Here is a 72,089-nt window from a genome sequence, read left to right as displayed (position 1 = left end):
TGCATACAGGTGTGTGGGTGGGCTGAGTGCGTACAGGTAAGAGGGGGCTGAGTGCGTACAGGTAAGAGGGAGCTGAGTGTGTACAGGTGTGTGGGTGGGATGAGTGTATACAGGTATGAGGGGACTGAGTGTGTACAGGTGTGTGGGTGGGCTGAGTGCATATAGGTGTGTAGGTGGGCTGAGTGCGTACAGGTATTAGGTGGCTGAGTGCGTACAGGTGTGTGGGTGGGCTGAGTGCGTACAGGTATGAGGGGGCTGAGTGCGTACAGGTAAGAGGGGGCTAAGTGCGTACAGGTGTGTGTGTGTGGGTGGAGTGCATAGAGGTATGAGGGGGCTGAGTGCATAGAGGTATGAGGGGGCTGAGTGCATAGAGGTGTGTGGGTGGTCTCCGTGCGTACAGGTATGAGGGGGCTAAGTGCATACAGGTGTGTGGGTGGGCTGAATGCATACAGGTATGAGGGGGCCGAGTGTGTACAGGTGTGTGGGTGTTATAAAACGTGAGCAGCGCTAAAAATAAGTGAACAAGCATATACAGTGATATATATGTAAACAAAAAAGCCCTGAAGGACTCGGAAATAGCATATATGAAACACAATTAAGGTGACAGAAAACAAAAACAAAAAAGAGGGGGGTAAAAATAAGTCCAAATAGTGAAAAAATGTGAGTAAATGGATATTCAGTCCAGATAGAAGGGAGAAAGGAGTCCAACCAAAGATGTACGGATAAAAATAATTCAATCACAAAACACCAGCATGTGAGGGGATCCACCACCGTGTGTATTATGCGCTTACCAGATGGCAAGCTTTAGTAAGCTTGTACAGCAACCTGATGGTCAATACAGGAACCGTCACACCACGGCTTTCAATGAAGGACCAGGACTCACACCACGGCTTCCAATGAGGGACCAGGACGCAAAACAAGGCAGCTCAATCCAACCCGACATTTAATAGGCAGGACACAGAAATATAAAACAACGGCTCTCCATAGTGTGAAATCGTTAAGACCAAGATTTAATGTAAATAAAGATTGCACTTACATGTGAACCAGAGATAAAAGCATATAAAAACACTGCAGCCGGCCGGCTAATGGACACCCGTTCAGGACGAGGTACGGGATACACTGTGATGACGTCAGCTTGTCTACCATCCGACGTACGTTTCGTCTCACGAAGACATCGTCAAGGGAACGTAGGTGTGTGGGTGGGCTGAGTGCGTACAGGTAAGAGGGGGCTGAGTGCATACAGGTATGAGGTGGCTGAGTGCGTACAGGTGTGTGGGTGGGCTGAGTGCGTACAGGTGTGTGGGTGGGCTGAGTGCGTACAGGTGTGTGGGTGGGCTGAGTGTATACAGGTATGAGGGGGCTGAGTGCGTACAGGTGTGTGGGTGGGCTGAGTGCATACAGGTATAAGGTGGCTGAGTGCATACAGGTGTGTGGGTGGGCTGAGTGCGTACAGGTAAGAGGGATCTGAGTGCGTACAGGTAAGAGGGAGCTGAGTGTGTACAGGTGTGTGGGTGGGATGAGTGCGTACAGGTAAGAGGGAGCTGAGTGCGTACAGGTAAGAGGGAGCTGAGTGCGTACAGGTAAGAGGGATCTGAGTGCGTACAGATAAGAAGGAGCTGAGTGTGTACAGGTATAAGGGGGCTGAGTGCGTACAGGTGTGTGGGTGGGCTGAGTTCGTTCAGGTGTGTTGGTGGGCTGAGTGCATACAGGTGTGTTGGTGGGCTGAGTGCATACAGGTGTGTAGGTGGGCTGAGTGCATACAGGTGTGTGGGTGGGATGAGTGTATACAGGTATGAGGGGGCTGAGTGCGTACAGGTGTGTGGGTGGGCTGAGTGCGTACAGGTGTGTGGGTGGGCTGAGTGCGTACAGGTGTGTGGTTGGGCTGAGTGCGTACAGGTGTGTGGTTGGGCTGAGTGCATACAGGTGTGTGGGTGGGCTGAGTGCGTACAGATATGAGGTGGCTGAGTGCGTACAGGTATGAGGGGGCTGAGTGCGTACAGGTATGAGGGGGCTGAGTGCGTACAGGTATGAGGGGGCTGAGTGCGTACAGGTATGAGGGGGCTGAGTGCGTACAGGTATGAGGGGGCTGAGTGCGTACAGGTATGAGGGGGCTGAGTGCGTACAGGTATGAGGGGGCTGAGTGCGTACAGGTATGAGGGGGCTGAGTGCGTACAGGTATGAGGGGGCTGAGTGCATACAGGTATGAGGGGGCTGAGTGCATACAGGTATGAGGGGGCTGAGTGCATACAGGTATGAGGGGGCTGAGTGCATACAGGTATGAGGGGGCTGAGTGCATACAGGTATGAGGGGGCTGAGTGCATACAGGTATGAGGGGGCTGAGTGCATACAGGTATTAGGTGGCTGAGTGCGTACAGGTAAGAGGGGGCTGAGTGCGTACAGGTGTGTGGGTGGGCTGAGTGCGTACAGGTAAGAGGGGGCTGAGTGCGTACAAGTGTGTGGGTGGGCTGAGTGCGTACAGGTATGAGGGGGCTGAGTGCATACAGGTAAGAGGGGGCTAAGTGCGTACAGGTGTGTGGGTGGGCTGAGTGCATACAGGTAAGAGGGGGCTGAGTTTGTTTAAGTGTGTGGGTGGGCTGAGTGCATACAGGTGTGTGGGTGGGATGAGTGCGTACAGGTGTGTGGGTGGGCTGAGTGCGTACAGGTATTAGGTGGCTGAGTGCGTACAGGTAAGAGGGGGCTGAGTGCGTACAGGTGTGTGGGTGGACTGAGTGCATACAGGTATGAGGGGGCTGAGTGCGTACAGGTAAGAGGTGGCTGAGTGCATACAGGTGTGTGGGTGGGCTGAGTGCGTACAGGTAAGAGGGGGCTGAGTTTGTTTAAGTGTGTGGGTGGGCTGAGTGCGTACAGGTGTGTGGGTGGGATGAGTGCGTACAGGTGTGTGGGTGGGCTGAGTGCGTACAGGTGTGTGGGTGGGCTGAGTGCGTACAGGTCTGTGGGTGGGATGAGTGTATACAGGTATGAGGGGGCTGAGTGCGTACAGGTGTGTGGGTGGGCTGAGTGCGTACAGGTGTGTGGGTGGGCTGAGTGCGTACAGGTGTGTAGGTGGGCTGAGTGCATACAGGTGTGTGGGTGGGATGAGTGTATACAGGTATGAAGGGGCTGAGTGCGTACAGGTGTGTGGGTGGGCTGAGTGCGTACAGATATGAGGGGGCTGAGTGCATACAGGTATGAGGGGGCTGAGTGTGTACAGGTGTGTGGGTGGGCTGAGTGCATACAGATATGAGAGGGCTGAGTGTGTACAGGTGTGTGGGTGGGCTGAGTGCGTACAGGTGTGTGGGTGGGCTGAGTGCGTACAGGTGTGTGGGTGGGCTGAGTGCGTACAGGTATGAAGGGGCTGAGTGCGTACAGGTGTGTGGGTGGGCTGAGTGCATACAGGTGTGTAGGTGGGCTGAGTGCGTACAGGTGTGTAGGTGGGCTGAGTGCGTACAGGTGTGTAGGTGGGCTGAGTGCGTACAGGTGTGTGGGTGGGGTGAGTGTATACAGGTATGAGGGGGCTAAGTGTGTACAGGTGTGTGGGTGGGCTGAGTGCGTACAGGTATGAAGGGGCTGAGTGCGTACAGGTGTGTGGGTGGGCTGAGTGCGTACAGGTGTGTAGGTGGGCTGAGTGCGTACAGGTGTGTAGGTGGGCTGAGTGCGTACAGGTGTGTAGGTGGGCTGAGTGCGTACAGGTGTGTGGGTGGGGTGAGTGTATACAGGTATGAGGGGGCTAAGTGTGTACAGGTGTGTGGGTGGGCTGAGTGCGTACAGGTATGAAGGGGCTGAGTGCGTACAGGTGTGTGGGTGGGCTGAGTGCGTACAGCTGTGTGGGTGGGATGAGTGTATACAGGTATGAGGGGACTGAGTGTGTACAGGTGTGTGGGTGGGCTGAGTGCATATAGGTGTATAGGTGGGCTGAGTGCGTACAGATATGAGGGGGCTGAGTGCATACAGATATGAGAGGGCTGAGTGCGTACAGGTAAGAGGTGGCTGAGTGCATACAGGTGTGTGGGTGGGCTGAGTGCATACAGGTAAGAGGGGGCTGAGTTTGTTTAAGTGTGTGGGTGGGCTGAGTGCATACAGGTGTGTGGGTGGGCTGAGTGCGTACAGGTGTGTGGGTGGGCTGAGTGCGTACAGGTGTGTGGGTGGGCTGAGTGCGTACAGGTGTGTGGGTGGGCTGAGTGCGTACAGGTGTGTGGGTGGGCTGAGTGCGTACAGGTGTGTGGGTGGGCTGAGTGCGTACAGGTCTGTGGGTGGGCTGAGTGCTTACAGGTATGAAGGGGCTGAGTGCGTACAGGTGTGTGGGTGGGCTGAGTGCGTACAGATATGAGGGGGCTGAGTGCATACAGGTATGAGGGGGCTGAGTGTGTACAGGTGTGTGGGTGGGCTGAGTGCATACAGATATGAGAGGGCTGAGTGTGTACAGGTGTGTGGGTGGGCTGAGTGCGTACAGGTATGAGGGGGCTGAGTGCGTACAGGTATGTGGGTGGGCTGAGTGCGTACAGGTGTGTAGGTGGGCTGAGTGCGTACAGGTGTGTAGGTGGGCTGAGTGCATACAGATGTGTGGGTGGGCTGACTGCATACAGGTGTGTGGGTGGGCTGACTGCATACAGGTATGAAGGGGCTGAGTGCGTACAGGTGTGTGGGTGGGCTGAGTGCATACAGGTGTGTGGGTGGGCTGAGTGCATACAGGTGTGTAGGTGGGCTGAGTGCGTACAGGTGTGTAGGTGGGCTGAGTGCGTACAGGTGTGTAGGTGGGCTGAGTGCGTACAGGTGTGTAGGTGGGCTGAGTGCGTACAGGTGTGTAGGTGGGCTGAGTGCGTACAGGTGTGTAGGTGGGCTGAGTGCGTACAGGTGTGTGGGTGGGGTGAGTGTATACAGGTGTGTGGGTGGGCTGAGTGCGTACAGGTATGAAGGGGCTGAGTGTGTACAGGTGTGTGGGTGGGCTGAGTGCATATAGGTGTGTAGGTGGGCTGAGTGCGTACAGATATGAGGGGGCTGAGTGCATACAGATATGAGAGGGCTGAGTGCGTACAGGTGTGTGGGTGGGCTGAGTGCGTACAGGTAAGAGGTGGCTGAGTGCATACAGGTGTGTGGGTGGGCTGAGTGCGTACAGGTAAGAGGGGGCTGAGTTTGTTTAAGTATGTGGGTGGGCTGAGTGCGTACAGGTGTGTGGGTGGGCTGAGTGCATACAGGTATGAGGGGGCTGAGTGCATACAGGTATTAGGTGGCTGAGTGCGTACAGGTATGAAGGGGCTGAGTGCGTACAGGTGTGTGGGTGGGCTGAGTGCGTACAGATATGAGGGGGCTGAGTGCATACAGGTATGAGGGGGCTGAGTGCGTACAGGTGTGTGGGTGGGCTGAGTGCGTACAGGTGTGTGGGTGGGATGAGTGTATACAGGTATGAGGGGACTGAGTGTGTACAGGTGTGTGGGTGGGCTGAGTGCATATAGGTGTGTAGGTGGGCTGAGTGCGTACAGATATGAGGGGGCTGAGTGCATACAGGTATGAGGGGGCTGAGTGTGTACAGGTGTGTGGGTGGGCTGAGTGCATACAGATATGAGAGGGCTGAGTGCGTACAGGTGTGTGGGTGGGCTGAGTGCGTACAGGTGTGTGGGTGGGCTGAGTGCGTACAGGTGTGTAGGTGGGCTGAGTACGTACAGGTGTGTAGGTGGGCTGAGTGCGTACAGGTGTGTGGGTGGGCTGAGTGCATACAGGTGTGTAGGTGGGCTGAGTGCGTACAGGTGTGTAGGTGGGCTGAGTGCGTACAGGTGTGTAGGTGGGCTGAGTGCGTACAGGTGTGTGGGTGGGGTGAGTGTATACAGGTATGAGGGGGCTGAGTGTGTACAGGTGTGTGGGTGGGCTGAGTGCGTACAGGTATGAAGGGGCTGAGTGCGTACAGGTGTGTGGGTGGGCTGAGTGCGTACAGGTGTGTGGGTGGGATGAGTGTATACAGGTATGAGGGGACTGAGTGTGTACAGGTGTGTGGGTGGGCTGAGTGCATATAGGTGTGTAGGTGGGCTGAGTGCGTACAGGTATGTGGGTGGGGTGAGTGTATACAGGTATGAGGGGGCAGAGTGCGTACAGGTGTGTGGGTGGGCTGAGTGCGTACAGGTGTGTGGGTGGGCTGAGTGCATACAGGTGTGTGGGTGGGCTGAGTGCGTACAGGTAAGAGGAGGCTGAGTGCGTACAGGTAAGAGGGATCTGAGTGCGTACAGGTAAGAGGGAGCTGAGTGTGTACAGGTGTGTGAGTGGGATGAGTGCGTACAGGTATAAGGGGGCTGAGTGCGTACAGGTAAGAGGGAGCTGAGTGCGTACAGGTAAGAGGGAGCTGAGTGCGTACAGGTAAGAGGGATCTGAGTGCGTACAGGTAAGAGGGATCTGAGTGCGTACAGGTAAGAGGGAGCTGAGTGCGTACAGGTAAGAGGGATCTGAGTGCGTACAGATAAGAAGGAGCTGAGTGTGTACAGGTATAAGGGGGCTGAGTGCGTACAGGTGTGTGGGTGGGCTGAGTGCGTACAGGTAAGAGGGGGCTGAGTTCGTTCAGGTGTGTTGGTGGGCTGAGTGCATACAGGTGTGTTGGTGGGCTGAGTGCATACAGGTGTGTAGGTGGGCTGAGTGCATACAGGTGTGTGGGTGGGATGAGTGTATACAGGTATGAGGGGGCTGAGTGCGTACAGGTGTGTGGTTGGGCTGAGTGCGTACAGGTGTGTGGTTGGGCTGAGTGCGTACAGATATGAGGTGGCTGAGTGCGTACAGGTATGAGGTGGCTGAGTGCATACAGGTATGAGGGGGCTGAGTGCATACAGGTATGAGGGGGCTGAGTGCATACAGGTATGAGGGGGCTGAGTGCATACAGGTATGAGGGGGCTGAGTGCATACAGGTATGAGGGGGCTGAGTGCATACAGGTATGAGGGGGCTGAGTGCATACAGGTATGAGGGGGCTGAGTGCATACAGGTATGAGGGGGCTGAGTGCATACAGGTATTAGGTGGCTGAGTGCGTACAGGTAAGAGGGGGCTGAGTGCGTACAGGTGTGTGGGTGGGCTGAGTGCGTACAGGTATGAGGGGGCTGAGTGCATACAGGTAAGAGGGGGCTAAGTGCGTACAGGTGTGTGGGTGGGCTGAGTGCATACAGGTAAGAGGGGGCTGAGTTTGTTTAAGTGTGTGGGTGGGCTGAGTGCATACAGGTGTGTGGGTGGGCTCAGTGCATACAGATATGAGAGGGCTGAGTGCGTACAGGTGTGTGGGTGGGCTGAGTGCGTACAGGTAAGAGGTGGCTGAGTGCATACAGGTGTGTGGGTGGGCTGAGTGCATACAGGTAAGAGGGGGCTGAGTGCATACAGGTGTGTGGGTGGGCTGAGTGCATACAGGTGTGTAGGTGGGCTGAGTGCATACAGGTGTGTAGGTGGGATGAGTGCGTACAGGTGTGTGGGTGGGATGAGTGCGTACAGGTGTGTGGGTGGAATGAGTGCGTACAGGTGTGTGGGTGGAATGAGTGCGTACAGGTGTGTGGGTGGAATGAGTGCGTACAGGTGTGTGGGTGGGCTGAGTGCTTACAGGTATGAAGGGGCTGAGTGCGTACAGGTGTGTGGGTGGGCTGAGTGCGTACAGATATGAGGGGGCTGAGTGCATACAGGTATGAGGGGGCTGAGTGTGTACAGGTGTGTGGGTGGGCTGAGTGCATACAGATATGAGAGGGCTGAGTGTGTACAGGTGTGTGGGTGGGCTGAGTGCGTACAGGTGTGTGGGTGGGCTGAGTGCGTACAGGTGTGTGGGTGGGCTGAGTGCGTACAGGTATGTGGGTGGGCTGAGTGCGTACAGGTATGTGGGTGGGCTGAGTGCGTACAGGTGTGTAGGTGGGCTGAGTGCGTACAGGTGTGTAGGTGGGCTGAGTGCGTACAGGTGTGTAGGTGGGCTGAGTGCATACAGATGTGTGGGTGGGCTGAGTGCATACAGGTGTGTGGGTGGGCTGAGTGCGTACAGGTATGAAGGGGCTGAGTGCGTACAGGTGTGTAGGTGGGCTGAGTGCGTACAGGTGTGTAGGTGGGCTGAGTGCGTACAGGTGTGTAGGTGGGCTGAGTGCGTACAGGTGTGTGGGTGGGGTGAGTGTATACAGGTATGAGGGGGCTGAGTGTGTACAGGTGTGTGGGTGGGCTGAGTGCGTACAGGTATGAAGGGGCTGAGTGTGTACAGGTGTGTGGGTGGGCTGAGTGCATATAGGTGTGTAGGTGGGCTGAGTGCGTACAGATATGAGGGGGCTGAGTGCATACAGATATGAGAGGGCTGAGTGCGTACAGGTGTGTGGGTGGGCTGAGTGCGTACAGGTAAGAGGTGTCTGAGTGCATACAGGTGTGTGGGTGGGCTGAGTGCGTACAGGTAAGAGGGGGCTGAGTGCATACAGGTGTGTGGGTGGGCTGAGTGCGTACAGGTGTGTGGGTGGGCTGAGTGCATACAGGTGTGTAGGTGGGCTGAGTGCATACAGGTGTGTAGGTGGGCTGAGTGCGTACAGGTGTGTGGGTGGGATGAGTGCGTACAGATGTGTGGGTGGAATAAGTGCGTACAGGTGTGTGGGTGGGCTGAGTGCGTACAGGTCTGTGGGTGGGCTGAGTGCTTACAGGTATGAAGGGGCTGAGTGCGTACAGGTGTGTGGGTGGGCTGAGTGCGTACAGATATGAGGGGGCTGAGTGCATACAGGTATGAGGGGGCTGAGTGCGTACAGGTGTGTGGGTGGGCTGAGTGCGTACAGGTGTGTGGGTGGGATGAGTGTATACAGGTATGAGGGGACTGAGTGTGTACAGGTGTGTGGGTGGGCTGAGTGCATATAGGTGTGTAGGTGGGCTGAGTGCGTACAGATATGAGGGGGCTGAGTGCATACAGGTATGAGGGGGCTGAGTGCATACAGGTATGAGGGGGCTGAGTGTGTACAGGTATGAGGGGGCTGAGTGTGTACAGGTGTGTGGGTGGGCTGAGTGCATACAGATATGAGAGGGCTGAGTGCGTACAGGTGTGTGGGTGGGCTGAGTGCGTACAGGTGTGTGGGTGGGCTGAGTGCGTACAGGTGTGTAGGTGGGCTGAGTACGTACAGGTGTGTAGGTGGGCTGAGTGCATACAGGTGTGTGGGTGAGCTGAGTGCATACAGGTGTGTGGGTGGGCTGAGTGCGTACAGGTATGAAGGGGCTGAGTGCGTACAGGTGTGTGGGTGGGCTGAGTGCATACAGGTGTGTAGGTGGGCTGAGTGCGTACAGGTGTGTAGGTGGGCTGAGTGCGTACAGGTGTATGGGTGGGCTGAGTGCGTACAGGTGTGTGGGTGGGGTGAGTGTATACAGGTATGAGGGGGCTGAGTGTGTACAGGTGTGTGGGTGGGCTGAGTGCGTACAGGTATGAAGGGGCTGAGTGCGTACAGGTGTGTGGGTGGGCTGAGTGCGTACAGGTGTGTGGGTGGGATGAGTGTATACAGGTATGAGGGGACTGAGTGTGTACAGGTGTGTGGGTGGGCTGAGTGCATATAGGTGTGTAGGTGGGCTGAGTGCGTACAGGTATGTGGGTGGGGTGAGTGTATACAGGTATGAGGGGGCAGAGTGCGTACAGGTGTGTGGGTGGGCTGAGTGCGTACAGGTGTGTGGGTGGGCTGAGTGCATACAGGTGTGTGGGTGGGCTGAGTGCGTACAGATATGAGGGGGCTGAGTGCGTACAGGCATGATCAGTGAGGGGGGGTGCCAGATGGGGGGTGCCAGATTTAGGATCCGCCCCGGGTGCCAAATGCAATCCTCATATTCCAGCACTACCTTGGTTGTGGGTAGGGCTAAGACAGCAGCAAGTCATATGGCTTGGTGATATTACTTTAGCCTTTTTGTCCCTACCCCCAGACCATGCAGAGCTGAATGGAGTTGTCACTCAAGCATTTGAGTCACTCTACAGGCAATAATGTCTGAAGGAAGGGTCAAATGCTTGAGTGACAGCTTCACTACGGCGTCAGTGACATTTGCTCCCTACCCGGACTGCACAATGGGAAAGGGGGGAAAAAAGTCACAATATCTAAAAAAGAAGATCAAATGAGTATTTGGCATTTTATGTTTAAAGTGTTTAGATTAAAAATCATCTGCTTGTGATCAGGACTTTTTTCCCCAGAGAATAGGTGCCCCTTATCTCTGCCCCCTACCCACCCCCCAGTTTCGCTTCTTTTAGAGAATACACAACCAAGTATCATTTTGGTGCTAAGTAGTTGTATGGAATTTGTTTATAAAAAGCAGTAAAATAGGTTCCCTGCAGCCAGCAACAAAAGACCCCCCCCAGCAACAATAGACCTCCTTAGCAACAATAGATCTTCCTATCAACAATAGATCCCTCCCAGCAACTATAGACCCCCCCCCCCCAGCTTCAATTGAATCCCCACCAGCAAAAACAGAACCCTCCCAGCAACTATAAATCTCCTCAGCAACAATAGATCTTCTTATCAACAATAGACCCCTCCCAGCAGCTATAGACCCCCAGCAACAATAGATCCCCATCAGCAACAATAGATGTCCCAGTAGTCAGCTTCGATAGACTCTCCAGCAGCCAGCATCAATAGACCCCTCTTTCAACAGTAAATCCTCCCCCAGCAACACTAGGTCCTCCACCAACAGTAATAGTCCTCTCCAGCAACAATAGTTCCCACAGTGACAATAGATCCCCCAGTGACAATAGATCCCCCAGTGACAATAGATCCCCCAGCAGCGAGTATCAGTAGACCCTCCAGCACCCCTTGACATTTTATACATTCAGTGCTGGAGGTGCCAGAAATGTGTTACCCCGCGTTCCTGCTGAAAAAAAGCTCTGCTTGTGATGTGCCCAATATGGAAGATGTGGGAAACCTATCTGGGCTTAGAATTACTTAAATACTCTACACTATACATAGTAGTATTTGAAATATGAATTAAAGGGATAAATAATAATTAACCACTTGACAACTGGGCACTTAAACCCCCCTTGTGCCCAGACCAATTTTCAGCTTTCAGAGCTCTCACACTTTGAATGACAATTACTCAGTCATGTAATACTGTACCCAAATGAATTTTGTGTCCTTTTTTTCATACAAATACAGCTTTATTTTGGTGGTATTTGATCACCTCTGGGCTTTTTATTTTTTGCGCTATAAATGAAAAAAGACCGAAAATTTTGAAAAAAAAAATATTTTTCTTCGTTTCTGTGATAAAATTTTGCAAATTATTAATTTTTTCTCCATAAATTTTGGCCACAATTTACACTGCTACATATCTTTGGTAAAAATAACCAAAATTAGTGAATATTATTTGGTCTTTGTGAAAGTTAGAGAATCTACAAACTATGGTGCAAATCATAAAAAATTGATCACACCTGATGTACGGACGGCCTATCTCATTTCTTGAGACCCGAACAAGTCAGGAAAGTACAAATACCCCCCCAAATGGCCCCTTTTTTGAAAGTAGACATTCCAAGGTATTTAGTAAGATGCATGGTGAGGTTTTTGATGTTATTTTTTCCCACAATTCTTTGCAAAATGAAGATTTTTTTTTTTCCCCCACAAAATTGTCATTGTAATAGGTTATTTCTCTCACATGGCATGTGTATACCACAAATAACGCCCCAAAATACATTCTGCTACTCCTCCTGAGTATTACGATACCATATGTGTGGGACTTTTTCACAGCCTGGCCACATAGAGAGGCCCAACATGCAGGGAGCACCATCAGGTGTTCTAGGAGCATAAATTACACATCTAACTTGTTGACTACCTATTACACTTTTGAAGGCCCTGGAGCACCAGGACAATGACATGTGACACTGATATGGCACTGATACGTGGCACTGATACATGGCACTGATGACAGATGGCACTGATACGTGGCACTGATGACAGATGGCACTAATACGTGGCACTGAAAACAGATGGCACTAATACGTGGCACTGACAGATGGCACTAATACGTGGCACTGATGACACGTGACACTGATGACAAATGGCACTAATATGTGGCACTGATGACACATGGCACTGATGACAGATGGCACTGATGACAGATGGCACTAATACGTGGCACTGATGACAGATGGCACTAATACGTGGCACTGATGACAGATGGCACTAATACGTGGCACTGATGACAGATGGCACTGATACGTGGCACTGATGACACTGATGACAGATGGCACTGATACGTGGCACTGATGACACTGATGACAGATGGCACTGATACGTGGCACTGATGACACTGATGACAGATGGCACTGATACGTGGCACTGATGACACTGATGACAGATGGCACTGATACGTGGCACTGATGACACTGATGACAGATGGCACTGATACGTGGCACTGATGACACTGATGACAGATGGCACTGATACGTGGCACTGATGACACTGATGACAGATGGCACTGATATGTGGCACTGATGACACTGATGACAGATGGCACTGATACGTGGCACTGATGACACGTGACACTGATGACAGATGGCATGTGACACTGACAGGTGGCACTGATGACAGATGGCACTGATGACAGATGGCACTATGTGGCACTGATGACAGACGGCACTATGTGGCACTGATGACAGATGGCACTTATATGTGGCACTGGGGACAGATGGCAGTGGGGACAGATGGCAGGGACATGACAGCAGGGACATGATGGCAGGGACAGATGTCAGTGGGGACACTTTATTTTTTCGTTTTTTTTTTTTTTTCCACTTACCGCCGCAGCGGTTCGCTCTCCCTCCTCACACGCTGTCTCTGTGTGAGGAGGGAGAGCCACAGAACACCGGCGATGAGAGGATTGGCCGTTTTCAGCGATCTGTGACTGGCTGTGTCCAAGGGACACGGCCAGCACAGAACTTCCTCGATGTGCACCCGCGGGAGCACGCAACGCGGAAGTAAACAGGAGGCCGTCCAGGGACGGCCTCCCGGCAATTAGCATCTGCGCTGTAGCCGTCTTTCGGCTATAGCGCGGACGCCTAGTGGTTAAAGGTTCATTTCAGTTCAGGGGCGGACTGACAACTCATGGGGCCCCCGGGCAATAGGAGATTATGGGGCCCCCGAGCAATAGGAGATTATGGGGCCCCCGGGCAATAGGAGATTATGGGGCCCCCAGGCAATAGATTATGGGGCCACACAGTATACACACACACATACAGTATACACACACAGACACACAATATACACACACAGAATACACATACACACACTGAAAAGGTACTGGAGAAGCGGGGCAGCTACTGTATAACCTTGGGATTTTTAAAAAAACACAGATTTTTACATACTGTCCCTGGTTTTATTGAGTCTGGCAACCCTGATGGGGCCCCTTAGCGGCATGGGGCCCTCGAGCAGTGCCCCAGTGCCCGAATGGTCAGTCCGCCCGTTTCAGTTTAAAGTCGGCATTCATTTTATATCAGGATAAATTTAGTATTGGGCAGATCCCTCATTGGGCAGAAACTACAGATGGCAGATGGACTTTAGTTACTCCATTTATCTCTCAGTGATCCCAATCCTTGCTTTCTAACTAAAACTAATTTTTAAGCATATAAAAAAGCAAAGTTTTCAAAGTACAAATGTACAGTGTATTAAAGGTAAAGATACACCAAAATATGGGTTACGTTCTGCTTTCTAATATGTTTTTCCTGTGATTGTATTTGGTTATAAAACTATTACTATAGAACTTGTTTCAGATTAATAAGGTCGTACTACTACATAATTAGTGTATACATTAACAGGAATATTCGTTACATGCATAGAGTGAAAACACATAAATCCACAAACATAATAACCATTTCACACCCTTCTTAAAAGTATAAACAGGCCCGGTTAGTTCTTAATAAACTGTGTAATTGTTGCATGTATAAATATAATTATTACTGGGAGGAACATTTGTCACATTAAACCGTTAATTACTTTGACTTTGTCTTTCCTCACCCATGTGGCCTGCCCAGGTGGGTGTGGTGACATAGTCCTACTCATTTTTATTTAGAATATGTGTATGTCCATCAAATCTTAAAAGATCCTTGACCATGACATTGGTCCTAATGCATTAAGTTGTTACAACACATACCACATATATAAAGTGTAATTTCAAGTACTATTATCACATAATACTCTTTGATTCAGCCAATAATAACAGAATCAACCTTTAGGTGTTATTACTACTTTTTAGATTGTTTGGCCAGGTAAAAAGGTTAATGCAGGTTTATGTCATAGGGGGTTATTTACTAAAGGAAAGTCCACTTTGCACTGCAAGTGCACTTGGAAGTAAAGTCGCTGTAGATCCGAGGGGGACATGCAAGGAAAATAAAAAGCAGCATTTTAGCTTGCACATAATTGGATGATAAAATCAGCAGAGCTTCCACTCATTTCAGATCTACCCCTTAGATTTAGAGCGACTGCAGTTCCAAGTGCACTTGCAGTGCAAAGTGGATTTGCCTTTCATAAATAACCTCCATAGTCTGCTGTAGCAGCACCTTTCATAATCTGCTACAGCAGGACTGTCATGCTACTGTCATGTTCCAGTCATTGTATTGGAGTTCAGTTTTTAAATACTATTGTTAATATTCTGTTTTCAAACATGTGCCCCTTTCCTCAAGACCTACTAACACAGCATACAAAAGTGGTAAGAAACTTTTCAGAAACCGCCTGTGTTAGCCAAACGAAACGTTCCTCGTCTGTCATGTACCTGAAAGGGACCAAAATAATAAGGGTGGTCTCTGTTGTATCTTCATTCCAGGCACCCTTGGGGTGAGACAGTCAGAGCTCAGGTGTAGGAGGAACATGTGTGCCAGAAGAAGTTGCTTGTCAAACATTGGCTTGGTAAAGACAGCTGGAAAGGACCAGCAAGAAGCTTGGACAGAAGTCACAGGTGATGAGCACTAGGTGAGACAATATGCAGGGACCACCAACAGGAGTTATGGAAGAACTCCAGCACTAAAGCTGGTCTGAAATTGCAGAGGGAGCCAGGGACACTAGTAGGCAATCAGCAGTGTCCCACAAAGAGGACAGTAGGCAGGTCATGGCATAGGCAACGGAAAACCTCCTGCGAATAAGGAAGTACCAAATCAGAGGCCAAGTTAAAGAGCAGACCAGAGTCAGTAAGCATGAAGCACACACACACAGAAGTGACACAATGGGGTTGATTTACTAAAACTGGAGCACTCAGAATCTGGTGCAGCTGTGCATGGTAGCCAATCAGCTTTCAACTTCAGCTTGTTCAATTAAGCTTCGGCAATAAAACCTGGAAGGTGATTGGTTTCTATTCAGAGCAGCACCAGATTTTGCACTCTCCTGGTTTAGTAAATCAACCCCAATGACTCTACAGTGTCCTTTTATGAAACTGAGATCAGCGGCGATCCCGAGTCTCACCACTGATCTCAGCTCATTAACAGTTTATGAAACTGAGATAATCAGCGGAGAACATGTTCTCCGCTGATTATCTCAGCACAGTTAGAATTTGTAACTGACTTCACAGAAACGGCCAGTTTATGAAGGTGCGATCTCAGCACCTCACTGGCGATCTGTGACAGAATTCTTACTTTCTGATTCACCATTTCAGAAGTGGAGAATCAGAGTGAGAAGCCTGAAACTGGCTGATATTCTGGAGAAAGCAAGAAGTCTTTTGACTTCTTTCTTTCACCAAACAGTCAGAGCACACCTTCCCCACCATTACACACCCCAAAACCAGCAGGATAGGAATTTATAGTGTATATATATATATATATATATATATCTATATATATATATAGATATATATATATATATATATATATATATAGATATATATATATATATATATATCTATATATATATATATTTTTTTTTTTAGATGTTCATGTCTCTGGCTGGGTTCACACTTGTGCGATGCGTGAACCAGCGTGATTCCTGTGCGGGTTTTCACATCGCACCTACATTGACATCTGCGCACCACTGCGGGTGTCAATGTAAAGTTAATGACACCCCCAGATCATTTCACAGATCGCAGTGCGAACTATGTAATGGTGCAGGAATCGGATCGCATGGGTGTGAACACCCATGCGATCCGATTCCAGTGCGGACCAAATAAAGGGTCCTGTACCATTTTAGTGCAAATGCAATATGATTTAGGGCCAGTTCCCACTGCTGCGGTGTCCGAGATCGGATGTGATTCGCACCGCACTATATGCATTGGTATCTCAGTGGCTAGAGGCCACAAGCATGTGACCCCATCATTATTCTGGTACCAGCTCATAGGCCCTTAAAGTATGTCTAAAGGAAAATGCTTTATTTTCATCTTAGATAGAGAAGCGGAAGGTAAAACTGTAATAATTTGTTTTGCCAACTGTCTCTAAGAAAATTAATTTCTCATCACTGCTTGTCCTGTAGATTCAACATGAAGTAGGAGGATTTCTTCCCAATATGAGGGAAATCCTCTCTTAGACAGTTGTAACAGGAACAGTTATCCATTTTGGAATATTTGCCCTCTTTCGTGTTCTAGTTGCAACTCTAAATTTTGGCTTTAGCCTCATTTTCTTCCTGGTGGAGTTGGTGACCAGGACAATTAGAGTGTGAATCTCCTTAACAGGGACACAGACAATATAAAAATTGACAGTGGTTCTAACTCCTGGCCACTCTATTCAAATCTAAAAAAGGTTTTAATTATAGGAATATTTTAAATAAAAGCTGTCATGAGAGAAATGTGGGCGCTTCCATTTCTCTCCTGAAAATGCTAGCTGCTGTCAGTAATGTTGACCCACTGGCTTCAATATTGACCCACTGGCTTCAATATTTTCAGAGTTACTGACCAGAGAAATGTAAGCAGATCAGAAAAGGAGATGTTCAGTTGTTTCAAGTTGGTAACACAAAGTGTTGAAACAATGGGTTGTTCTCCATGGTTTTATTTCTTACTGTCACCCTACTTGGTTATCTCCAACAGTCAACTTGGTTGTCCTACTTGACTGGGGTCTTGGTTTTCCAAGTGTATGTTCCTCCATATATGTTACCCATGTACTAATTGACCCGAATTACTGTTCATCTTCTGAAGTATATTGTATTTGCTGTGTAGAGTGGCATATTGCTGACGATTTATGATTTATTTTGAATTTATGTTAATAAACATTCTTTTCTGGAAACAAAAGGGTGTGATGGCTAGACAGGTAACATTTTGAGGAGAGGTCAGCAATAACCGCTTCTATATTTCTCTTAAAACATGTTTCCTTGAAGTTTATTTGAGAGGGGTCCCTAAGAGAGGAAGCACAGCCTCAAACAATTGGCACCGGATAAAGCCATATTCCTTGTCACCTCCATTGAAAGGAGGAGGTGACAATACTGAGGGGAGTTTATGTGCAAATTACATGTCTTTTGGTATAGACAGGCAAGATCCCTGCCCTGTAAACTTGATAAATTGCCCCTTAAAAGAAAAGAAAGAAAGAAACAAACAAACATGCAGCGCATGAGCCTCCATATTTCACTTTATTTTGAAAGTTTTACAAAATTTAAATTGTCTTGTATTTGTTTTTGGTCTTGTAAAAACCCCTATTTTGGGCTGGCCTTGGGGGCAGAAGGGTTTTCTGACTTTACATTCTATTCTGCTTACAATAACATTAAAATCCTAGTTAACTTAGGAGGATAATGACAGAGAAAATTGAGTACTGTCTGTGATACTTTTTTTATTTGCACTAACATACAATTTTTCAGGACAAGCTTTCGGGGTATGTCCCCTTCTTCAAGGTCCAAGCAGACCTTGAAGAAGGGGACATACCCCGAAAGCTTGTCCTGAAAAATTGTATGTTAGTGCAAATAAAAAAAGTATCACGGACAGTACTCAATTTTCTCTGTCACAATTGCACTAATACGGCTACAATCAAATCGAGGATAATGACAGAATAGAAACTCACCATAGGTTTGCACAGTATTCATTAGGCCTGAACTACTGTAGTTGCAGTTACTCTCTGGTCTGGCTTTACAGGCAAGGGCAAATTATAATCCCTAAAGTTCAAACTTGTCTAAGCACAAAAACAAAAAATGTGAAACAACAGTTTACCAACCCTGATAAATAATGGTTACATTTCTTTTTTTAGGTCTTTTTTTCTCTTTATTCTCACCTGGTATTCCAGCCAGTAAGACTTGTGTGTAGTATAAATAAATGCATTGATTGTAAATATTCCTTTCTTGTACCAATTAATACAAAGTGCAAACTAGCATGCCAAGTGATATTACACGTGGGAATGCCACTTAGTTTAAGGGCATTTGATGCATCATGCCCATTGGCTTTTACTCTGCCATTAACCTTGAACATTGAGGCAGCATCATACAAGGTCAGGATTTTCCCAGACGGATTAAGTAAATTGCACTGTGTTTTCGAACTCAGATTAATTTAAACCGCTTTCCTAAATCTTCTTTTCTAAGAAATGTAAAAGGACCATCTAGCAGAGTTAGTGAATAAAGCATCCATTGTTTTTTCAGCTATGTGGTGGGTATTTCTTAGGTCTTTTTTTCTTCAGTGTAAATTGTGCTGTTGTCGTTTCTTCTAAAGCCATGTTTCAGTGTAAATTCACTTAGTTTTAATGTTCTCTCTATTATCTGGTCTGACAAAGAAAGACAGAAAGTCATGACAAGAGGCCTCTAACATATCATGCAGTGAAAGGTTTCTTTTTTTCTACATGATACTGTAGCATCTTTCAAGACCAGGTTCCAGCAAGTTAAATATTTGTTAAGCACTGGTGATTTAAATATTTCGATTTTATATTAGCAATTTTAAAAGAAATGTAAAGTCACTGTTTTACATTTTCATGGCTTGCAGCTACCCTTCTTAATAATTTTTCCTAGCATCTTGCTGATTGGTTTGAATCTCAGAAGCCAGAGAAAAATCTATGATTGTCTTTATTGTGGGCTGGTTATAGATCTGTCACTGACAACAACAGGCTATGAGTGTTCTATTTGCCTTCACTTGCTTCTTTGGATGGATGGAACCTGACACAGCTGACATGTATATGTGGTGCAAAAGAGATGAAAGGTCCATCTTATTTTAGACATTAAAAAACAATATTTACCATTTGGGTACATAGAAAGTTTGCAACATCTACAAAAAAAAAAAAAAATTGGACTTTACTGGTACCAGAGAGGAACAACCACACAGAACTATAAAAAATATAAATGTTTATTACAAAATTATTAAAATTATTTATAAAACCAAAGAGAGACAATCCTATTTGCGATGTTCACCATATCAATAACTGTAACAAATTATCTTTGCTATATGATCCCAGAATTCGACGCGTTTCACATCCACCTTAGGACCTCATTATCTCGGCAGTAAATAAAATTAGCATGCTCAAGAAAAAAAAAAAAGTACAATAATCAACATATCATACATAACACAGAATATTGATATGAGCAACATACTATGCTTGCTGTGTCAACTTACGTATCGCTTTAGGAGTATAGTCTAAAGATGGTGTTGGTATGTGCGGTGTAGACAAAACACTTGCGTGGTCTAGTGATTCAGCAGATAGACAATAATGTTATGGAGGATATGACATACAAACCTATAAATACATGGCATAAATTAATAAATATCTACCAGAAATTTTTTGATCAGTTAAAAAAGTTCCAATCGGGACCATCCTACTTACTTAAGTGCAAAGCACCTGCAAACTTCACTCTGTCTGACAGGAGCGGTGTTATATATAGTGCAGTCCTCTATCCACAGCCAAGGGTGACAATAGGTAGCAGCCAGGACCAACATTAGGAAACAACCTGCAACAGCAGCCTAATGGTTAGAAAACACCTGGTGTAATTAGAAGTTGTATAAACACTAAGCCAACATGTAGTATCCCACAAAAGTGAGTACACTCCTTACATTTTTGTAAATATTGTATTATATCTTTTCATCTGACAACACTGAAGAAATGACACTTTGCTACAATCTAAAGCAGTGAGTGTACAGCTTGTATAACAGTGTAAATTTGTTGTCCCCTCAAAATAACTCAACACACAGCCATTAATGTCTAGACTGCTAGCAACAAAAGTGAGTACACCCCTATGTGAAAATGTCCAAATTGGGCCCAAAGTTTCAATATTTTGTGTGGCCACCATTATTTTCCAGCACTGCATTAACCCTCTTGGGCATGGAGTTCACCAGAGCTTCACAGATTGCCACTGGAGTCCTCTTCCACTCCTCCAAGGCAACACCACGGAGCTCATGGATGTTAGAGACCTTGCGCTCCTCCACCTTCCGTTTGAGAATGCCCCACAGATGCTTAATAGGTTTAGGTCTGGAGACATGTTTGGCCAGTCCATCACCTTTACCCTTAGCTTCTTTAGCAAGGCAGTGGTCGTCTTGTTTGGGGTCGACATCATGTTGGAAAACTGCCCTGCGGCCCAGTCCCTGAAGGGAGGATATCTGCTTCAGTATGTCACAGTACATGTTGGCACTCATGGTTCCCTCAATGAACTGTAGCTCCCAATTGCCGACAGCATTCATGCAGCCCCAGACTATGACACGCCCACCACTATGTTTGACTGTAGGCAACACACACTTGTCTTTGTACTCCTCACCTGGCTGCCACCACACACGCTTGACACCATCTGAACCAAGTAAGTTTATCTTGGTCTCATCACACCACAGGATATGGTTCCAGTAATCCATGTCCTTAGTCTACTTTTCTTCAGCAAACTGTTTGCGGGCTTTCTTGTGCTTCATCTTTAGAAAAGATTTCTTTTTGGTACGACAGCCATGCAGACCAATTTGATGCAGTGTGCGGCGTATGATCTTAACACTGACAGGCTGACCCCCCACCCCTTCAACCTCTGCAGCAATGCTGTCAGCACTCATACTTCTATTTTCCAAAGACAACCTCTGGATATGATGCTGAGCACGTGCACTTAACCTCTTTGGTCGACCATAGCAAGGCCTGTTCTGAGTGGAACCAGTCCTGTTAAACCGCTGTATTATCTTGGCCACCGTGCTGCATCTCAGTTACAGGGTCTTGGCAATCTTCTTATAGCCTAGGCCATCTTTGTGTAGAGCATCAATTCTTTTTTCCAGATCCTCAGAGAGTTCTTTGCCATGAGGTGCTATGTTGAACTTTCAGTGACCAGTATGAGAGAGTGAGAGCGATAACACCAAATGTAACACACCTGCTCCCCATTCATACCTGGGGCCTTGTAACACTAATGAGTCACATGACACCTGGGAGGGAAAATGGCTAATTGGGCCAACTGACACCTGCATCCTGCCATCTACAGGCAACAAGCATCCACCTATCTCCTTATAAAGCCGATTGTGGCACCAAAAGACATGAAATGATTAGCTAAAAGAAGACTTTGGTCTAGGGTGATGTCATAAACCTGTACCATATGCCAAATATCTGCCACAACCAATCGTATTGTTTGCCAACTAAGGTGAAGGATTCCATATAAAAACATTGGCACGTCCTAACCGGTGACCCCATTATGAGGAAAGATCCACAATTAACCTATAAGAAAGCTAGATCGCTTAGGGACTGGTTGGTCAAAAAGAAATTTCCAATAGGGTTCTTGGATAAAGTAGAACAAAAATGGCATGTATAAACGTGGGTTGTGTGAATATTGTGAGTGGATTATGGAGGAACCGTCCTATGTCTTGCCAAATGGATGCACACACACATTAAAGTAACATGTGGACTGCCAGACTCAAGGCGTCATTATATCATGTTCTGTATATGCAGGGCATTTTATGTCGCTGCTGTATACTGCTTTACTTAAACACCATGGTCCAACATACAGTAATAAATTAAATGTGTTGCTGAATTATACAAAATAAAATTTTTATTTTCTAAATTGACAACTCTAAATGTGTAAAAAAAACCTCCTTAAAAATGCAGGAATATTTTAAAAGCAGCCTTCATAAGAGAGTCCTTCTGTATTCAGTTACATATTATTTATAGTTCATCACCCAATGCAACAGATGATGCAAGTACACTGCTTGTCACATGCATAAAGTTCAGCTATAAAGCAATGATAAATAACCTTACCATTAATGTAACCATTATACTTAATATAAAAGATGTATTCAGCAAAAAGTTGAGCAGGCCTATTTTTTATGTAGTAATTATTTGCAAAATTTAATGGTGGCAATTGTTAAAATGATTGCAGTATTTTTTTTTCTTAAAAAATTAGAGATGTTATACTTACCGGCTATGTGCATTGGTTTTGCACAGAGTGGCCCCGAATCTCCTCTTCTGGGGTCCCCCACCAGCACCCTCCGCTTTTCCTCTTTTAGGTGTGCCACCATTAGAAGCACGCTCCTATAGGGGTACACCTGCGGGCTCGCTCCCGAGCTGGGCGCTGTCTGTCTATAGACACACACAGCAAATTTCAGGCCAGCCCCCCCTTCTCAGAGGATTTGATTGACAGCATCAGGAGCCAATGGCTCCTGCTGCCTGTGGGTTCTGTAAACCCTGTGCTCTCGGGCACGGCGATATCTGGCTCAGACAAATATTTGGGTGGTGGAGGTTTGGGGGGAGCTGACCATGGAAAATTTTTTCCCTAATGCAGAGAATGTATACGTGTATACTTAGAATATACTTAAATATTTCTTTCTTTATTGCAGTTATTTATATAGTGCCAACAATTCATGCAGCACTTTATATGCTGTACACTCAAGGAGTTTACAGTCTAGGGTCCCTGTCTTACATGTATACATACACACACTAGGGCCAACTAATCTACCGGCATGTCTTTGAAATGTCGAAGGAAACCTGAGTACCCAGAGGAAACCCACACAAGCACTAATAGAAAATGCTAATTCCATGCAGAAAGTGACCTGATCTTGATATAAAACGGGGACCTCAGTGCTGCAAGGCAGAAGTGCTAACCACTAAGCCACTATGTTTTCATAAACCTCCCCAAATAAAGACTATAGAAGTGTCAATCACACTGCTTTTGTTTATAATGAACTATGGCATGGCTTTTTTGGGCATCTTAGGAGAATGCTAAATGCTAATGACAAATCTTTTTTCATCACTTGCAAATGTTAGTCCAACAATAAGGCCAAATACAGAACATCTGTAGGGGCTCAGCTGCACTTGAGGTCTGAATCACTTGAGGTCTGAATCACTTTTGAGCATGAGGTTTAAACCATTGTTAACGATTGCTTCATTTACAATACATTCATTTCAAGTAAGGTAATATCAACAAAGGATTACATCTCTTGCTCAGCACAAAGTAATTAAAATCTGACACATGGTTAAACATGTAGGGAAACAGTAGCTTTTTTACGGGTTGCTTATAAATATATATGTTAAATATATACAATTGCAATATATATATATCGCATTATACATATACTGTATCTATCTATAGATAGATAGATAGATGATAGATAATACAATCAGCCTAATGTAAATAAAGTGTTAAGCCTCAAACCAGTTTAGCGCTTATGAATAACTTACATAGGGGAACATTGATGTGTGTTCTGTTCATTGCGCAGACTCTGTTTTCTGTTTAGTAGTACTGTACAATGGTTGTGCTATACTTCTTCTACAGTTCTCTTCTCTGTGATGATAAACTTGTTAGAGAGTGAGTGAAATACATAGGCAGGAGCCCGCAGTTTAGGTCCCAAGGCTCTTTCCCAGCTATTGCACCTGCAGCCAGGCACACCATCACAGTCCCTCTCTTTGCTCAGTTATCAGTCTAGGGGTATGCTTTTCTGATACTTTACTGCAAAATTTGAACTTGGGTGGAAGTAGGGTAACATTGAGATACTCTAGCAACTTTAAGCAGTAACATGAGGACTCTAATCTTCATCCTAAGAATCAGTCTTCAGCAGAATAGGCCCCCAGTTAACCTAGCTGGGACCTCGATTAACAACCAGCACGTGGCAGGCCTGACCAGAAGGCTGGGACCTCTTCCTCTAGGACAATAAGTATTTATGCTCTCTCCCAGCCACAGTCTGGGCACCTCATCCCAGGGAATGGCCAAGACTGCATAAATACTGCAGATTTGACTCAGCCCTCTATCTTCCAGAACCTTTCCAGACAGACAGGAGGAAGTAGTCAACCCTGCAGCCAGTGAAACACAGAGCAGACCAAAATAATCACATGCAGCTTAACTGATTACAGTGGACCAGTAACTAAATTTGCCTAACCTAACACCTATTTAGAAGGGTGCTACACTAATATTTTCACTGACCTGGAATAAGTATCCTTCTAGTGAGGTCCAAATGAAATCAGGTCACCTTACCTGCTTACTTATTGTAGATCAGAGATTCAGAAAGCATTAAAACCAGAAACCAGTGTGGTATACAGGCAGCTAGTACTTTGACAAGGAGGGTCAGCATTGGTAACCTACATATGCATACATATATACATACATGTTGGGTCCAAGGGATATGTCTTCTTGTGAGAATGGAGAACTTGACAGCCTATTTCCATGAAACAGGGGATCAATGTAACACTCTGTGGGGCCCTTGGATCCTTTTTGTGTGGCAATCGGCCTATAAAAAATATTTCCTCTTCCTAAAGTGGAAAACTCTTGAACTCTACATCCCACATGAGAAGATATAGTGGTGTGATGGAGACCTCCGATGTTTTTAGAAATTAACCACTTCAATACCAGGCACTTCTACACCTTCCTGCCCAAGCCAATTTTCAGCTTACAGCGCTGTCGCAATTTGAATGACAATTGCGCGGTCATGCTACACTGTACCCAAACAAATTTTTTATCATTTTGTTCACACAAATAGAGCTTTCTTTTGGTGGTATTTGATCACCTCTGCGATTTTTATTTTTTGCGCAACAAATAAAAAAAGACCAAAAATTTTGATAAAAAAAAAAAGTTTTTCTTTGTTTCTCTTAAATTTTTTTGTAAATAAGTACGTTTTCTTCTTCAATGATGGGCACTGATATGGCTGCACTGACGGGCACTGATAAGGTGGCACCGATGGGCACCGATGAGGTGGCACCAATGAGGTGGCACTGATGAGGTGGCACTGATGGGCACTGATGATGGGCTCTAATAGGCGGCACTGATGGGCACTGATAGACGGCACTGGTATGCGGCACTGATGGGAACTCATAGGCAGCACTGATGGGCACTCATAGGCGGTACTGATGGGTACTTATGGGTGGCACTGATGGGTACTTATGGGTGGCACTAATAGGTGGCACTGATGGTCACTGATAGGTGGGCACTGATGAGCATTGATAGGTGGCACTGAGGGACACTGATGGGTGGCACTGATTACACTGGTGGGTGGCATTGCTGGGCATCACATTTTTTTATTTTTGTAATGGTGCCATTCAGTGCCCATTTGTGTATTGTGTATTGGGCATTTTTTTTATATGTGGATGGCCATGGGGTACATACCTGGACATCCACATGCTGGGGGCTTCCCTGGTGGTCCTCACAGCTTTCCTGGTGGTCCAGCGTGGGCATCCGAGGGCGGACTGCCCTGATAAACAATCAGCGCAGACCCCCCCATCAAGAGAGCTGCCGATCGGCTCTCCTTTACTCGCGTCTGTCAGACGCGAGTGAAGAAAAGCTGATCAATGGCTTTTCCTGTTTACATCGTGATCAGCCATGATCGAATATGACTGATCACGTGGTAAAGAGCCTCCGTCGGAGGCTCTTTACTGAGATCAGTGCAGCGGTGTGTCAGACTGACACACCGCACCACCGATCGCCGTGATGCATGCCCCCACGGGCGCGTGGCGGCTGTTCAGGGCCGTCTTTAAGGCAGGGCAAAAGGGGCAGCTGCCCTGGGCCCTGTCATTGTTGTGGGGCCCAAAGCAGCTGCCTCATACTTGCCAACTTTCCCAGTTTAAATTCCCTCGTCCCTTGAGATTTTAGTCTCATGCTGTGTCCTAATATCTCAGTGTGAAGTTCTGTTATTAATGCTGCCCAGCTCTGTCTTGTTGTGATGACTCACCTGCAAACCCTGTGTTTACATGTAAATACCGGCATTGATATGTAAATAGCAGCGGCATTCATATGTAAATAGTGGCAGACCGGCAGCATTCTATGTAAACAGAGGTGGTATTCATATGTATATCATGCCCCCCTGAGGTCATATCCACCATCACCTATTCTGAATGCTACCCACTGGGGAGATAAAGGGACATGCTTGAAATTCCTGCCTACAACTGTGGTCATTAAGCCTACCATCAGCCTGTTCTGCAAAGGTAAGCAAATTAGTGGGGGGAGGGTAGTGTGTGGTGTGCAGAGGTAGGCAGAGATGGAATTACAGTTTGGGGTGCACAGGTGAGCAAGGTCCAGTCCATGGTGTGCAGCCAGTGAGGAGATGATGTGCTGTAACCTCTAGCAACCAATCAGTAAGCAGTAATGATGTGCAGTAACCGATCAGTGAGCAGTATTGATGTACAGTAATCTCTAGCAACCAATCATCAAGCAGAAATCATGTGCTGTAACCTCTAGCAACTGATCAGTGAGCCGAAATGTGTGCTGTAATATCTAGCAACCAGTCAGTGAGCGGTAACGATACACTGTAACCTCTGGCAACCAATCGCAATCACTGTCTGATCTCATTCAGTAAACTAATTTTGAGTCTAGCTGCTATTTATTGTATGTCTCAGAGCAGGTGGAGAGCAAAACTGAATGGGGGGGCCCCAAGAAAATTTTTGCCCAGGGTCCAATCAATATTAAAGACGGCCCTGCGGCTGTTATCCTGCAGGGCATCATATGACGCCCAGTCAGGATAACTGAACCACCGCCCGGCCGTCATTTTGCTATAGACTTCTACACATGGCCTAATTTTGCTACTGGGGTGGTTTTGCCACACCACTCCGACACCTTCTCTATCTCTCCTTCTGTAATCACTTTCTCTCTCCCTCTCCTTTATCTCCTCCTATTCTCTTACTCACTATATTTCCTCTTTATTTCTCTTTCTTCTTTATCTGTGGTAATATGACCTGTCCATCCAATCTGATATAGTACACAGGAAATCCTTGAAGCAAATGATCTCATGGCTGCCTTACATGTTCTGTTACCACTGTACATTGTATCAATATGTATTTACTAAATACTACAAAAATGGCAGTCTGTAATGTCTGTATGTTATATTAATGGGGGGAACCTCTTCATTTGTGTGTAACTGAGAATAAGCTGCCAGCACAAAGATCTGTGATACGAAATCTCCAAAAATACACTTAAGTGTTCATATAAAGAAGTGGTCTCAAAAGTCACTAGTATGAAATTAAAAATGATCAAAGAAATGTCCATTCTCCTAAGTATCCAAACAAGAAAAAGTAAGCCACTATCTATTAGAACATGGCATCAGATAAAGAAAACAGCAATGACAATCTTCCACCATTTGTAAAGAAGTCTATCAAACAAGCATCCACCTCAGGTGAGCATAAGGTACCTTACTAGATGTGTATGACCATCTATAAAAGCATTGTCATAAAGTGCTTTAAAATTATACAGCCGCCTGGTCTCCACAGATCTGCAGGTAAGCATCATATCAAGCACTCCCGCAATTCACAAAGGTAAGTGACATAGTAGAGGAAATGTTCCTATAGTGTTGTAAAGTAAGGCCCAAAATTGTATTAGAACATTAAAAAGTAAAACTCACATAGATCAAAAGAGCAACATAAGATAGTACCATAGGCATCTTATCAGCCGCTGTCTTCTCCGTAAAGCAACGGTATCTATTTGTGTGGTGACGTCACTTCCACTGCCCCACCCAACGTGTTTCATCATAACAGACGTCATAATGTCTGTTTGTTGTCAATCCTTATTTCTTTATTTTCTCAACAACATTCAAATAAGGAAACCTACAAATTTAATTAGGCAGGCAATGTTAAACTCATGCTCAAATCACTTTTGGGAGGAAACATTTATCAGTTTCATTCAAACAGATCGGGATGGGGATGGGGGTCAAAGAAGGACAAAGAACGGCGCCCTCTAAGTGCAGCAGGTAAACTGTTTTAATTGTAAACAATAGATATGAATACGCTCACAAAAGAGAAGTATGTTCAGGCATGGAATATAGTTCATCTGCTCTGACTTCCGGGTGAACGTTGGCGTCACTGGCTTAGATGTTGGTCCGCGATTTGGCCGTCCTTTGACCGCAACTTTTGGTTCACAGCTCTTCCGGATGGCTGGAACGATGATCAGCAGTGCACACAGGCAACGTCACTTCCGGGTCAGGTCAGCGGGCGGTGCTTCGTGTTCGGAGCATGTGTGCTCCTTCCTCAGGCTTCAGTGGTGGCCATCTTTGAATGGGGTTATTATATACACACACACGTTATACTATACTATACTATACTTACACGTAAGTAAAGTCTGAGGAAGGAGCACGCATGCTCCGAACGCGAAGCACCGCCTGCTGACCTGACCCGGAAGTGACGCCACCTGTGTTTACCGCTGATCATCGTTCCAGCCATCTGGAAGCACTGTGAACCAACAGTGTGGCCGCAGGAGGGCCAGTTGGCGGACCAACATCTAAGCCAGTGACTCCAGCGTTCACCCAGAAGTCAGAGTAGATGAACTATATTCCATGCCTGAACATACTACTCTTTTGTGAGTTCATTCATATCTATTGTTTACAATTAAAACTGTTTACCTGCTGCACTTAGAGGGCGCTGTTCTTTGTCCTTCTTATATTCCAGAGTTTGTTCCTTCCAAAACTTCTGAACTGGTAGACTCCTGAGGACAACAAAAAAGGTATTCTTACATGGACATAATTTTATGGACTTGTCTTATTGCCCCTTTTTAATCCACCCCATATCCATTTACATGTAACAACACTGTCATATCCAGAGTGAGCAATATTACCCCACTGTCTGGGTGGGGGTCAAAGCTGCTAACTTGGCTTTGGCCCTACTCTGCTTTAATCCATCTCTGCATGTGGTAAAAACCATGATGAGCAGATCTTTCAAATGACATGCTTTTGTATTGATACTCTAGCCCATCACAAGTGGCCTTAGACATGAAATGATCATTGCGTAACTTTGTCTTAGACAGCCATTAATCCACTCAATGTGGATGGGGGAATACTTCCTGCTGAACTGTTGTTTTCTGACAGTGGGGAGACTTCCCTGCCATCAAAATACACTGAACGGTGCTGCCGGCTACAGCCAGTGGCACTAATCACTCAGGAAAAACCCACCGGGCAAATCTTGATCCATGTATGGCTGTCTGAAAGAGGTGTAATCATTGCCTGACTTTGTCATCAATGTGATTTAATAATTGCTTGACTGCCTTAGACGTGAAATAAGGATTGCCTGACTTTGTCTTCAATCTCAAATGATCGTTGCCTGACTTTGAGTGCCTGACTTGGCTAGATTGTGTAAGCATCATTTAGCAGATGAGTACTAGAATTTTGCACTAGACTCTCCTGTTGACTGATGGTTATTATTGATTGGCCATTTTACTTTCAGTGTGTAAGGCTCCATTCACACTAGCGCGTTTTTTGATGCATTTTGCATTTTGCAGAAATGCATGGGAATTTTTTAACATGGGATCCTATGGAACATGTTCACATCAATGCCTTTTTGTACCTCTGCGCTTTTGGAAAGGGTCAGGGACTTTTTTTCATGCAAAAAGCAGCGTTTTGTATGTAATGGATTTCAATGGACAAGCATCAAAAACGCAAGTGCACCGTTTTTGCAGCGTTTTTGCAACGTTTTTGGTGCGTTTTTGGTGCGTTTTTGCCGTTTTTTTTTTGTAATTTTTTTTAAGACTGTAAAAAAAAATGAAAAAAAAAAATGAAAAAAAAACCGCAAAACGCAAATCGCGGCAAAAACGCGGCAAAAACGCCGCAAAAACGCTACAAAAACGCTGCTCAAAAACGTGGCAAGCATGAAAAAAAAACCTCCAAAAACGCTCAAAAGCAACATGCATAGGTGTGAATCGAGCCTCAGAGGGCTTTGATTGTCCACCTGTTGGCGCCAAATTACTCAATCTCTCACCCTGCTTCTTCTAGCATAGGGCATCAAGTCAATGCTATAGCTAAAAGTGTCCACCATATTGTGCCCACTCTTTGCCATTGGCCTCCCTATGACTGAGATTAATAAGGTGCCTTCTGTAGTATACCAGTCTCTCTATGTCCCACTCCATAGCCCTACCCAGCTGGTTATGCGCCCAGATGTTACTATTTTACTCTCCAGGGTCATTAGTACTAACTCAGAATTTTTTTCACTGGTTAAATAATTAATTCTTCAAATACCATGTAATGTTCATGATTTTTTTTTTTTTATTATTTATTGCAGAAGTGATACATAATATAATCATGTAAAATGGGTATACACTATGAATATGACTTATACACTCGACTGTTTACTATTGTCACCAGTTTCCTTTTGTTAGAAAGCTTGTTATCACATGCACTTGATTAAAGGTTCAGAATAGACCAGGTTTTATTTATCTCCACCTGCTGTGCAGCCATGGCTGTGAGCCCAGCATGTTCAACTTTGAACTGATGAAGCTGTTTGTCTGACACATTTCCTTGCATGTGCCTGTCTCTTCATGTGATCCTGGCATTATATTCGAGACCCCCTTCCTTCCTGTCTCACTTAAGCCCTAGGAGGAAATGGGATACCATTCTGAGGGCTCCTATGAATCATCAGGGAAACTGAAGGTTAAGCATGCAATTACATATATTGTATATTCACCATAGAAACCTTATCAAACACACTAGAAAACTGTTAGTACTCACACAAGTGATGAAAGATGATTTGCTAAGTTAGGAACAAAGGATGATAAAGGGCTGGTGTCGGTATGACAAAAGATACACAGCCATGGGTAGATCAGCTCTAGAATTTCTGTGCCAAACTTTTATTACAGGAGAAGATCCAATTAATTATGTTCCAATTAAAAGCTGCAGTTCGGTGGATGAAATCCCTGCGGATTCGATCAGACAGATCTCCAGCAGATGAGATTTTTTAAACTTTTTTTACAGCTTTATACACTTGTAGCTGTCAGCCAGTATGGTTGGCCTAATTCTGCTTCTAAAACGGAGTAAATGCGGTATGAATAAAACATCAATTTCTCTATACAGTTTGCTTTTTAGTCTCTCAATGAAGTTCCACTGCTGCCTTCCTTCCTATTTCTAGTCATAAATTTTATAGAGATTTTAGCAATTTGATTGCTGCATATGGCCACGGAGGATTCATGTCTGGCAGTGTTTTAAAATGGTTTCAAAACTTCTCTCTTCCCTCCTAAAGCTGAACTCCAGGCAAACCGTCAAATACACAAATGGAATAAATATATAGGAGTAGTTTGATCTGGCAATAAATTGGTATTTCTGTTCATCCAGTCCTGAGATTTACTCAGCTCTGCCACTTTTTTCAGATAGGAGGCTTGATTTTTCTATGCTGCAGTTTGTGAAGGATGGCCAAAAACTATCCCTGTACACTTGCACAGCACAAAAGTTAACTCTAATGCCGCGTACACGCGACCGGACTTTCTGGCAGAAAAAGTCCAACGGAATCATTCCATCGGACATTCCAATCGTGTGTGGGCTTCATCTGACTTTTTCTTTTGAAAATTCTGATGGACCTAGAAATAGAACATGTTTTAAATCTTTCCGACGGAATCAGTTCCCATCGGGAAAACCACTCATCTGTATGCTGTTCCGACGGACCAAACACGACGCAAGGGCAGCTATTGGCTACTGGCTATTGAATTTCCTTTTTCTAGTCCCATCGTACGTCATCGCGTTCTAAACAATCGAACTTTGGTGTGATCGTGTGTAGACAAGTCCGTTTCAGCTGAACTCTGTCGGAACTCCGTCGAAAAAAACGTCAGATTTTATTCTGACGGAAAAAACGGTTGTGTGTACGCGGCATTATAAAGAGTGCCCTATCTCTGACTGCTGCAGTGTTTGCTAAAGGGGAAGTAAATTTATTTTTTCTTCAAATGGCTGACATGTAGGGTATTTATGACAGAAGAGACCCTATTGGTCTCTTCTGCCATAAATGCATCATTCTGCCTGTCAGCTGTCATGTTCACTGAGCATGCGCAGCTCAGCGAACATTTACGGGCTCAATTGGCCCCAAATCCTATGAGGTGACTCCCGTGTGCATGTGTGAGAGTGGCGTCATCGTGGCATGGCCTATCAAGTGGCCAAAGGCACGGGACCCAGAAGGAAGACCGGGCGAAGATGGAGGTACTGGGTGGAAGCCCGCCGGATCGGTTCCAGCACTGTGCTGGGAGGACACCATATGACAGGTAAGTCTGCCATAATGTACTAATATGCTGTTCATACTAGTACACAATGGCATAACCCACCTGGGGGGCATTGACAAAAAATATACAGAAGACTTTAGTTCCGCTTGAAATCTTTTACTTTTTTAAATGTTGCAGTCTCCTGACGGCAAGCTTGTCCAGCTGTGAGACTTGTAGTTCCAGCTGTAGTACAAATATCACAGGGGGTTGATCACTTGGCAGCTCCTCCGTGCAGAAAAAGCCTTCTGTGATTGGAGGAGAGGAGATCTTATCATCTACACCTCATTCATTCACAGAGCGCCTTGCACTCTGTGAAAAGAGTGCAATGCTTTTTCTGAATGGAGGAGATGCAGAGTGACCAACCACCTGTACTTTCGGCCAGAACTACAAGTCTCTGAGCTAGGCGTTCGGCGCTGACAAGAGATTACGTAAAAAAATGGAAGAGATTTATCAAATGCTGCATCAGCCATAGATAGCGCACATTTCATTAGAGGTAACTTATTTGTACCATGCAAATGTACAGGAATAGTGTTTGGTCATACTTCAGCTTTCAATAACACTTACAGATCTTCTCCCCACCTCCCCAGCTTATGACTGGACAGGAAAAGCTCATATCTCTGTTACTCTGTTTTCTCCTTCAATCAGGATGCTTGTTGCACTGCAACACAGCTGTTGGCTTTATATGCTGCTTCTCCCTCCCCCAGACTGAGCTTTGCTGTACAGGAATTGCAAAAGGCTGATGCCATGTGTGGGGAGGTGCAGCGCGGCAGTAAATACACAGAGTCTGGTTGCAGAGAAAGGAACTTGTATTAATGCAGAATCCAGTAATTCACAAAACCCCGGCAGGAAGGCACCCAACCGGGATCACTCACAGCATGTAACAGCAATGTGTAGCGGAGCAGGTGTCAGATGTGCTGACAGCATCTGTCTTGAGGGGCGGAATGTGGCCTGGCAGGTCTGTACCCAAATAGGGAGGTCTCCGGGAAGGATGGTGCGTCCCTACTCTTCTGGAACCTCCTCCTGCTGTTAATCACTGTCCCTGTCAGACGAGTGACCTGTCAAAACACTGCCCACATACAAACTGCACCCCAAGCCTGGGATCCAGGGCCTTAAATAGGCTCTGTCTGACCCAAAATGGCTGCCAGACTCACATGGGGCAGCAGCATCCAATCGGATAGCTTCCCCAGTGACCCAGGAATCTATAGAGGAACTATGTTCCTCTTGAATTCTTCTTTCCCTGCAATGCCGCTGCAGTTGAGAGCCATCTGGAGTGGAGAAAGTAGACTGCACCTGCCTACAATGCAAAATTCAGGTACTTACATTACTTGCATTTCAAAGATACATTTAGGTTTGTAGAAATAAATAAAGAATTGTATGTACAGTATGTATTTTAAATGTGTCTAAAATTCAGCTTTATGTCATTAATAGACATTATAGAGATATAAAGACACAATCTGCCCAGCGCTAGGCGTTTATGCTGGCCAGACATACTTAAAGCAATCCATTAACAATGTTTACACAAATTTGTAGTTGCATGACATATTCTGCTCAGTTATAACATCAACATAACTGGCAGTAAGTCATCACAGAAATTAATATCATATATCTTAGCTACATTACTTAGCTGACAAATTTATTTCATGCCAGCTGATCAAGCCATGCATTATAATGCCCCGTACACACGGTCGGACATTGATCGGACATTCCGACAACAAAATCCTAGGATTTTTTCCGACGGATGTTGGCTCAAACTTGTTTTGCATACACACGGTCACACAAAGTTGTCGGAAAATCCGATCGTTCTGAACGCGGTGACGTAAAACACGTATGTCGGGACTCTAAACGGGGCAGTAGCCAATAGCTTTCATCTCTTTATTTATTCTGAGCATGCGTGGCACTTTGTGCGTCGGATTTGTGTACACACGATCGGAAATTCCGACAACGGATTTTGTTGTCAGAAAATTTTATAGCCTGCTGTCAAACTTTGTGTGTCGGAAAATCCGATGGAAAATGTGTGATGGAGCCTACACACGGTCGGAATTTCCGACAACAAGGTCCTATCACACATTTTCCGTCTGAAAATCTGACCGTGTGTACGGGGCATAAGAGGTAATAAGAGCAGTGATTCAGCAGTTTTCTATCCTACTAGTTTGTAATGTAAACGCACAGCAGGAGCTCTGGGAAGGAGGGGACAGGGTGAGTGGAGCAAGTCAAGACTATCACTTCAGTTCCGTTCCTCTACTGTGAACTTCCCATGGTATTCATACCTGTGCGGAGTGATTTTAATTGGAGTGTTTTTGTGCTCATACATGAGCATTTTAGATGCGTATTTCATGCATTTTACATGTGTATTTGAGTATTTATTTTAGCCAACGAAAAGCGCTAGGGGAGGAGAACAGTCCTTACACTCTAAAAAAAAACTGAAAAAAAAGCACTCTAAATTCCTTGATTTGAGCTTCAACAGGTATTCCTATTAAAGTCTAAAGGACCAAAAGAGCCTGGATCAGCCTCATGTAGCTTTTGAAGCATCAGGCACTGAGCTGGGAATTTTTGTTTGTTGTTTTTTGACATACGTCTCCCTTCCATGTGCTCCTTGCTGCAAAAGCCAGTTATAGGTTGGGATGGTTAGGACTGCAGTACACTGGGATGGCATGATGTGGCCGCTGCAGCTTACGCATGTATTTGCAGATGTGTGCAAACGAAACCCCTTCATTTTAATGTGAATTGTTAGACAAGGTCAGATCGGTTTGCTGCAGTCTGGCTGGTAAGTGAGCTGTAAATTTTTGTTTGATGTTTTTGACATGCGTCACCCTTCCATGCTGCAAAGGCCAGTTATAGGTTGGAGTGGATGCTATTTGTACTGTTGGCGAATTGATGAGAGGACGCACTGGATACCTTCCTTCACTGCCATTGTGCTATTGCTGGGTGTACAGTATGTTTCTGTACTTTTAAAGAGGGGTGGGCTCCCTTAATCTATCCATTATTATATACAGTAAGTCCTCCAACTCAGGAGACTCTCAATATTATAGAGTTAGGACTGCAGTACATTAGGGTGCCGTGACGTAGCCACTGCAGCCTACGCATGTGTTTGCAAATGTGTGCAAACTAAACCCCTTGGTTTTAATGTGAACTGTTAGACAAAGTTAATTTGGTTTGTTGCAGGCTGGCTGGTAAGTGAGCAGGGAATTTTTGTTTGTTGTTTTTTTTACATTGAGCTACAGGTGCCTGGATGCTTTTAAGTGAACAGCCTCCATTTAATTATATGGGATATTTTTTATTGAGAGTTTTGGAGCTGTGAGCTTGAAACTACTCAGGTGTGAATGGGACTTTAAAGATTACTTTGCTCCACAATGCTTACAACTACAAAGGTTGGGCTTGTTTTTAAAGCTCAACTCCAGGCTCAGGATCTCTCTACTTGTTTCAGTTTCCCTCCCATTTGAGCACCACGACCTCCCAAAAAAATCAATATACCTTTTTTCAGGTGTCCGGTCCGTTGACATCTCAGGTCATTTCCACCCTCGTTTGGGCCCCTAACTCTCTAGGACTACAGGAAGTGTGTTGAATGATGCTGGGGCCATTCAACCTGGAATTCAGAAGAGCAGAGTTACAACTGCTATCAGTTTTTTTTTTTTATTGTAAACAGAGGTTTGCCTTCACTTTTTGTCTATCTGTAGAAATCTCCAAAGCATAAATGGAGACACCAAAAAAAGGGGACAAAGGCTCAAACTCTTACAAATTCTATCCAAACCAAAAAAATAAATAAGCACATATAAAATGGAATTTCACTTTAGGCTCTCTACATGCCAGCATAGACAGATTTCTCAGAGCTCTTTGTGTGTGGTGTGGCTCTATCTGTTTCTTGTAGTGTGTCAAAGTCCAGTAAAAAAATAAAACATAAAAAAATTCTAATAAAAGGTAAAGTGACAAAAGCTAGATTTTAAGCAATATTCACCTTCAATCTTGAGATTTCCTAAGTTGTACTCCTCTGAGCCTAGGTTATCCCGCACCCACCCCTACAGGACAATTCCACTCCTTCTGAAAGGGGCCTAAGGCTCATCCACAGGAATACTAGGCCTGTGGTGCATATGGGAGGACCCGCTGGGTCTTTGCAAAGGCTTTACAACACCAGGCAGTGCTGCACAGTGAAGATTGCTGAAAAGGGGAGGAAGGTGAGTATGCAACCATGAAGGCAGCAAGGCAGCACTCAGAGGGATGTGATTAATTAAAGGACAACTGTACTAAAAGACCATCATTGTACTGATACTTTCACCACGCTTTCACAGACACAGTAAGGAGTAAGTTTGGTAATAGAGATGGGCCGAACGACCCCCTGTTCGGTTCGCACCAGAACTCTCGAACATCCATAAAAGTTCAGAGCCAGATAACGAGCCCCATTGAAGTCTATGGGACCCAAACTGAAAAAATCAAAAGTGCTCATTTTGAGGGCTTAGATGCAAGTTATTGGGCATACAAAGGGTATGGGGCTCTGGGTACTGCCCTGAGGGACATGTATAAATCAAAAAAAGTTTGTAAAAAACATAATTTTTAAATGAGCAGTGATTAACTGATGCTTGTGAAATAATAAAAATATAAATTTTCTTTAAATATAGTGCCGGGGGGGGGGGGTCCCCTTAGTCTGCCGGTAAAGTGGTGCATCTGTACTGTGTATAGAACCTGCTGCAGCAAAAATGACATTTATAAAGCCAATAAAATGAAATTTTCCCTGCAAGCTTCCTTTATTTTATAAACAACGGCTTGGGGAGCACGTCTGTATGATGAGGCCACAATTTAGTGCACTAGTAACAAAATTAGAGATTTTTTTGGAAAAATTCTGGTGTCTGTTTTGCAGACTTTGGATAGAAGTAACAGGTGCTGAAAAATTGGGCTTTGGGTGTTGGTGGTCCCTTCACACCGTAACCCTATAGAGCAGTGGTTCTCAACTCCAGTCCTCAGGGCCCCCCAACAGGCCAGGTTTGCAAGATAGCTGAAATACATCACAGGTGATATCACTTGCTGCTCAGTGATTGCAGTATTCTAGTCTGCAACTCCCCAAGGTAATACTTAAAATCTGGCCTGTTGGTGGGTCCCGAGGACTGGAGTTGAGAACCACTGCTATAGAGGTACTCTTGATGAAAGCAAGAATTGGCCTTGCTGTCAAAAATTGAAATTATATGCCCTGGTCAAACAGTGGTGGAAAAATTGGGCTTCGGGGTTGGTGGTGGCTACATACCATAACCCTATAGAGGTATTCTTGATGAAAGCAAGAATTGGCCTTGCTGTCAAAAATTTAAATGATATGCACCTGTCAAACAGATGCAGAAAAATTGGTCCTTGGGTGTTAGTTGTGCCCATGAAACCTATACCAAAAAATTGTATAAAATTAAAATTAACACCCACAAAGCTAGGCAGCCTAGACAGTCGTGCACAGATTCAACATCCCAAAAACACTTAATTGGCAACATCAGCATCAGGGGCTTGATAGCTGCTGCTAATCCAGAAATGATTCAATTTGATAAATGTCAGCCAGTCAACGGAATCTGTGGACAGACGCGCTCTTTTATCTGTCACAAAATCTCACCACAAAAGCTCAATTGCATACTGGGCAAGTTCTGGGCAGTGGTCTATTCTCACGACCCAGTAACCAAGTGGATCGTCAACTGGAAAGCTCCCCATGTCTGTTTCCGCCCCTGTATAATCTCCCACCACATGATGCAGACGCTGCCGATGGGATGTGGAAGCTGACAGCCCTGAGTGCCGAGGACTAAAACAATTTTGAAATGCATCAGTGAGGTGGCCCCCTTCTCCACCGCTCCTCTCTTGATCAACAGAAGCCTCAAAACCAGCCTTTCCATGAGACTGTAACCCAGCAGAGTCTGGAAAGGTATTACATAAACTCCTCTTTAAGGCTTCCTCAAGATATTTCATCCTCTGCTCCCTCTGTGAGGACAGATTGAGTTCTGAGACCTTCCTCTTGTTACGGTGGTTAAGGAGGGTTGCCAACCAATAGCGATACTTCTCCTTGATGCCACAAATTCTCGGGTCCTTCCACAGGCTTTGAAGAATGAGGCAGCCGATGCACTGTAAGTTTGTGGAGGCATGAGAAGCAGAGTCCTTGGGGACTCCACGTACTACTCCCAAGGGTGATTGTGTGTTCTTTGGCGTTGCAAGAATGGTGTCTGCATAAAGCAGGCCTTGAGAAGAAAGGAAGTCCTCTTCTTCCTCCCACTGCTCTGCCATGGGTGCCCTGTTCATAATGCCTCGCAGAGTCTGCTCCAGCAGGAACACAACAGGGATTGTGTCACTGAGGAGACTCACCATCCTTCTCACCTCCTCAAATGGTGACAGTACAGTGCATGCATCCTTTATTAGCAGCCATTGGCATGGGGAAAAAAAGCCGAGTTGGCCTGAGCCTGTCGTTGTGCCATACTGAGACAGGTACTCGTTGATCACCCTGTGCTGCATGTGCAGCCACTGCAGCATTGCCAAAGTTGAGTTCCATCTGATATGCATGTCACAAATCTGTTTATGAACAGGTGGAATTTCCATTGAATTTCAGCCAACTGAGCACTGGTGCTTCATAGGACAATTCAGCAGAGGAGAGGAGGAAGAGGAGGGGATGGAGCTGACAAATCTTTCATCATCACCACCAGTTGTATGGAGACATGGCAGCAAAACAAGCTGCAGCAGCACTGAACCCTTTTCTGTATCCTTCCGAGTTGCAAGTAGAGTTACCCAGTGTGCTGTAAACAAAATATAGCGTCCCTGACCATGTTTGCTGGACCACATGTCAGCCGTAACGTGGAACTTGGGACTGACTGCCTTGCCCAACGATGCCACAACATTGCCTTCCATGTTATGACACAGATCTGGAATGGCCTTACGCCCAAAGAAATAGTGACTGGGAACCTGCCATTGTGGTACAGCACATTCTGCAAAATCACGAAAGGTGGCAGAATCCACCAGACAGAAAGGCAGGAGATGTAAAGACAGCAGCTTTGACAATCTTGAATTCAGATGCTTGACATGTGGGTGGCAGTGACTGTATTTTTTTTTTGCAACAGCTGGGGCAGAGAAATTTGCCTGCTATAGTCTACAGCTGGTTGTGTGCTGCTGGCAGAGGTTCTGCAAGGACCTGTGACCCTCTTCGTTATACCATCATCCCTGTCAGGATAGGCTGCTGAGAGGTCATGAGATATAGCGGAGGTAGACCTGAAAGATGAGGAGTGAAGAGGAGCAGAATTGTATCCCTTTTGTGTGGCTTTCAGGTACTCTTGCCAATGGGCCGAATGGTGGGAGGTTAACCCTTTCATGACTAAGCCTATTTCTGACATTTGTTGCTTGCAAGTTAAAATCCAAATTTTTTGCTAGAAAATTACTTAGACCCCCCAAACATTATATATATTTTTTTAGCAGAGACCCTAGAGAATAAAATAGTGTTCGTTGCAATATTTTATGTCACACTGTATTTGCGCAGCGGTCTTTCAAATGCATTTTTAGGAAAAAAAACACTTTCATTAATTAAAAAAAAACTAAACAGTAAGTTTAGTCAAATTTTTTTGTATAATGTGAAAGAGGATATTACGCTGAGTAAATAGATACCCAACATGTCATGCTCTGAAATTGCGCACACTCCTGAAATGGCGACAAACTACGGTACCTGAAAATCTCCATCGGTGGCGCTTTTAAAAAAAATAATGGTTACCAGGTTAGAGTAACAGAAGAGGTCTAGTGCTAGAATTATTGCACTCGCTCTGACGATCGCGGCAATACCTCCCATGTGTGATTTGAACACCGTTTACATATGCGAGCTCAACTTATGTGTGCGTTTTCTTTGCTGCGCAAGCTCGCAGGGATGGGGGTGCTTTAAAAAAAATCTTTTTTTTTCTTTTTTCTTTTATTTATTTTTATTTTTTTACATTGTCACTTAAACAAAAAATGTGATCACTTTTATTGCTGTCACAAGGAATGTAAACATCCCTTGTGACAGTAATAAGTGGTGACAGGTACTCTTTATGGAGGGATTGGGGGTCTAAAACATCCCCAATCCCTCCTTTTCACTTCAAAGTATTCAGATCGCCAAAAACGGCGATTCTGAATACTGTCGTTTTTTTTTTTTTAAATGGCGCCATTGGCAACCGAGTAAACCGGAAGTGACATTGGGGCGTCGCTTCCGTGTTTACAGAAAGAAGACTGGAACGAAGTCGTTTCCAGCTTCGTTCCAGTACTCCTATAGCCAGTGGAAGTGCCGGATCGTGTCTCATGCATCATCCCGTTATAACACCTGAAAGCCGAGGCCGCATATGTGCGTACGGTCGGCAGGAAGGAGTTGAATGCCTTGTCAAGCATGTTTTACCCAAATGGCTGGTGTTTTTGCCATGCTTGATCTGCTTGAGGCAAAGTTTGCAAATTGTAACAGTGCGATCGGCTGCACATGTGCTAAAAGGGCTCAGACAGCTGAGCTGTGGACAGTAGGCCGGGAGATAAAAGCTCCACAATGTGATTGAATAGGGGGCTGCTCTCAACTCTTCCATGATGGCTACCTTGTTGGGGTTGTGCCTTACCCTCACATTCCTCCTCTTCTCTATCGGGCACTCAAGTCGAGTCAGTGACCTCATCATCACCTTTCCCTCCATCCTCCTCTTCACTGGACCCAACTTGGCAATAAGCTGTGGCTGGGGGAACATGACTCCCAGTTTGTTTTTTACAAGTGTTCTCGCCTCTCTGTAGGTTCATGTTCCTACCTTCCTCAGCTTTAGAACCAACACCAGAATTAAGGAACAAGTGGCTGACGCTGTGTTCAAATAACTTAAATAACTCAGCTGACTCCTCCATGCATGATGCTGGGGCTATGGCACAAATAGCTGTGGACAAGGAGGCAGAATGAGGTGCTTTGGTAGCTGCAGAGGACTGCGCACTAGTCTCTGTTTGGGCGACAGAGGATGAGGATGGTTTAGTAAGCCAGTCCACCACCTCCTCTGCATGCTGTGGCTGGATAGCACGGGCAACATCACTAAACAGAGGAAATGGTGCCCCATCCACCTTTGCCTGTGGACACAGACGCTGCTAGCCCCCTCACAGTGCCATGAGAACATCTGCCTCTCCTTGCTGGCCTCCCAGACATGATGGGGGGGTGATTTTTACTGAAATGTAATAGAGAAGGGGAAATGTGTACTTGGATTAATCACTGAAAAGTGGTGTTTGCTGCACTTTAACTTGAGTACTCACTACATAGACAGACTTCACTGACACTACAATATAATGCAGTAAACTGCACTGATGCACATCAATATAGTGGTGTAAAAATGTACTAAGGCACTTCAGTATACTGCCGTAAAAGTGCACGAACGCAATTCAATATACTGCAGTAAAATTGTACTAACGCACTTCAAAATACTGCCGCAAAAGTGCACTAAGGCACTTCAATATACTGCAGTAAAAGTGCACTAACGCAATTCAATATACTGCTGTAAAAGTGCACTAACGCACTTCAATATACTACCATAAAGGTGCATTAACGCAATTCAATATACTGACAAAAAGGTGCACCAACTCACTTTGATATACTGCAGTAGAAGTGCACTCACACACTTCAATATACTGTAGTAAACGTGCACTTCAATATACGACTGTGCCCTGATTGGGCAAATCCTTCATCGCTTCAGCCATTCAGGGCTTTCAATGCACTGTGTGGTGCATTGTGGGACGCTCGGCGGGCCAAAACAAATGGTTGAACGCCCTGACAATTCGGGTGTTCGTCGAACGGGCGAACAGCCAATGTTTGGCCAACACTATTTGGCAATACCTATCCTATATTACAATAACATTTAACCATAGGAAGTTCTCAAAAATGTTATTGTATTACATGCATTACAAAGTTTAACCTTTAGTATACCTTTCAGCTATGCCTTTTTTTCACTTTTAGGTGTACTATTTGAAATAATTTAACATTCTACAAATATGAGATTAGTATTAAAAACAGAAAACTGCTTGCAATGAAATGTCACTTATGAGTCTTGTAACACAAACTAGTCATTGCACACAATGTTTTTCAGGCTATGGCTAAGGCTACACTGGTGAATTTAATCTTTAACTACAATTTGCTTTCATTCACCTGAATAGTTTAAGGGCTCGTTTACACCAGACGTCGGCAATTGCATACAAATGTACATGCAAAAAAAAATAATGTATTTCAATGAGGCTAGTTTACAGCATTTCAGTGCTTTTAATGTGACGGCACTGGCCAATCGGAATTGATCTGGTCTGTGCTGGAAGAACTGACAAAGAAGAGGGAGAGGAGTGGGGATTGCAAATCCCTGGACCACTGGAGTTGCTGCGGTTTAGCAATCCCGCAAGTAACTACAGCAGGGACCGGGATGGGCGGGGGGGCTGGGAGGCTGTCCAATGTTAGTTCATTTTTTCTATAAAGGTAAACTAACACTTTAAATAAGCTACAAAGAAGATTTGTTGTTGCTTAATCCTGCTACTGAAACGCAAGTAATTGAATCTTAAGGTGTAACAAATGATCGCTAAACAAATGGAACAAACAGTTCCCTTAGGAGCAGGCTACACAAGTAGCATGTAGAAGCACCTTGTAGTGTCAATCACACATGAATAGAGCATTGTGTGATCCTGTGAGATTGAATGCTACTACATGCTACTGACATAGCTTGCTCTATAGGGAACCATTTGCCCCACTTGAATAGGAATAATTTGGAGCATTTAGTGATTTAATTAGTTAATTGTTTGAGGATTTGCATCATTTCATTTACAGAACATGCCCACAACTTTGAAGATGTTTTTTTTTTTTTTTTTTTAATTGTGAAGCAAACAACAAATAGGAAAAAAAGGCCATTCCAACACATTTACATGTTTCCCCTAAACCACTCTGTGACGAACGTGGGTGTCAGATCCCTGCCCTCCTCTCTAACTTGCAACGAAGGACCGGCCAACCTCACACCACGCTGTCACTTACGTAACAATGCCACTCTCGGCTGCGCCAAGCACAAAGATTTTCCAGCTTGCGGGACCACAATCTAGGTGCGAGCAGCCTGAGAGTGATTGTCATTGGGCTAATTACACAATTAACCCTTTAACTGCCACCACCCCCATTGAAAAGACCGAGTCGGGGGAGACTCGTAATTTTAGCAATACCAATTATAATTTTAGAATAAGCGTCTGCCACACACACTGCCACCACAGACAGGTCTGCTCAGAGTCTTACTCTACAACAGTAGCGCCCTTCAAGAGGCAGGTTCGTTTATAGCTTGCATTAAGAGCTTTAGAGACAAGATTAACACTTTTCAACATAAGGGTTTATTATGAAAAGGTCAAAGTTGATACAAATAAAACATTTACAGAAAAAAGATGTTTCAAAAGATAAAGACAATATACAGCCACAGAGCAATAAGGTAGAATTGGGAAGGAAGAATACTTGCAATTAATGTCCGAGGGTTGATCAGAGTTCGATCGATGAGCTAGGTAATCAGTTCTCGACTTGGCAGATGTTTCTTCTTGGATGGTAAAAGGAGAACTGACCATTGTCTTGGCATCTCCTCTTTTCTGTCAAATCAAAGGGGGTGTTGACAGCGACCAGTGACCAATCGTCTGGTCATCTTGTTTAGGGGTTGGTTGCTGGGAGGTGTCTACACTCATGACCACGTCCCAGGTAGATTTTGTAATACATATTCATATATCTGCATCTATAGTGTTTACAGACTCCAAATATCCATATTATTATTCAGCGTGAGATTTCCTTCAAAACAAGTATAAACATGGCATATCTATAATGTATAGTCGGCTTAAGAGGAATAAGTGGTACCAGTGGTTTCCCATATGACCTGTCATAGGGGTGTCTGGACTTGAAATGTTACAAATTATCTGAGGAAACTAAATATGTCCATATTATGGCTGTGCTACTACTAAGTCAGAAGTTATGAAACATGCAGAAATTTCATACTTATTCCACGGTTTTAAGTTGGATGTGTATTCAGACAATTTACAACCGGGGCCTGTTAGGTCTCTGAATGGAGAGGGTGACAGTTTTACGACAGGCCTGAACACTCTGCCCTTTCAACAGCAGTTTACTGACCTAGCCTGGTTCTGTTTTCTCTGTTGAAATAACCTTTTCTGTTGAACTTAAAAAGCTTTGAATTCCTAAGACAAGGGAGGAGGGAGTTCAGATTTCTCTGTAATGTTACATGGTTAGCCAAACTGTCATGGCTACTTCCACACAAGATGGCAGCTAGCTACAGCTTTTCATGTCCCGTACGTGATATTGTTACACACTCAAGTGTTGCTTTAGCAGTGTGTTTGGGGTCATTGTCCTGCTGGAAGGTGAACCTCCGTCCTAGCCTAAAATCACACACAGAGTGGTACAGGTTTTGCTCAAGAATATCCCTGTATTTAGCACCATCCATCTTTCCCTCAACTCAGACCAGTTTCCCAGTCCCGACTGCTGAAAAACATCCCCACAGCATGATGCTGCCACCACCATGTTTCACTGTGGGGATGGTGTTCTTTGGGTGATGTGATGTGTTGGGTTTGCGACAGACATAGCATTTTCTTTGATGGCCAAAAAGTTCAATTTTAGTCTCATCAGACCAGAGCACCTTCCTCCATATATTTTGGGAGTCTCCCACATGCCTTTTTGCAAACTCAAAATGTGCCATTTTGTTTTTTGCTGAAAGTAATGGCTTTCTTCTGGCCACTCTGCCATAAAGCCCAACTCTATGGAGCGTACGGCTTATTGTCATCCTATGTACAGATACTCCAGTCTCTGCTGTGGAACTCTGCAGCTGCTTCAGGGTTACCTTGGGTCTCTGTGCTGCCTCTCTGAATAATGCCCTCCTTGCCCAGTCCGTGAGTTTTGGTGTACGGCCGTCTCTTGGCAGGTTTGCTGTTGTGCCATGTTCTTTCCATTTGGGTATGATAGATTTGATGGTGCTCCTAGGGATCATCAAAGATTTGGATATTTTTTTTATAACCTAACCCTGACTTGTACTTCTCAACAACATTGTCCCTTACTTATTTGGAGAGTTCCTTGGTCTTCATGGCAGTGTTTGGTTAGTGGTGCCTCTTGCTTAGGTGTTGCACCCTCTGGGGCCTTTCAAAAAGGTGTGTATATGTAATGACAGATTATGTGATTAGATTGCACACAGGTGGACATCATTTCACTAATTATGTGACTTCTGAAGGTAATTGGTTGCACCAGAGCTTTTTATGGGCTTTCTTAACAAAGGGGATGAATACATACGCACATGCAAATTATCAGTTTTTTATTTATGAAAAATAGTTTTATGTATATATTTTTCTAATTTTACTTCACCAACTTAGACTATTGTGTTCTGATCCATCACATATAATTCAGATTAAAAAAACTTTGAACTAAAGGCTGTAATGTAACAAAATATGTAAAAAGCCAAGGGGGGTGAATATTTTTGCAAGGCACTGTATGTGTTGTTATAACTTACTAAGGTGATTGCCCTCAAATAGTAAAATCTCCAACATGTATCCCTAGGCTATTGCATATTGCTCTATGACTGCAAACCTACACATAGCTAGCAGGGACAGAAGCCTGTTGGATGCAGTTATTCTAAAACTGGGAGATCCATCCAGCCTGGCTGATAACCAAGAGGGATATCAAGTGGACCTGGAAGTGATTTTCATCACTAATATGCCATGTGACTGTCCTGTAGATCAGCAATTTTAAATATTGCCTTAAGATGGAAAAAAAATCAGTCACTTTGAATATAGTGAATATAATTTAATATAATTTAAAAAAAAATGTATACCTTGATCTTACATATACTGTAAATTAGCAACATTTTGTTTAGTTATACAATTTTCATTAGCAGCTTAATTATATTCTTTCACCAGCACTAAATCAATATGAAAGAAAGCAGGTAATCTTGAACTCGAGAAGTTCACAGGTAATGATAAATAACTTTATTATCTCCTGTGAAAAACCATTAGGTTTATTAGTAAGACATAAAGGATATATGTAAGCATTTGCTAAGCTTTTTGAGGTTTCTGCTGTGGCTCATTGAGTAAGTCAGCCACCAGAAAGTATTCATTTTGTTTTCTGTGGGGTAATGGGGGCAGCTTGTTGGTAAAGCAATACTCTGTATTTTTGCAGCTCTGTTAATTTGATCTATTACATAGACTTTTTTTCCGCATAACCCAACAAAGAAAACCACACTCCCACAGGTTGAATCACTGTTGAATAAACCTATCAGAAGAAAGTCCCTATGATTAAATTAAACCCAAAAGCAAACATTTATTATATTGCAGCTTACCATTTACTAGATGTAATGGCTGCATACATTTTCTTTTTTGGGATTTCTTTATTCTATTTTCATCTGGTGATCCAGCTAGTAAGTCTGTTGTTTTTCAAAAGCACAAGCTCTTCAACAGAATGTATCAGTTTACATGGATGAGATAAACCATTTAACTATGACAGGAGAGCTTAAAATTATCATCTTTTATTTATTCATGTAAAAGCTTAATCCCAACCAAAAGGAATAAACTGTTTGCTCTAACTGATTATAAAGTGTGAGCTGGAATTTGGCTTCAGTTTTGTTAGTGTAGTTAAATCTGCTAGTACATTTCACACTACCCCCTAGAATGACAATGCTGCTGTCTGCTTTGCCTTTTGTGCTCCATCATCCAGAGGTGTGTCTCACTAATACCAGCCAGATCACCAGGTGAAAACAGAGGGGAAAAAAATCTATATAAAAGAAAACTGATGCAGCCACCACATCTAATGATTGGTAAGCTGCAATATGTTTCATTTTTGGTTTTATTATCACTTTAATACTTTAAATAATAGTGTCAAAGAGGTGAACTCAACTTCAACAAATAAAGTAAGTCAGCCAGTGTGGCTTCAAACTGTTGAATTTGGTATTGACTTGTCATTGAGACAGCCTAGCATTGGCAGCCGGGAGGTTGAAACTGCAGCTACAACAGAGGCCTGGATTGGTGCTCAAGGGTATTGCACAGAACAGCCCTAAACCTCCTCTTATGGGGTCTCCAACCGACACCCTCAGCTCCACCTCTTTTCGTGTGCCACCAGAGGAAGCTGCTTGCTATGGTAGCACACATGCGGGCTCACTCCCAAGCCAGGCTGTGTGCATCCACGCCTCCGCCCCCTGCTTCCTCTGAACAGGATTTGACTAACAGCAGGAGCCAGTGGCTCCTGCTGCTCTCAGCAAAGCCTGTAAGAGAGGGGAGAGAAGACCTGCAAATGGGCACAGCTCTGGATCAATACAGGACTCAGATAAGTATTTAGGGAGGTTGTCTAGGTTGTCTAGGTCTGCGGGCGTGGGGGCTTATTGGAATCTGGAAGCCCCCTTTAACAAGGAGGCCCCCAGATCCCGGCCCCCCCACCCTATGTGAATGAGTATGGTGTACATTGTACCCCTACCCATTCACCTAAAAAAAAGTGTCAAAAATAAAAACAGTACCTGCCGGTTCTTCTCCCCTCTCCGGTTCTTCTCCCCTCTCCGGTTCTTCTCCTCTCTGCGCTGTCTTCTCCCTCTTCTGCTGGTTCTCCTCTCTCCGCTGAAGTGTCTTCTGCCTCTGCCTGTTCTCCTGTCTGTGTTGTCTTCTCCCTCTGTTCTTTTTCCGATCTTATCATGACATGGGGACAAGGTGCTTTGGGGTAGGGGGCACATGCCCCAAAGCACCCACACTCCCCATGTTGATGGCATGTGGCCTAGTATAGTTCAGGGGGGGCACTCGCTCGTCCCCACCCCCTTTCTTGACCTGCTCGGATAAGGGTCCGTGGGGGTTCCCCTTAAAATCCATACTAGACTGAAGGGCCTAGTATGGTCTTGGAGGGGGAACCCCATGCCATTTTTTTTTTTAATTTGGCGTGGAGTTTCCCCTAAAGATTCATACAAGACACAAAGTGCCTGGTATTTTTGGGATCAAAGTCGGATCCCCATTCATTGAAGTTGGATGGATGTCGGACTTCAAGCTGCAGGGCAAAGTCAGATCCACAGTCGTAAGACTGTCGCGTTGTACCAGTGTGAGCCTAAACCTAGAAGCTAATTGGTTACTATGCACAGCTGTATCAGATTATGCGTGCATCAGTTGTAGTAAATCTCCCCCAATAAGTCCCCAAAATAGCGGCATGTTTATAAATAGAACTGATATCTCATCATTGTCTGTCTCACCATTTTTGATGTTTACCATGCTTACCATGTCAAACTTTTATAAGCGTGAAAAAAATGCATTTACATTAAAGGTAAAATAGAGTGATGGAAGCAAAGTTTAAAAAATATTTCATATGTTTATGGATATCTCTTAAGGCCAAACTCTTGCATTACCTTCAGTCTTGCACAAATGAAGATTTTCCCTTCCTGTACTGAAATTGCTTTTGTTGATTTCACTGCACACTCTCAGATTTTTCAAGTGTTCATTAGAAGATGCAACAAGTCAGATGGAGCCCTCCACAGTTGCTCACTGGAGGACATTGTATATCATCTAGGCCTTTTCTCCGTAGTCTTACTATCCCTGGCTCACCCCTTTTAGTCATGGAGCCAGTAGTGAGACAGGTTAGCACAGCGCAAGAATGTGGAACTGCTTCTAATGCACCCCATCAAATGGGTATACTGCCTGGTCCCAGTCTCTGCCCCCTTGCCTTGGCTGCCCATGGTTGACATGGAGTGTCCACTGCACATGCATGGCTAATTGCTTTTTTTTTTTAGCTAGAAGGTAGTTGCGCATGCATGGTGTGTTTTTCATGTAATCTGTGGGCAGATGGAGTGGAGCCTTTGTTGGAGAAGAATGTGATAGCCATAGCGGTAAGAGTAGAAATTAAGCTGTAGAACGCTAGTTGCTAGCAACTGATTTGAAGCATGTGCCCAGGATGCTTCTCCATCTCCTGCTCATCCCTTGTCCTTGCATGGAGACTCAGCATCACATACGGAGTTACCTAAGTCAGTCTGCATGCAAATGAAGCCTGCCTAGGGATGCCCGCTCCCCCAGACTGACATCCACCCACGGAGGCATGCTAATATTTGCACAACTCCTTCCAAGAGCCATCCCACTGCTTAAACAGAGCTGAAGACTCCTGAGAGGAGGACTGAGTCAGGGTGCTGTGGTGTCTTCCAGGGGTGGATCCAGAGTCTAGTTTCGGGAGGGGCACTGCCAGAAAATGTTTTTTTTGTGGGCAATTTATCGGGGAAATGGCTGGTGTTGGCGCTTCAATCATTCCGGAACCATGGTTGTTATGGTGTCAGGATGATTGAAGCGCATTATTTCTATAATTACATTGTAATATAAAATTAAATAGTTCAACTCACCATAATGCAGAATCAGTGGGAGCCCTGAGTGTGTCATTTGCCACGTCACCTGCCACATGTTGTGGATTGTCACTTGCTACATCGCCTGCCACACCTTGTGGATTGTCACTTGCCTGCCACCAGATGAAAATTGCCCCATTGCCCCCCCCCCCCCCTGGATCCACCCCTGGTGTCTTCAGGATGTCCAGCACTCTGCCAGACTCTCCCACCAGTCATGATCTACCTGCTTTGCATTGTGAAGCACACAGTTGTAATGTCACTGGGACTAAAATATGGCCAGTTAGAAAAACAGAAAGGTTTTATTAAAACATTTAATGAGCATGTTAATAAGGAACTAGGAAAGGCAAGATATAAGCAGATTAAACATCAGCTGGATTGCACATCATAATACTTTCTGCATTATGAATAATCTATGCTTTGCAGACCTTGAATCACAGCTGTAAAATGAGTCTGTTTATTTTATATTATTTCTATTTAATGTAGTTTTGTTTTTGCCTGAAACTTTGAAATACAACAAGGAATACTAAAAAAAAATCACAAAGGATTTAAATAAACATTTTTGCCCACTGTGCTCTCTTTTTTCTGTAAACAGAAGCTTTATTTATTTATTTGTTTTATTTATGTATTACTTTTGTTTTTTTATTTTTAGTAAAATGCAGAACATGCAATACAGTACAGTTTTTATAAGTGTCCTCAGTGAGCCTCAGTTACAATATAGCTGGCAACATAAACATAAACGTTTGTGAAGGAAAAATAGTTATGTTAAAGCGGACCTTCATCCAAAAGTGGAAGTTCTCCTCTTCCTCCTCCTCTCAATCATCTCTACCATATATGGAATCTTTTTTTGGGAGGAGCGGGTACCTAGTTTTGGCAGGTACCCTCCCCCCGACTTCCGCACGGATCACCTAGGCAATCCGAGCAGAAGTTCGCCCCCCCGACCTCCGCCTCCAACCTTCTGGGACACATCATGGGTCCCAGGAGGCTGCAGGACTATTCACAGAGTCCAGTGTATCTCATGCATGTGCAGTGGGAAGTCGGCTGTGAAGCCACAGGGAGTCACAGCTGGATTCCCACAGTTAACATGCTGGCACAGAGGACTCGAAGACTGGCAAAGAACCAGCCTGGGTAAGGACAACACTGGATCCCTGGACAGGGTGAGTGTCTGTTTATTACAAGTCAGAAGCTACAGTTTTTGTAGCTGTTGGCTTTAAGACTGGCAAAGAACCAGCCTGGTTGAGGACAATGCTGGATCCCTGGACAAGTCAGTGTCTGTTTATTACAAGTCAGAAGCTACAGTTTTTGTAGCTGTTGGCTTTTTTTTTTTTTTGGAACCTTGCTGAAGTTCCTCATTAAGATTATTCTGTTCAAATTTTTAATGTAGTTGGGGATATTCATAGGTAGAATCCAATTTGTATAAGATTAACGCCTGCCATTGATATTCCCGTACCAATTCAATAGATGCCATGACACATTTCCCATGATATATGATATGACATCTTGCAGTGTTAGAAAAATGTTCCATGCCACCACACTGTCTCCTACCAACCCTTCAAATAGTCATAAAGTTCCAAAAGTAAGAACAATAAACAGCAGACTTTCATGCTACTTTGTCTGCAGTCAAGAAGTTCTTCTTGTTAATAGATTATGGTGAATAACTTCCTCTTTCAGGTTGCCTTCTTGTCACCTTCATGATTGATAAACTGTTTTTTCCCACACCATCAAATATCTGATAATGATAACAGCAGAAGCACTGAGTTGTCATTTACAGACACTCCCCACTTAACAACCTACCCGTTTAATGACCGTTCAGACATAAGCCTGGTATACACTACCTATGGGGTTGCACGAAAAAAAAACTGGCAGCTCTGGTCGGGAGCCGCTGTACTAACCATGCAAGGTTAGTTCAGTGATCTTCCCTGCTGAGCTGTTCTGACAGGGGGATGGCCCCCTCCCGCCAGTCGGGAGTTGGTTGGCTGCTGGTTTTCCAGCATGCGCGTCCAACAGACGTTTGGCCAGCTTCTGTCAGACAGACCGACATACACACGGGCAGAATGTCGGCCAGTATTTTACGTAAAGGCAAATGTCTCCCAACATTCTGCCTGTGTGTACGGGGCTTTATGACTAGCTCACCGACCACTTGGTACGAGAACTTTGGTTGTGGAAACAGCAGTACACAATACACTACTGTATGAACGTTTATAAATATACAAAATATGATGCTAAATGGTGCAAAGGAGACATTAAAATAATATCTAAAGTTTGTTGAAACAAGCTCTCTACCAGTTCAGTATGCTTGAAATGTTGGTAAGGGGACGCTCCTCACTTAGTGACCAATTCACTTAAAGACCTGATCATAGGAATGCAACTTGGTTGTTAAGTGAGGAGTGTCTGTGTTATAATCCTACTCAATCCAACCTCAAAACTTTATAGCGATGCCTTCAAACTTGTCATCACTATCACCAATATCGCCTTCAAACCGGTTATCACTATCATCATCATCACCACCACCGTCACAATGGACAACAGTTATCTTTTAATATTACATAAAATAACAGTGTAAAGGTGCAAATTATATATCTGGTGACTCCAAGCAATGTACACTGTGACTTGAGAAATCTAAGGAATATCATTCCCAAAAATAAGATAATGCAGAGCTTACTTTTTATTATCTGCTACAGTGCCTTGCAAAAGTATTCACCCCCTTGGCTTTTTACCTATTTTGTTCCATTACAACCTTTAGTTCAATGTTTTTTTTTAATCTGAATTATATGTGATGGATCAGAACACAATAGTCTAAGTTGGTGAAGTAAAATTAGAAAAATATATACAGAAAACTAGTTTTCAGAAATAAAAAACTTGACATGTGCGTATGTATTCAGCCCCTTTGTTATGAAGCCCATAAAAAGCTCTGGTGCAACCAATTACCTTCAGAAGTCACATAATTAGTGAAATGATGTCCACCTGTGTGCAATCTAAGTGTCACATGATCTGTCATTACATATACACACCTTTTTGAAAGGCCCCAGAGGCTGCAACACCTAAGCAAGAGGCACCACTAACCAAACACTGCCATGAAGACCAAGGAACTCTCCAAACAAGTAAGGAACAATGTTGTTGAGAAGTACAAGTCAGAGTTAGGTTACAAAAAAATATCCAAATCTTTGATGATCCCTAGGGCACCATCAAATCTATCATAACCAAATGGAAAGAACATGGCACAACAGCAAACCTGCCAAGAGACAGTCGCACACCAAAACTCACAGACCGGGCAAGGAGGGCATTAATCAGAGAGGCAGCACAGAGACCTAAGGTAACCCTGGAGGAGCTGCAGAGTTCCATAGCAGAGACTGGAGTATCTGTACTTAGGAGGACAATAAGCCATACGCTCCATAGAGTTGGGCCTTAAGGCAGAGTGGCCAGAAGAAAGCCATTACTTTCAGCAAAAAACTAAATGGCACATTTTGAGTTTGCGAAAAGGCATGTGGGAGACTCCCAAAATGTATGGAGGAAGGTGCTCTGGTCTGATGAGACTAAAATTGAACCTTTTGGCCATCAAAGAAATGCTATGTCTGGCGCAAACCCAACACATCACATCACCCAAAAAACACCATCCCCACAGTGAAACATGGTGGTGGCAGCATCATGCTGTGGGGATGTTTTTCAGCATTCGGGACTGGGAAACTGGTCAGAGTTGAGGGAAAGATGGATGGCGCTAAATACAGGAATATTCTTGAGCAAAACCTATACCACTCTGTGTGTGAGTTGAGGCTAGGACGGAGGTTCACCTTCCAGCAGGACAATGACCCCAAACACACTGCTAAAGCAACACTTGAGTGGATTAAGGGGAAACATGTAAATGTGTTGGAATGGCTTAGTCAAAGCCCAGATTTCAATCCAATAGAAAATCTGTGGTCAGACTTAAAGATTGCTGTTCACAAGCACAAACCATCAAACTTGAAGGAGCTGGAGCAGTTTTGCAAGGAGGAATGGGCATAAATCCCAGTGGTAAGATGTGGCAAGCTCATAGAGACTTATCCAAAGTGACTTGGAGCTGTGATAGCCGCAAAAGGTGGCTCTACAAAGTATTGACTTTAGGAGGGGCAAATAGTTATGCACATTGACTTTTTCTGTTATTTTGTCCTATTTGTTGTTTACTTCACAATAAAAAAAAAAAATCTTCAAAGTTGTGGGCATGTTCTGTAAATGAAATGATGCAAATCCTCAAACAATCCATGTTAATTCCAGGTTGTAAGGCAACAAAACACGAAAGATGCCAAGGGAGTGAATACTTTTGCAAGGCAATGTATTGTCTTGTCATGACACACCCAAGGAGGAGGAACAGGTTGTCTCCCCGATTTGTGTTTGTCCTCTCACTCAACACGCTTGGCAGTAAAACTACAAAAAAAAGAAATATAGACCAAAAAATTCCTGATTGTGGATGCTTCAGTGATGAAAGGGTAAGACAAAAACAAGCACCTTAAAACTGTATTTCCATGTTAGTAGATTATTTCCATACATACATAGGTGTTGATTCACCATCTGAAACCACAAAGAATGGCTCACTCTAACATGACCACGAGAAAATAAAGAGAATTCATGTATTTACTGATAATGTTCAATTTGTTGGTTGCAGCTGTGATCTAGTGTTTCACTCCTAATGAAATATAAATAAAGCATATATTGGTGTCAGTAAATTATTGGAATTACAGGTATGTGTTGACTAACTAGAGGGGAAAGTCAGATACTCAAGCACAGTGTCAAAATATTTTTTTCACTGTTCTATATGTTTATGCATGGGTATGCATAGATTACCATGCTTACATTAGTGTTATATCCTTGGGAAAGGACACCACTATACCTAAAGCTGTTGTGCAACAACAAGAACAAAGCATAAACGTAAATATAATATATATTTTTTAACTGCTTGCAAGCACTAACAACTTATTGGCTGCTTAAATTAGACATTGAAACTGAAAGCATAACCAAATCCACTCCGTTCAAGACTTGCACCTCCTGTACATGAACAATTTGGGTGCCGTCCACTGCAGTCCATCTCCACTCCCCATAAGAAATATTATTATTATTATACAGGATTTATATATGAGAAAAAATGTATCAGATGCACTTCACCCTTTCCACCGGGAAACCAACCTTACTTGATACGTTTCACCACTCCTGGCTTGCTCACAAGGATAGGGAAAGTTGCTGTTAACTAATAAATACGGCAAGAGGAGCTAAGAGTATTTTCCTTATATTTCTAATGAAATCAAAAACACACAGAGACCAATTTTTGTCATTGCAAGTGTAAGGTTGAAATATATACAGTACGTCCTTTATAAGTATTGAGGTAATTGCCGGCCCACTGATAAAGTCATGTGCTTCATCTTGCACATGCATTGTATAACACTAAATCATCTGTTGAGAAATGGTATTGTCCTTGCCTAAAATCTCTGGGGATCTCAAAATGGGGGGATTTTTATTTCATCAGGTGAGAGTTATTATGGATGACACGTGCACAAGATGGAGCACATGACATCATGCACCTCATATCGCATATGCACTGTCCGACATTACAGTTACCTGTTGAACAAAAGCCCCCCCCACAAGATCCTGAGAAGTCTTACTGCAGTTGAAAAACAAGATCTCCCTGAAACACATTGGTGATATAGCCTTCCCAGGATGCATCTACGAAGCCCTGGCTACATCATCGCTAGGAGAAAAAGAAAAGATCAATTTAAAATCAAAATTTTTATTTTAGGGCTTTAGGATTATTCGGGATCGGCATGCAGAGCTGCAAGTTCTTCCACCCCAAACTCGCTCATCCATGTCTTTATGGACCTTGCTTTGTGCACTGGTCCAAATCATTTGGTGGAGGGGGGATTATTGGGGTTGTTTTTCAGGGGTTGGGCTTGGCCCCTTAGTTCCGGTGAAGGGAACTCTTAAGGTGTCAGCATACCAAGACTTTTTGGACAATTTCATGCTCCCAACTTTGTGGGAACAGTTTGGGGATGGCCCCTTCCTGTTCCAACATGACTGTGCACCAGTGCATAAAGTAAGGTCTATTAAGACATGGATGAGCGAGTTTGGGGTGGAGGAACTTGAATGGCCTGCACAGAATCCTGACCTCAACCCCATAGAACACCTTTGGGATTAATTTGAGCAGGGAAAGGGGGGGCCAGGCCTTCTCGTCCAACATCAGTGTCTGACCTCACAAATGCGCTTCTGGAAGAATGGTCACACATTCCCATAGATACACTCCTAAACCTTGTGGACAGCCTTCCCAGAAGAGTTGACGCTGTTGTAGTTGCAAAGGGTGGGCCAACTCAATATTGAACCCTACGGACTAAGACTGGGATGCCATTAAAGTTCATGTGTGTGTAAAGGCAGGTATCCCAATACTTTTGGTAATATAGTTTACATGCACTGCATTATACATAACTGGTTCCTAGTTCTGGCCTTCCCTCTCCCCTTCTGATTTTTACAGGACAGGCTTGATTTACTTAAGAGAAAGCTGAATGTGAAGAAACTTCACTTTGCAAAGAATAACCAATCACATGCAAAGGAAGTAAAAAATAATTTTTGCTTGGCATGATTGAACGATGAAAGTCAGCAGAGCTTCTTCCAATTCACAAAGCTCTGGGAAAAATTCCCTTGCAATGTGAACAGTTTACAGTAAGTCTATTTTAAGTACATGCACATGTTAACTCTATTTTAAAGGTAAACCTGGGACAAATATGAGAAGGATATTCCATATAAGAAATAAAATCTACAAATCAGGGTTATTTTAGTGAAAACTGCATGTCAGAATAGTCATTCACTCCAGAAATAAAGGCAGCTTAACTAACATGCAAATTTTGACTTTTCCATCTAAAAACTAAACTTTGCCATCTTCCTTATTTTTCCAGTGAGGGTACATTCAAAATAGAAGCAGTGGCGGCTGATGCTCAAGTTTCCTGGGAGGGAGGCAGCCCGCGACCCCCACCCAGCCAGCCATCCATCCGACCACCAACAAACCCCCCTCCCACCCCAACCCCTATCGCTCACTCGATTGCCACTACCACCTCGCTCACTCGTCCGTCACCTGCCAGCCCAGCATGTATTATGGACGGCACAGTGGTGTAGTGGGTAGCACTCTCGCCTATATGAATGGGGACCTTGGATTGTGGGCTCCTTGAGGGTAAGGACCAATGAGAGTGTGCGATGTATGTGTGGAGCGCTGCATAAAATTGACAGTGCTATATGGGTACCTTAAATAAAAAAAGAGAGAGAGATCTTAATGAGACACAAGGTACAGGGATAGGGACAATTGTAGGCCCACACTGGTGTCTTTATTCAACCTTACTAACTATGTTACTATGTATCTTTATCCCTCCGTCTCTCTCCCCGAGTCCTGGCGGTCTCCTTTCAGCCAATCAGGAGTCCTGGAATCCGGCCAATGGGGTCTCAGGACTCCCAGCCAATTGGGTCTCAGGACACGCTGATTGGCCAGGAGGAAAAACAGGAAGACATTAGCGAATATTAATTAGCTAATGTCACACAAGTGGGTGGGCTCGGGGTGCAATGCTCTGCGCCGCAAGCCCATCCTTTTTGAGGCCAATTAGAGCCTCAGGCCCTAGTCACGTGCTTCCAAAAAGAACAAACCCCATTGAAATCCATGTGTCCGATACCCCACCTGTGGATTAAGGGGCCAGGAGCGTGTATGGGGGGGGGGGGGGGGGTGCCAGTGCGCCTGCATTAACGGCTCCCACAGAATAGAAGAGCATACAAGTCAGTATAAGCGAGCTAAAGGTTATTAGGAAATGAGAATACAAGGACGTTCTTTTCTTGCACAGCTGAAAATTTGTGGATATCCATATTAGATAAATCTTCCTGATCTGGGTCAAATCCTGGTTCAAATTAAGAATACGTCCACTGATCCGCTGTCGGATAAGTTAACACAGACAGCTCTTAATTTGGACACTCTGATAAGTAAGACATCTGGACCTGAAATAGAAAACAATGAATTTTGGAACAGTTGTGGCTCTAGTTAGGCATAGGATTTGGGGACATAGAGCAAGAAATGTAATTAAAAGACACATTTTATTATTCATGCTATTATTTGCATTTTATCCTAAAATATCAGACATAGCAAAAACTAATTTCCTGTAACAGAATTGATGAAAAATTGTGCACTCAGCAAGAAGTGCTTGCTATACTCTATAATTTAAAACTAGTAGAAGTTTTCTCAGCCATTTAATTGATGTAGACAGTAATTGGGCTGTAAAGGTCGTGATCACATTAATATAAAAACAGGAGAGCGCAGAGCTAGCTGTTGCTTAACTTGTTTCTTTTGTTACTTTATCTCCAGCTTTTACCACCAGGTGCTGGAACATAGTCTGCATCTTCATAATCTAAAGATTATAGCCTTGCCAATGTCATTTATACAAAACAGAAACTGTAGAGCTTTATTTGGCATTGGTAACTATTATCCAAAAGTCAAACAAGGCAGTAGTAACAATACGTCTATTTGTCATAGAGCGAAGTTGGAAATGTTCTCAAACTACAACACAAATTCAACTTTCTAGGGCTTATTTTAATATTTCTTATTTTGTTTTATTTTTTTGTTGTTCATTTTATCTTATTTTTCCCATAGTGGTTTAATAAAAAAAAAATAGGCATCCTATTTGTACATGACTAGATCATACAATTCCATAATGGTAAAAGGTTTTCCACCCCACCCTTTGCTCAGGAGGTGCAGATGACTGAAACCCTGTGCACTGATTTTGTGCATACTGTAGCAGACATGAATGAGAGTTGTAAAACTTTGGTCAGATTTTATTTGCTGTCTTTGAGATCACTGGGAAAATTCCCCTTCACTTTTTTATCTAGGTAGCACCTGCACAAGAAACAAGGAGAATGGGGGCCTTTGAGTAAGGAAGACATGAACAGATATAAAATTCGCACAAAAACCAAACACAATCGCGGAGACCAAGGGAATAGAGTTTTTGAGGAGGAAGGGGTGTTCAACTGTATCAAAGGCAACAGAGGGGTCCAAGATTAAAAGTACAGAATAGCAACCATTGGTTTTAGCTGTTAGTAAGTGGCTTGTGAGTTTTAGGAGAGCGGTTTCTGTGGAGTGTTGTGGGCGAAATCCCGACTGAACGGGATCAAAAAGGTTATTCTCAATTAGGTGGCAGTTGTAGACTAGGCCTTCCAGGAGTATGGAGGTAAAAGGGAGCAAGGCGGTGAGTCTTAGGTTGTTAAAATTGTTGGAATCCAATATGGTGGTGACCAGAGCAAGTTTTAGAGAATTGGGGAAGATGCCAGTTGAGAGGGGGAGATTGAAAATGTGAGTTATAAAGTGTAGGATAGAGCAAGAGGGTGACCATTGTATTTGCAAGGGAACAGGGTCTAGGGGGCAGGTGGTTAGGTGGTTAGGTGGGCATTAGAAAACAAGTTTAGTGACTTACTGTTAGCATGGTTAAACAAGGGAAGTATTGAGTGTGCAGGTGGACACAAATGTAAGGTCTATTTCGCAGCACCTTCAGTGTCACCTTCAACTCTACTTCCTCCTCGCCTATTCCTTGTTCTGTTGGGGTACCCCAATGTTCTTGCCTTGGACTTCTCTTATACTTGAACTACACCTCCTCCCTGGGTCAGCTTATAGCTTTAATTGCCTTCCAATACCTATGCTGACAACACCCAAATCTTTAATTCTCCCCTTCAGTTCACCACATCAGTCTCCTCACAAATCACTGATTTACTAACAGACATATCAATAGGGATGTCACACCACTTCCTCAAACTCAATCTATCCAAAACTGAGCTCATAATATTTCCTTCCTTCACGTGCCTCTTCCCTTGATTTGTCTGACAAGATTGATGGCATAACTATCAGTCCGTTCCCTCATGCTAGGATGTTACAGGGAAACCCTGGACTCTGAACTCCCCTTTTGGTCCCACATCTAATCACTGCCCAAATCATGCCACCTCAACCTCTGCAACATCTCGAAAATATGCCACTTTTTAACCATTGACACCACAAAGCTTCCTATTCACTTCCTGGTTATCTCTCGCCTCGACCACTGCAACTCCCTCCTTATTTGATTACCTTTACATAGGCTGTGCCCTTTTCCGTTCATCATGAATGCTGCTGGCAGACTCATCCACCTTACCAAGGGCTCAGTGTCTAGTACTCCTCTCTGTCAATCCCTCTACTGGCTTCCGCTCACTTAACAAAAAAAATTCTAAATAAAAACAATAACTTACAAAGCTATCCACAACTCTGCCCCCAGCTATATCACTAACCTAAAAATAGCAACCAAACTGCTCTCTTAAGTCCTCACAAGACCTCCTGCTCTCTAGCTCCCTTGCTTGGTCACCTCCTCCCATGCTCACCTCCAGGACTTCTCCAAAGTCTCTCCCATCCTCTGGAACTCCTTATCCCAATCTATCCGAATATCTCCCACTTTATCCACCTTTAGGTGATCCCTGAAAAAAACATCTCTTTAGAGAAGCCTATCCTGCTTTTAACATACACTGTCTATTTACTTTCTCCATCAGCTCATCCCCCACAGTTAATAACTTTTTTATCACTTGACCCTTCCTCTCAGCTTGTGAGTTCAAACGATCAGGACCCTCTGATTCCTCCTGTATTGAATTGTTTTGTAAAGCACTGCACAAACAATTAATGCTATATAAATCCTACATACTACGAATAATATTATTAATAAGGAAAAAAAGTTTGGAGTGATCTGGGATTTAAACTGTCCCTGACAATACAGTTACTTTTAGCCTAGAGGTCACCATCAACAAAAAGCTTTATTTTTTGTGGCCCTTATTTTTTTTTTAAATACAGTGCCTTGCAAAAGTATTCACCCCCCATTTTCCGTGTTTTATTGCCTCACAGCCTGGAATTAACATGGATTGTTTGAGGATTTGCATCATTTAATTTACAGAACATGCCCACAACTTTGAAGATGTTTTTTTTTATTTTTTATTTTTTTATTGTGAAGCAAACAACAAATAGGGCAAAATAACAGAAAAAGTCAATGTGCATAACTATTCAGCCCCCTAAAGTCAATACTTTGTAGAGCCACCTTTTGCGGATATCACAGCTCCAAGTCACTTTGGATAAGTCTCTATGAGCTTGTCACATCTTACCACTGGGATTTTTGTCCATTCCTACCTGCAAAACTGCTCCAGCTCCTTCAAGTTTGATGGTTTGTGCTTGTGAAAAGCAATCTTTAAGTCTGACCACAGATTTTCTATTGGATTGAAATCTGGGCTTTGACTAAGCCTTTCCAACACATTTACATGTTTCCCCTTAATCCACTCAAGTGTTGCTTTAGCAGTGTGTTTGGGGTCATTGTCCTGCTGGAAGGTGAACCTCCGTCCTAGCCTCAACTCACACACAGAGTGGTATAGGTTTTGCTCAAGAATATTCCTGTATTTAGCACCATCCATCTTTCCCTCAACTCTGACCAGTTTCCCAGTCCCGAATGCTGAAAAACATCCCCACAGCATGATGCTGCCACCACCATGTTTCACTGTGGGGATGGTGTTTTTTGGGTGATGTGATGTGTTGGGTTTGCGCCAGACATAGCATTTCTTTGATGGCCAAAAGGTTCAATTTTAGTCTCATCAGACCAGAGCACCTTCTCCCATACATTTTGGGAGTCTCCCACATGCCTTTTCGCAAACTCAAAAAGTGGCATTTAGTTTTTTGCTGAAAGTAATGGCTTTCTTCTGGCCACTCTGCCATAAAGCCCAACTCTATGGAGCGTACGGCTTATTGTCGTCCTATGTACAAATACTCCAGTCTCTGCTGTGGAACTCTGCAGCTCCTCCAAGGTTACCTTAGGTCTTTGTGCTGCCTCTCTGATTAATGCCCTCCTTGCCCGGTCCATGAGTTTTGGTGTGTGGCCGTCTCTTGGCAGGTTTGCTGTTGTGCCATGTTCTTTCCATTTCGTTATGATAGATTTGATGGTGCTTAGATTGCACACAGGTGGACATCATTTCACTAATTATGTGACTTCTGAAGGTAATTGGTTGCACTAGAGCTTTTTATGGGCTTCATAACAAAGGGGGTGAATACATACGCACATGCCAATTATCAGTTTTTTATTTCTGAAATATAGTTTTATGTATATATTTTTCTAATTTTTCTTCACCAACTTAGACTATTGTGTTCTGATCCATCACATATAATTCAGATTAAAAAAAAACATTGAACTAAAGGCTGTAATGTAACCAAATAGGTAAAAAGCCAAGGGGGGTGAATACTTTTGCAAGGCACTGTACTTATCAGTCCGGTCCAGTGCTGACTCTGATCTTCGCCCTATCTTCAAGAGCTATAAGTGTTAAAAACATTTTTAGATCCCAACATATTTCCTGTGTCAAATACCTGGACCACATATAACTATAGGACACATTAGTCCACTGTACATTAGTCACTGTATAGGATGTAGCCAAAAGCTTGAGCACTGAAATTATATAACAAAGAACATTAAATAAAGGTGTCTTTTGTTTTTTTAAGTGAATATTTGAGTTGACCAGGTATATTTTCATCCACAGGCACCTTCTCTAAAAGAGACCTTACTTTGAGCAAGAGCCAAATCAACAATATATGAAAAATACAATATATACATAGTCTAGGAGGGTGGACAGCACCAGCAGCCATCTAAGCATACAATTAGGTGCGTTCCCCAACAAAGACACCCAAAAAAATAAAATACAACGGTGTTACAGCATAGTGAGCATATTAGCATTTCTCATATCAATGAATAAAGTAACTTAAGGCCTCCCTGCATTTTTGTTTACTAACATGCACTATGCAGTGTACATGGAGATGTATGTTTATGTCCTAAATAGCTTCATGTATACAACACATAAGATACTAAAGTTGTGTGACACTCAAGTTGCAAGAAAGGGGGAACAAAATATTGCAGAAACCTTATCAAAGTCACTGTAACTATAAGTCACATAGATTGGAATGAATGCCATTGAAATCAATGGGCTGTGACTTGTCATGTGATGTTATGAGTCCAAAGTCGCATGACAAGTCGCATTGGTGTGCACGAAACCTAGAAGCTAATTGGTTATTATGCACAGCTGCACCACATTCTGTGTGCACCAGTTTTAGTAAATATCCCGCTAAATGTCCACGCTCTTAAGAGTATGCTATATTAGCAATTAAGAGGTTGGCAATCTGCAAGATAGAGTAGGGACTGGCCAGAGAGGGATCACTTTGACGCATTTGGCCAGCTGGAACATATATTGCAATATATGCAAACTAAGAATCCCCATTTTATAAACAAGAGTTTGCTATTAATGGGTTATTAAATGGTCACACCTCCTTAGCAGTGGTGGCTGGTGCTCAATATTTTTGGGGGGGCAGCAAATCAACGACAACCCCCCGCGGGAGACGGACTGGCATGCACCAATATCTCTCACCCCCCACGGGAGATGGAGGGGAATGTGGTAGTCCAATCCCCCGCATGGGAGATGGATGGGAATGTGGTGATACCCCCTCACACCATGGGAGACGGATGGGAATGCAGCGCCGATTAGAGGCCTCCTTACCTTAGGAAGGAGGCAAATTAGGCAGACATGGATCCGGATTGTAGCTCCTCGCTCCAGGGCCATTGCTTTTCCTTCAGGCCCGAGCCCACCCTTTTTTGAAGCCAATTGGAGCCTCAGGCTCTAATCATGTGCTTAAAAAAAAAAAAAACCCCACTGAAGTCCATGCGTCCGGCGCCCTGCATGGAGATTAGGGAGCCGGACGCCCCCTATGGACGGGCCACCACTGCTCCTTAGAATCTCGTGTTGAATACTGTATATTGAAGCTATTTAGGACAAGAAAGCACATCTCCATTTTGACTGCAGGGTGCAGGTTAGTAATCAAGAAGGGATGCCTGAGTTTACTGTATTCTTTGTTTTAAGATTTGCTCACTGTGCTGTAACCCCTTGTATTTTATATACATATATATACATATATACATTTACACACAGTAAATAAAATAAATATGTGTGTGTATGTGTGTATATATATATAATATATATTTTTTTTCACAATGCCGTCTTTCGTGCTGCCAGGTTAACTAGATGAGTCATTTACCTCTTGTAAATTTACTGGGAATACAGTCATTGTACCAGTAAATCTATAAACCTTTGCAAAATATTTTGAAAAACGCACTTAGGAAAAAACCTGTGCACGTTGTTTCAACTTGCTTGCCTTGCACAACCCTCCTACTTTTACCTGCAAGTAGTATACCGCAATTAACAAATTTATATGAGCTGGCACATTGCCATATTTTGTACTAAAAAAACAATAAAAAAAAGGTTCATGATTTTAAAACATGCTGTTGCTTGCAGACATTGATTACTACAGTGTCAAATTACCTAATCAAAATAGCATAATGCTATTATTTGCATTTGAGCAATAACTGAATGAAAATGTTGATGTAACAGCACTCCTTTCAATTCTCAGAAGTGAGTAATATGGGACTGGCTTGGTCTTGCTCACCTGTGAGTCATTGAGGAGATTTGCCTTCACTATCTGTTTTGTGGGATACCTGTCAAATAGCAAAATATCTATCTGTCAAACAGGGAAACCTCTCCCAGGAAAACAGGGGCACAATCAACATTCAAAATCTCACCAGAGGTTCTAACAATTCCTCCCTTCATCCTATCCAAAACATAGAAATACAACAAAAACTGGAGATGGGCTTTAAACACGTAACTACAATATAATCTACTAATGAAGGCAAAATCACCATCTGCGTGTTAATTGGTATTCTGTATACAATCTGTACATATCCCCACAGCTGGTGGTATAATGCCATTATAAGTGACAGATGTCCCCCCAAAGGCGAATCAGAATAGCCACTACCATAAGGAAATGAGAATAATTTTACTAGTGAGAATTATAACAAGTGTGTAATGTTTTGTTATTCCAACTTTATTTCCTGAATTTTTTTTTCTGCTCTACAGAATATTGCATGTATTTTTTCAAAGTATCCGTGTATGATTATGTGTTTATTTTACAGAATCACTTTGACTGTTCCAGCTGAGTAGCAACATTAAAATAAATTTTGCTCAATTATAAGATGTTGCTGTTTTTCTCTGTTGCAGGCAGTAAGCAATGCATATAAGCTTTACTTGTTTGCAGACCATAAAAATAATTTCTTTAGTCTTTAGTTTGTCTACTCACACTTTCAGCATAACTTGGTTTTATTTTCAGTCTTTCTTATTTAACCACTTCAGCTCCAGAAGGTTTATCCCCTTCATGACCAGGCCATTTTTTGCAATACGGCACTACCGTTACTTTTTTTTACCTAAAGAAAAAAAACTTTATAATAAAAAAGCAGTAATAAGAAAAAGGCAGTACAAAATTCCAGACTATTACATAGTCAATGTATTCACTGTATGTTTTATATATACATGAACATAGCGAACACCCATGCACACATCACCCTCATGGAACTCAGATTCTACATTAAGCATCAAATCCTAAATCAACAAATAAATACTGAAATCCAATGTATATAAAACCCACTCAACGGATTACCATACCATTCCTACCATAGGCGGTCCATGATTAGATCTACCAGAGCTAAGCCAGGAACATCCAGCCATGGTGTCCAAATTTTTGGGAATTTTCTACCACTGCCCCTGTGTAGTGTCTCCCATCTGAGTCAGCCACCCCTTCACTGTGAGGGGTTCTGTCAATTTCCAACGCCTCAAGATACATTTTCTGACCTGAAAAAGATTCCTAGCTATACAGTATCTCACAAAAGTGAGTACACCCCTCACAATTTTGTAGATATTTTATTATATCTTTTCATGTGACAACACTGAAGAAATGGCCCTTTGTTACAATGTAAAGTAGCGAGTGTACAGCTTGTATAACAGTGTAAATGAGCTATCCCCTCAAAATAACTCAACACACAGCCATTAAGTTGAGTGCATGTGCTCAGTGTCATATCCATAGGTTGTCTTTGGGAAATATACGTATGAGTGTTGCCAGAGGTTGAAGGGGTGGGGGGTCAGTCTGTCAGTGCTCAGACCATACGCCGCACACTGCATCAAATTGGTCTGCATGGCTGTACTCCCAGAAGGAAACCTCTTCTAAAGATGATTCACAAGAAAGCCTGCAAACAGTTTGCTGGAGACAAGCAGACTATGGATATGGATTACTGGAACCATGTCCTGTGGTCTGATGAGACCAAGATAAACTTATTTGGTTCAGATGGTGTCAAGCGTGTGTGGTGGAAACCAGGTGAGGAGTACAAAGACAAGTGCGTCTTGCCTACAGTCAAGCATGGTGGTGGGAGTGTCATGGTCTGGAGCTGCATGAGTGCTGCCGGCACTGGGGAGCTACAGTTCATTGAGGGAATCATGAATGCCAACATGTACTGTGACATACTGAAGCCAAGCACGATCCTCTCCCTTCAGAGACTGGGCCGCAGGGCAGTATTCCAACATGATAATGACCCAAAACACACCTCCAAGACAACCACTGCCTTGCTAAAGAAGCTGAGGGTAAAGGTGATGGACTGACCAAGCATGTCTCCAGACCTAAACCCTATTAAGCATCTGTGGGGCATCCTCAAAAAGAAGGTGGAGGAGTGCAAGGTCTCTAACATCCACAAGCTCCATGATGCCATCATGGAGGAGTGGAAGAGAACTCCAGTGGCAACGTGTGAAGCTCTGGTTAACTCCATGCCCAAGAAAGTTAAGGCAGTGCTGGAAAATAATGGTGGCCGAATAAAATGTTGACACTTTGGAGCCAATTTGGACATTTTCACTTAGGGGTGTACTCACTTTTGTTGCCAGTGGTTTAGACATTAATGGCTGTGTGTTGAGTTATTTTGAGGGGACAGCAAATTTACACTGTTATACAAGCTGTTCACTCACTACTTTACATTGTAGCAAAGTGTCATTTCTTCAGTGCTGTAACATGAAAAGATATAATAAAATATTTACAAAAATGTGAGCGGTGTACTCACTTTTATGAGATACTGTAGCTAGTCTGGGGGCCTCTTCCACAGGAAATTCATGTATAATTCCCAACAGGCAGATTTTAGGGTCTTCCTTAAGCTGGACCTGAAAAACTTGGTTGATAATCCCTAACACCTCCTTCCAAGAGATGTGTAATTTTGGGCACCTTCATAAGAGGTGGATCAGGTCTCCATGGTCCCTCATGCAACGAGTGCATGATGGATCATCTCACACACCCATTCTCACCAATCTAGCTGGCGTGTAATGGATACTTAAGTGTAGATATAGGTGAGATAGACGTTTGGCCACATTTAGAGAGCACTGGGGAACCGCAGCTAAAGCCTCCTCCCATTGGTCTTCCTCAAAAATTCCAACATCACGCTTCCATTTAGCTATCACCCCTCTGATTCCAATGGCCAAAAATGTATTAAGCAACATAGAGTAGTCCTGATTAGGTCCTGATTGCGTGTTGGAGTTGGAAATAATATAATAGCATAGATGGGGGACATTTGAATTCTAGCTGTAGAGTATTGAAGGGGCATAACCTGCCATCTCTGAATAGTTGTTGCATATGTGTAACCCCGTATTCAAGCCATATTGCAGTTTTTATATAGCCCTAGCTATATGCTGTAGTTGAGAGGCTTGATAGTATAGCCATGAGTTTGGAAGTGCCATATCACTTGTGTACTTTGCTGCAATTGTTCCAGTCTCACTCTGGCATTTGTATTGTGCCAAATGAGGGACCTGAAAATGGAATTAATAAAACGAAACTGCTTCAGTGGAACAACCATCGAAGAATTGTGGAGTACATATAGAATCTGTGGCATTAGGATAATTTTGATCAAGTTGATTCTACCCACCGGAGAAAGTTTCAACCTAGACCATACCTTAACCTGATCCTGGCAATGGTTTAGCAAAGGAGTTAAGTTTAGGGGAATATACTCTAGGGGGTTCGGTGTAACTTGTATGCCTAAATACTGGAATTCAGTGGATACCAGGATATCAATAAGGTCACTATCTGAGGGTCCAATTTCCCATCTAATAACATAAGGGAAGAAGTAGTCCAGTTAATCACTAATCTGATTAGAGGCCAAATGTTTGGACAACCTCTATAGCCTCCTTCAGGGATGATGACGTATCTCCCAAGCATGGTGTTGTCCGCATATAGCATCAGTTTTTCATGAAGCTCCCCATACCAGAAACCTTGGATGTTTGAATTGGAATAAATACAAGCTGCTAATGGCTCTATGGATAGAGAAAAAAGGAGAGGAGACAGTGGGCACTCCTGTCTAGTGCCCCTATATAAGCTAAAGTGCGGAGATACTCTTTCTGCTTCTCCGATAGTTGCTTTAGGGGAGCTATATAGTAGTTTGACCCACAAAATAAAGCCCTCCACAAATCCAAATTTGTGCAAGACAGCCCATAAGTAAGACTACTTAATACTGTCAAAAGGCTTCTGGGTGTTGAGAGATAGCAGAGCTCTATCACCTATATTATCAACCCTGGATTGTATATTAACGAAAAGCCTGCGTAGGTTTATGGCTGTAGACTTCTGAGGCATAAACCCCGCTTGAGCAGAGTGGATAATGGAGGATATTACTTTATTCCAGCGTATGGCCAAAACCTTTGCCAGTATCTTCACATCGGTTTGTAAAAGGGATATAGGCCTATATGAGCCAGGGTCTAAGGGGTCTTTGCCAGGTGTAGCAAGACTATATTGGCTTTGGTCATAGAAGATGGGAGACACATACTTTTTTAGCCTCATTGAACACTTCTAGTAGTTTAGGGAACAAGCTCTCAGCATAACATTTAAACACCTGAGCCAGAATGCCATCCTCCCCAGGTGCTTTTGAGTTAGGAAACATCCCGGTCGCCACCTGCAGCTCCTCCAAAGCGAGAGGAGCATCCAGTTGGTGTCTAGCTGTATCAGACAAAGTGGATAAATCAACCACTCCAAGATATGTGTGCAATGATTCTTCTGTATAAGTTTGTTTAGACTGATATAAGTTGGAGTAATAGGACACAAGTACAGACATAATAATGTCAGGAGAGTTTATGATCGTTCCGGTATGCATCCTTAAGGCACCAATGCAGGGACACCTGGTGTGAGTGAGCAATTTTGTCTAAAAGGCAACCAGTATGTTCACCCTCCTCGTAGAATGCCAGCCTGTTAAAAAAGTGTTTCCGCTCTGCTGTTCTGGTTAGTCACGAGCGCTGCATTTATATAATTTTTCTTAATATGACACAGTGTTTCCTGGGCTGATAACTGTGCCATCCTACGTTCATCAGTGGGGTTAGAAACAAATTTGGCCTCCAAGTTGTGTACTAACTGCTCCACCCCTCTCTTTGTGCATTAGATGCCTGCTTAATTGCAGTAATCTCTCTAATAAAAACTCCCTGAAGAAATGCCTTGAAAGTCTCCCATACCATCCCCACATTTGGATGACCTACATGATGTTACCAAAAGTCATTAATTTTCGTTGCTATCTGGGCCTGGGATGGAAAAAAATGTAGCCAAAAGGCATTCAACTTCCAGGGGGCCCTGGTAGAAGTTGAAGGGACAAACTTCCAGAGATAAGACTATTGGGGAATAATCAGAGATCCTTCTAAGGGCATATTTAATCTCTGAAGTGTTTTTACTGCGCATGCTCACACCCTGTGTCCCCGCAACCACATTAGACCAAGCTTTATGCTGATCACCATCACATTACGGGACATCACATTGGTTTCGGTCAGCATGCTAATGACATAATTCTTATCAATGTCCCCCATAGAGCACATTTACAGGTGCCCATAGCGGAACGGATAATATTCCGCACAGTATTACAATCGACATTTCCGATGTTAAACAGACATTTATCTAAAACACCACCTAATGTCAAAATGTATTAGATTGTATAGTATGTATTAATTCCAATGTACATCACAACCCCATCGTTAGTCAATGATATACATCTAAAACACCTACATTATATGTTAAAACTACATTAAGAAAAAAAAAATTATATAATAAACTCACTGCTGTTCATGTTCTCTTTGTCACTAATTCCTTTAATCTACTTGCTCTCACCGAAACCTGGCTCCACGAATCTGACACCCCTTCTCCTGCTTCCCTATCCCAGGGCGGCCTTCACTGGACTCACTCCCCTAGGCCTAATGGACGCAAAGGAGGTGGAGTGGGATTCCTCCTATCCCCCCAGAGCACCTTCCAGGTTATTCACTCTCCTCCCTCTTTTTCTCTCTCTTCATTCGAAGCCCACTGTATACGTCTATTCTCTCCTACTTCCCTAAGAATTGCTGTGGTCTACCGGCCCCCTGGACCATTATCAACTTTCCTTGATGAGTTCTCTGCCTGGCTACCCTACTTTCTCTCTTCGGAAATTCCCACAATCCTTCTCGGTGATTTCAACATCCCTGCTAATACAAACACTCCTGCTATTTCTAAACTTCTTAGTCTAACCTCTTCATTTGACCTGAAGCAATGGGTACAAGCTTCTACTCACTCTGATGGCAACACCCTTGACCTTGTATTCTCCTACCTATGCACTCCATGCAACTTCTCAAACAATCCTTTTCCTCTCTCCGACCATCACCTTATTAGTTTCTCTCTCCCCCTGTCTTCCACCACCTTTCCCTCCAATCGCCTAACCATCACCCGTAGAAACTTTCGCAACTTCAACTCCTCTCTCATCTATTCTGCTACTGACCACCTCTATGACAAAATCTCTCCACTGTCCTGCCCCAACCAAGCCACGTCCATCTACAACAAATCCCTGTCCTCCACCCTGGACAAGCTCGCTCCCCTCACTGCACGCAGAATCAGGCCTCGACCCCTACAACCCTGGCAAACAAAAAACGTAGTCGCGCTCTTGAGCGTCTGTGGCACAAGACTAAATCTCTCAAAGACTTCAACCAATACAAATCTGCCCTCCAAAAATACTATTCTTTCCTCCACACTGCCAAGCAAACCTATTTTACAACTCTTATTAACACCATTTCATCCAGTCCCCGTAAACTCTTCTCTACCTTCAACTCTCTACTTTGTCCTCCACCGCCTCCACCCACTGACTTACTCACTGCCCAGGAGATCGCTAATAACTTCAAAAACAAGATTGATACAATCCGTGATGAAATCTCCACTCTACAGGTATCTCCCCTAGCTAAGACCCCATGTCAACAGGTACAACTGACACTCCCCCTATTCAAATCTGCTACTACAGACGAAGTTGCTAAACTCCTTTCTATCTCCCACCTAACCACCTGTCCCCTGGACCCTATTCCCTCTCAAATGCTACGGTCGCCCTCTGACCCCATCCTACACTCTCTAACCCACATCTTCAATCTCTCCCCCACCTCTGGCATCTTCCCCAATGCTCTAAAATATGCACTGGTCACTCCCATACTTAAAAAGCCGTCCTTGGACCCTACCAGTCTTAACAATCTACGCCCTATCTCCTTGCTCCCCTTTTCCTCTAAACTACTTGAGCGCCTGGTTTACAACCAACTGAGTAACCACCTCATTAAAAACAACCTTCTTGATCCCCTTCAATCTGGATTTCGCCCTCAATAGTCCGCAGATACTGCTCTTTTAAAACTCACAAATGACCTACTAACTGCAAAAACCAACGGACACTATTCTGTACTCCTACTTCTGGATCTTTCAGCTGCCTTTGACACGGTTGACCACCCCCTCCTCTTCAAAAAACTTTACTCCCTCGGTCTCCGTGACTGTGCTCTTCAGTGGCTCTCATCCTACCTATCCCAACGCACATTCAGTGTCACTTACAATTCTACTTCCTCCACTCCTCTTCCTTTCTCTGTTGGGGTCCCCCAAGGTTCTGTTCTTGGACCTCTTTTAATTTCAAGCTACACCTCTTCCCTGGGTCAGCTGATAGCCTCTCATGGCTTTCAATATCATTTCTATGCTGACGACACACAAATCTATCTCTCCACCCCTCAACTCACTCCATCAGTCTCTTCACGCATCACTAACTTACTAACCGACATATCTGTATGGATGTCACACCACTTCCTCAAACTCAACTTGTCCAAAACTGAGCTTATAATATTTCCTTCCCCACGTGCCTCTTCCCCTGACTTCTCTGTCAAGAGCAATGGCAAAACCATCCACCCGTCCCCACATGTCAGGGTGCTAGGTGTTATCCTGGACTCTGAACTCTCCTTTCGGCCCCACATCCAATCACTTTCCAAAGCTTGCCGCCTCAACCTCCGCAACATCTCTAAACTACGTCCCTTTCTAACCAATGAAACCACAAAGCTCCTGATTCACTCCCTGGTTATCTCTTGCCTCGACTACTGCAACTCCCTCCTCATTGGCTTACCTTTAAATAGACTATCCCCCCTTCAGTCCATCATGAATGCTGCTGCCAGACTCATCCACCTTACAAACCGCTCAGTGTCTGCTACCCCTCTCTGCCAATCCCTCCACTGGCTACCACTCACTCAACGAATTAAATTCAAAATACTAACAATAAGTTACAAAGCCATCCACAACTCTGCCCCCAGCTACATCACTAGCCTAGTCTCAAAATACCAACCTAATCGCCACCTCTGTTCCTCCCAAGGCCTTCTGCTCTCTAGCCCCCTCATCACCTCCTCCCATATCCGCCTCCAGGACTTCTCCCGAACCT

Source organism: Aquarana catesbeiana, linkage group LG04 (assembly GCF_042186555.1).
Source record: "Aquarana catesbeiana isolate 2022-GZ linkage group LG04, ASM4218655v1, whole genome shotgun sequence".
Taxonomy (NCBI): Eukaryota; Metazoa; Chordata; class Amphibia; order Anura; family Ranidae; genus Aquarana; species Aquarana catesbeiana.
The sequence above is the reverse complement of the archived record's forward strand: the minus strand, read 5'-3'. Positions refer to the sequence as shown.